General features: G+C 42.4%; 1 long non-coding RNA gene across 1 annotated transcript; it reads left to right on the top strand.

The window, feature by feature from the left end:
• The first annotated feature begins 7,936 nt into the window (after window positions 1-7,936).
• On the top strand, window positions 7,937-41,812 carry LOC136009448 (uncharacterized). The gene is made up of 4 exons (XR_010610569.1): window positions 7,937-8,128; window positions 14,496-14,637; window positions 21,407-21,522; window positions 41,730-41,812. It is a non-coding gene; the product is annotated as an uncharacterized LOC136009448 (long non-coding RNA).
• Window positions 41,813-64,181: the final 22,369 nt, after the last annotated feature.

Here is a 64,181-nt window from a genome sequence, read left to right as displayed (position 1 = left end):
ATGAAAAAAAGGAAAGGAAAGAAAGGAAAGGAAAGGAAAGGAAAGGGGAAGGAGAAAGCAAAGGAGTGGAAAGGGGAAAGGAAAATGGAAAGAGAAGGAAATTTTGATCTGTGAACACAGTCACCATTGGATCAGTTTGTTACCCCCTGAGCTCAAGGAGAGTTCTGTTGGTAATTTCAGACACTGAACTCAGTGCCCCTTCCCACCACGGGACTGGGAGACAGCGCATTCGAGAGGAATAGAGCAAAATTCAACCTGAAGTAAAATCTTCGAACCCTCAAACAATTGATTTCAGTGAGTAAAAGGGAGAAACCCGTCTGGCAGCCACCCATGACTCAAAAATGTCAAAGATTACATGTTAATAGACTCTCTAACTGGGAGCTGCTTATTACCTTTCAGTAAGATCCGTGCGCCAGATGAATTGAGCTGTGATAAGCACATGGAACAGCCATGGAAGTATTCTAATGGGGAAAAGCATCATGTGCAAAGGGCATCAAAAGTCTGCCGCTGTTTGCTATTCTGCCTCATTCTTGTTCCCTTTCTAGTTTCTAATAGTTCCAGCCCCGCTGTGCAGCTTTTTAATTAACATTTGTGGTTTTATGGAAATGATGTGGATAATGCAGCCCCAACCTGCTGTCACTGGTGTATAGATGGGAAGAAAGGGTTTCTAGTCACAAACAGGAGATGAAGAAGTAACAAAGGAATGGAGGGAATAAAGCCTGCTTTCTAAACCATCAGGTCCGTGAGCCTGATCCAAACTGCAATGAAAGAAAGGAGATCTTTTCTCAGTGGGGTTTGGAGAGCGCTCTGTTCTAACAAGTGCCAGCACTTCTTTAGTGACTGTAATTGGTAACAGCGCTGCTGTAGCTAAGGATAAAGGAAGCCGTGTTCAATGACTCAGTAGGAGAAAGAATGCCCTTGTTACATCTTGTCGCCTCTGTTTATAACAGCAACGTGGAGCAAACGTTTGCTGAGGGTGTGTTGGTTGAATGCTGGATATGCCCTATGAAGGCACTGCATGCACGAGGGCATGGCGGGTTCAGTAGGCTGGTATTGCCATCTCTGCCTATGATGACTTAATCCTCATTTTGCACTTACCTGCATCCATTTATCTGGGATGATCAAAGTGCTGGAAATGAGGAAACTCATTAAGGCTCTCAGCCCTTTTCTGTAATCAGCAACCCCAATAGATGCTTGGATACTCTGTAATGGATACTGTGCATCAGGTGAATAGAGTAGTTTTATCTGAATGCATCAAACATGTGCACCCTATTGCAAGCAGGGAGGAAAGGGAGCTGCAAGTTGCTGTCAGGGTCAGAGGGAGCCCCAGAGCGCTTTGTGCTGCCTGTCAGAAACAAATCCTCCCAAACACCCGAGAAAGGGAGAAGGATCATTTCCTTTATGAACTTCTGCAATGTGGTTTGTGATGCTGCAGCACAGAAGGAAGGTACATGGGACATCTGGCATGCACCACCCTGCACTGGCTTTGGGATTACACTGCGCCTTGCCAGCTCAGGCCTCAGAGCACCTTGGCACTGATGGCAAACAGACTTCTTCCCATCTATGGACTTTTATGATCTGTCCTAAAATCTGGCACTGTCTCCTATCACTTTTGCTAAAAAAGAGAGCACTTTTTCCTCCTCAACCCCCTGGAGACACCATTATCACACAAGCTTGAAGCTGGATGCTGGCCCCAGAACACCATTTAAAGTCTGTGCTTTCTGAAGCATGCTCAATCTGAATACGTAACTGGAGCAAAAGCATCCGGCAGAAGCAGCCCTGCACGTCACCAAGCATCATTAACATCCAGCTTCTTTAGGGGGACAAGAGTGCAGACCGCGCAGTGGAAAGTGTCAGATCTCTGTTATCGGAGGGTGAAGGCAATGACAGGGCATGTCAGCATTTGTCACCGCTGTGTCAGGGACTGAGTGACAAAGGAAGGGCAGCAGTGTGTCTCTCCAGGCAGATAGTCACCGATAGTAGCCTGGAGTCAAAGCCACTGTTGTCACTCAGCCATTGTGAAGCCTGACAAAGGAGCAGTGGCTGCCCTGACATTTAGAAGCAGCATGAAATATTAATGAACAGTTGTAAAAGTGAGGTACCAAATCAAGAAGAAAATAAAGATGCCAGTCCTGCAAGCACAGAGATAACCATTCCCTCCCCTCCTCTTTTCTCTTTTTAATCAGAAGATGGAGCATTCTGCATTGGTTGCTTCTATTTCCATTGAATAAGGGAGCGGGGTTGGAGCGACACAGCCTGAGTTCTGAACAGTTTCTGCACAGTTTTATCCCTGCTAAATGTTTTGGATCTCTTTCTCCCTTTAAAAACCCCTCTATATGAAACTCTGAATGCGAATGTTCAAGTTTCTCTCCTCGCCAGCCCGATCCAATAATATAAATTCTATTTTACTTCATTTCTTTTCCTGAATTGCCACCTTGTGCAAACCTGGGAGATTGGGTCTGTGTTAGATTTTAATGGAATACCCATTTGTCTCGTTACAGAATATAGGAGATACTGGTGTTAAAGACATGAATTGGATTTTAAAGTCTGATCGCTCCTGGTCTGCTGTCCAGAGAAATTTCTCCTCAAGTGCTCAAACTGAAAGGCAGCTGAGTAAGCAGGCAGTAAATAACAAAGTTGAAATGATTGACATTACTGGTTTTAAGGGAATTGAGGATTTATAACATCGCACTTGGTACCAGATGTGCTCTTGCTAGCCTTTGATTCTGTCCCAAGTGCTCTTAGGTCGCTTCCTTCTCTTTGCCCCCCACAAAGGCAGGTTTGACAGCCTGAAAACATTCTTGATGGCTTAAAATTAGCCCCTTTTTTTCACCTCCTTTGCATCTGAGGTGCACTTGTAATGCTGGAGCTGATTCGTAACTGCGCTGCCAGCAAAGCACAAGGATGTGGACGTTCTTGGTCATCTTTTCCACAAGGGTGGTTTGTAGGACACTGCAGGGACCCTTCTGGGATGTGAAGGGTTTCGTGCTCTGTTGGGTTGAAGGAAACGCTCTGTGTGTGTTTTCTGACAAGCATTTGTTTGTCCCTGGCCTGCTCTAATCCTCAGCTTACACAATAGCTCACATATTCCATCTCATCCGAACCACTGCACTGTACGGCTGCAGAAAGGCAGCTGAGCCCATTCTCAGCATAATAAAGGTGAGAAAACACAAAGGGAAGCACTACCGGAGATCGCAGTCAATCCCTGGATGTGATATTTTGTTAAGAAGTTCATAGTCGACAGCCGATCTGAGCACTTGTTTTACTGGGCTCTGAATACAGCAAGGATAAACTTCATGCAGGTTTAAGGAGAGGCTGTGGTAAATCCGACTGGGGTTGAATGTGATATAGGTATCTGTGTTAACAGAAGAACAGTGGCTGTATCTCCCAGGGTGAGATGCACAGAGGCCAGCTGCTGCTGGATACATGGTCCAGCAGCAGCACAGGCTCCCTGTGCGGGAGAAGGTGATCGTAGAATCATGGAATCATGGAATAGCTTGGGTTGGAACGGAACTTCAAAGGTCATTTAGTCCAACACCCCTGCAACGAGCAGGAACATCTTCAACTAGATCAAGTGATGCGCTCCCACCACTGCCACCCAGGTCTATGAGTCAATAAGGAGCAGTCCTTCAGGCATATGGGACTGCCCAAGCTGTTTAATGGACAAATGAACAGAGGATTTGTGTTTATGGCATCGTCTGGCACCTTCCGACAATGTTATGTACAAACATGCTTTAAAAGGAAAAATAAAACCTTCACCTCCCACAAGGAGTGAATAGAAATATGTCTTCTGCTACTGCAGTGCTGCCTACAACATAAATAGAGCGTCATGTTCCTCCAAAAGCTCTTTCACAGCCGTTTAAACAGACACAATAAACTACTCTTGGTCATAGATAATACATCTTTCTTTGCATGATTCTCACTGGCAAACAAGCAGAAATGAACGTACGCTGGGGCTATGGAAAAAACTGATGCTTTTTCATTTTCTCAGTTCAGTTTCACTGCATTAAATTTACAGATTCCAGTTGCTTTTTGTTTTCCAAATAATTTTAAAATTAAGTGTGAAGGTGGCCAGAAATATCATAGCATGGTTTGGATTAAAAGGGACTTTAAAGCTCATCCAATTCCAACCCCTGCCATGGACAGGGACCCCTTCCACTAGAGCAGGTTGCTGCAAGCCCCTGTGTCCAACCTGGCCTTGAACACTGCCAGGGATGGGGCAGCCACAGCTTCTCTGGGCACCCTGTGCCACCGCCTCAGCACCCTCATAGTGAAGAATCATCATCCTTCTTTTCTTAGTCCTACCCCGTGCCAGCGTATTCCTGGGTCCCTTGGTCATGGCAGTAAGGATCATCAATCCGTCCTGTTTGAGACTGGAAATGCACAGAAGACCTCAGCCCACTCATTTCCTGAGGCCTCAATAACTGCCCTGCTCTACACAGGCGGAGCAGTTGCATTTTCTGATTGTAAGGGATGCTTTATGCATGAAATACTGTGAGAAACGGAAAGCGATTTTCCTTTCAAAATGTTGGCACTATTACATCCAGCTGAGATGCGGCTGCATGGGAGCACATCAAAATGAAAAGTTACTGGGGAAGAAGGGAATCGAACTGAATATCCAGGCTCATTCCAAGGTCTCAGCACGGCTTCAGAAACACGTTTCCCAAATGCTGCCTCACCCACCTCCTCCCACTGGCCGAATGGCCATGACATTGGTGTGAGTAGAACAAGTGATCACCTTCTCCATAGTTACATTTAACCACAGGGCTTTGTAACGGTGAATGAGTAAAAGTCATCCTCTGTGGAGAAGATGAAGAAGTAGTTCATTGGACTTGTTTTATGGAGGTGTCGTCCAATAGTGATTTCCTTAGAGCTTCCCCTTTCGGGAAGGTACTGTGCACAGGGAAGTCGTGAGTCTCTTCACGTAAGCCATCAATAATACATAAAAAGGAAAGGGAGAAAAAAAACCCTGTAGTAATAAATCTTTTACTCACAACTTTCACGTGCAGCTTGCAGAGAGGTGTCTCTATAACATGACAGCACACTTCATCAGTCTGAGGTGGTATATTGCTAGCAGGACAGAAACAGGCCAGCCTTGGGGCAGACTGCATCTACTCTTGAGGTGGGAAATGGTTGCCCACTTTCACTTAAATCAGAAAATATAAATGAGATTTTTTGCATGAACCAGATCCAAACTTTACGTTTGGGCCCCTCACTACAAGAGAGACATTGAGGTGCTGGAGCAGGGCCAGAGAAGGGCAACAGAGCTGGTGCAGGTCCTGGAGCACAAGTGTGATGGGGAATGGCTGAGGGACCAGGGGGGTTCAGTCTGGAAGGCTCAGAGGAGACCTTATCGCTTCCTACAGGAGCCCGGAGGGAGGATCCTGCCTGACAGGAGGATGGAGTAAGGTGGGGTCGGTCTCTTACCCCAAGTAACAAGCAATAGGACAAGAGGAAATGATCTCAGGCTGCGCCAGGGGAGGTTTAGACTGGATATTAGGAACAATTCCTTCCCCAGAGGGTGCTCAGGCATTGGAACAGGCTGCCCAGGGCAGTGCTGGGGTCACCGTCCCTGGGAGTGTTCACACACCGTGTAGATGAGGCCCTCAGTGACACGGTTCAGTGTTGGCCTTGGCAGTGCTGGGGTAGCAACTGGACTTGGCGATCTTAAAGGTCTTTTCCAACCTAGCTGATTCTGTGATTACTGAATTACTCAGCTCTTGGCTTTGAATGCTGTAGGTCAGAAAGCTCACCTGTATGCTATCCCCAACTCCTTACCCTTGCCATTCAGCATATAAATAAATATATACATGATGAATGCTGTGTTTTCCTTTCCCTCCCCAAGGCACTTCATCTTTGCACGACAAATGTAGAAGAAAAATGAAATGTTATCATTCCTGCCATCATTGAAATTCACAGCAATGAGAAGAACTTTGTTTTCTATTACCTACTCATGGCTGCTGCTATTTCAAATGAACCAGAAACCCTTTTGAGTTTCACCCTTCTGAGTGATCACACGTTCCCCTGCTGGGCTGAAAGCAGCAAAGACTCTGTTTGTCAAGAGACTGGAGAAACTTTGACGTGAAGCCATTAAAGAGAATGCTTAGGGAGCTGTCGATCAGAAGCACACACACCAGAGGCACCCGGGGCTGTCTCCTCCCTCTGGCTTTACTCCTAAGGTGATTTATGTGCAGTTTCTGAACATGTTTCCAGTCTTCCATTCATGAAATGACCGGGATATTCAAGCTTCTCATTTTACGCCCGAGTGAAGACTAGTAGTTTTAGTAGGGGCACCTTCTGAAAACAGAGCACATCCCAGCTGTTTGAATTGGGCACCGGATTGGGCTCTTGCAATAACTTGCTATTTTAGAAAAGAAGTGCATTCTTCATCTGTATAAATAGGTGAATATAATTTTCTGGGTGCTGCCAAGTGTATCTTCTCTATGGAATCATTTAACTTCTCAGTCTTAAAAAAGTTGTTTTTCTTGAAGCCAAGTCACCTTCCCATAACTTAAGGAAATGTTCATCAGGTCAGTTTTTCCTCTTGGACTTCACTGCAGGTCTGCCTGCTTTTGCTAGCAATGTGTTTGCCCTCTTGCCCTTAATTTAAAGGCGATATTCTGCTTACAGAGACATTTATCTAACAGGGACCTTAAGGGAAGAAAGAATTTGGTTTACAGATGACTTGATTCCCTCAAGGAATGCGAATCAATCATGTAAATTGCAGCGTGTCCTGCACTTCAGCTTCAATCAATAGGGGATTAAACTCTCGTTTCAGCGTGGGGAAAATAAATGCCCATCCTGATGCTATTAATAACACCTGGGATTACCAGAAGTGTACTGATGCGTTCAAAATCTCACTTTTTAGTGCTTATGTGTCTTGTTTGGTGTTTCCACTGTTCCTGTTTGCTGGGAGGGTGAGAAAAGAGGAGGAACTTTGACTTACACTAACTTGCTGCCAGGCATTGCTAAAAGGGTTTATTTCCTGTAGCTCTGATGTTGTGTCTGGTTTTTTTGGCTGCAGCAGCATATTAACATGACAGTAGCTCAGGAGCAAAAGCAAGAAGGACCCAGTTTAACTGCTCTACCATGCTGGTCCTTGCTCTGCCACACTCCTCCTACATGGTCTTGAGCAAATCACTTAGGTAGAAGCCACCCATGGTCGCATGGCTGCAGGATCCCTAGTTCAAAAGCAGGTATTTCCATAGAGCAATTCAGGATGTGTGTGTATTGGCCATAACTCTCCTTTGACTCCAGGTTTCTGGTCCATCTCCAGTCTCACTAACTGCCTAGCAGTTTTTTCTCCGCCTGCAATTATTAACCTCTGTTAGAATAGTTTGAGATCTGTTAAGATGCTAATACCTGTATGGCTGGGGGTTAGGGATTGCTGTGGTGCAAGGTTGCCTCTGTGTGGGGGTGAAATAATGTTCTGGTGGAGGATGAGGGATGTTTTTTACACTGACTGGGAGCAGCCTGGAGGCAAACAACGGAAATACAAGTGTTTGACGGAGTGTTGCATGTTGTGTTTGTCGGTCTGCTGTGTGGTCAGAGCATTTGGTCTTCTTGCAGAGAGGATACCTGTGTTGTATTCTCTCTGTAGAGATGAGTTAACATTGTACGTTAACTACCTTTCCCATAGAGTGTCCAGAGTGTGGGAGACCTCCATTCAATTCCTTCCCCAGGATGAGAGGACTCAAACTTGTATACCCATCATGTGGGTATGGCATTTCTTCTAAAAATTGGTTAACAACTAAACCCACTGATCCATAAGGGAGAACAATCAGCAGGAGGTCTTGCTTTGTGGATTATGGGGTCCTGATCCCCACAATCTGCCTACAGATTATGGAGACCTACAGACTGAAAATATCTCTGCAGAGACCTTTTCAGTGTCTGATACCAGACGGGATACTTCATTTTATACTCCATAACCCTTTGACACTTAACAGTCAGACTCACCTCTTACAACCTTTTGGTTTTTATACAGGGCTGGAGAGACCTCTTCACAACGCAGAACCTGGTCAGTTTGTAAGGAAATCGTCAACTCACTATGTAAAAACCAGTCTACATGTTGCCTACCACGCTAATACTTCTGTCACTAGAGCTACATCTATAGCTGCACTTGAGCCAGGTACTGAACATTTTCTCCTTCTGATATACAAGCTAAAAGAGACAGAATTAGGTCTCTATTTTTTAAACGCATAAAATGCTCTTTGAAGAAAGGACTGCTCTTTGCTGGGATTAAGGTCTGCTGCCCTAGCATTTACTGCATCTTCTGACAAGCATTTCCAGTCCTAGAAAAAAACCCAGATTTATTTATATGTATTTGTTTGCTGGCCCACATCTATTATCACGTATTTTGTTCTTTTGTATGTAGAAATTGCAGCTTAAATAATACATTTCTTCAGAAATGGAACTTATAGAATATATTATGCCACATCAAACGTTATTTCCATATCAGTGTACTTTTGAACTAATAAATCCATTGCAGTTGCTAGTGAGTTTTAGAATGATCTCTTGCCTGCTTTAAATGGTTGTCATTGATTTTGAAAAGTGCCTGATGTACACGAAATATGGTTTTGTAGATTGTGTGGTTTAAACTTTGGAGATTTCTGCTTTAATTTACAACAGCCCTCAAATGCTTCTGGCAAAGGAAGCAGCCTGCCTCATGTAGGTCTGAAACCAGATGTAATTAGGAATGTTTCCCATCAGGAGAAGTCTGTTCTGGCTCTTTACGTGACTGTTTTCGTATCATCATTTTCTATGAAAGCTGTTGCGGGGAATTGGTGTCTGTCTTCACAGCAATCTGTCAGTGGCTGGGAATCTCATAAGCTTGTTAGCAAATTTTGACTCAACAAAGATAAAATCAGCTTTAGCTAAAGCCTTCCTGGCACATAATGATCTAACCCACATGTGGACATCTTTCAGTGATATTGGCCTCGAAATTCTCACTGGGAGTATTCTCACCTGAACTGGTCATGCTGAAATTCAAAGTGCAGCATGCTTTGTCCATCCCCCATTTGACCTATTTCTGTCATAAATTATCCAAACTGGCCTTATGAGGGCTGCAAGAGGAGGAAAGACGTGTCTTGTGGCCATTGTCATCTTCTGCTTTTGGTGCACTGTGTGCATTAATCCATGGTCTTGCTTTTCACAGCATGACCACAGGCTTGGTTTGATGGCAACAAATTCATCCAGGTTATGGACAGGTGTAGTGGGTCTGGTAGGTTACCCTTGGGTGGATGCAGGGGCCCTCAAATATGGCAAAGGATGCCACTCACAGTAGCAGTTCTATAGAACAGTTCTATATGACTCTTCACCCTGTGACATCCTCCTGACCTCCTTAGCATGATCTTAGGCAAACAGTTCATCTCTGAATCCATCTTCTGTGAGACCAGCTCTCACTACTGTGTCAGCAAAACATTTATATGATTCGAAATACTAATCAATGTCTACAGCAGGTTTGCAGCTTCACATCTTCTCTAGGCTGCAAGCTGTTTTTCATGCACCCCAGGATCATTTTTACATTTTCACATACCAGGATATTGTTGACTTTTCTCCAGCTTGTGACTCATTATATCCCCCATCTCCTTCTCGGAATAGCTGCTGCCTGGGGAGTTAGCCTATACTGTGTGTTTGTACAGTGGATTCTCCCTTCCTTGCATACTTTCACACTGAATTTCACCCTGCATGTTTCAGACATCAAGATCATCTGGGAAGTTGACCTCATTCTCAAAGAGGCTCAGCAGTGCCTTCACACCACTTAAAAAGTCGTTAAAGACTTGCTGTTTAACACTGAGCACAAGAAGGTCACCCCACCCCAAACTGGCAAAGAACTACTGATATGAACGTGAAAGAGTTATGGTGTCCTACTATTTCTTCATCTACTGTACATGGTCTCATTTCGACTGTGCTCTTTCTTATTTCTAATACAGTATCCTTGAGACTGGTGTTTAAAACTGTGCCAGTTAAACTGTATGAAATCCAAAACTTCTTCACTGCCATGTGAATGTGTATCTAGTTTTGGAAGGAAATCAGATAGGTTCAGTCATGATTTTGTTCTTGGCTGTTGTGGTTTAAACCCAGCCACACAGCTCGTTCACTCACCCCCCCATTTCCTCCCCCCACTCCTGGAAGGATGGGGAGGAGAATCAAAAGAATGCAACTCCCACGGGTTGAGATAAGAGCAGTCCAGTCACTAAGGTATAACACAAATCGCTACTGCTACCACCAATAATAATAATGACAAGGGAAGTAACAACGGAAGAGAATACAACCGCTCACCACTCGCCAACCAATAACTTGCCCCACCCTGACTGAGCCAGTCCAACCCTGCAGTTCACTAGCCCTTCCAGGTGACTCTGCGTTACACCCTGGGCATGACGTGCTGTGGTATGGATACCTCTTTGGCTAGTTTGGGTCAGGTGTCCTGTCTCTGCTTCCTCCCAGCTTCCCCTCCTCCCTGGCAGAGCATGAGGCTCAGAAAGTCCTTGGTCAGACCAAACATTTGTGTTATCAGCTCTATTCCCAGGCTGAAAGTCAAAACATAGTGCTGCACCAGCTACCAAGAAGGAGAAAAATGACTGCTACTGCTGCACCCAGGACAGTACCCACCCCTTATTCCATACCATTCACGTCATGCTCAGATCCCACATTTTCAATACACCATCACTCTTATCTCAGTGCACTCTTATCTTAGCTCATGGACCAGTCCCTATAAAGCTGCTGAGTCCATCTGGTCCATCTCTTGTAACAGTCTCTCAGAGCAGGAGGGGCTGTGTGCAGTGTTCACACTTGTGAATAACCTGGTCAATAGTGTCCATTGCTAAGTCCACCCCTCGATCATGAGTCCATCTCTATGTTGCATCTCTGCCCTGATGGCCTGAAGTGCCATGGGCCCACCAGGCTCAAAATAATTCCCTGTCCCCTTCAGCAGTTTCTGCAGCTTGTTGCTGGGGACTCCATAGAGCTGCCTTCCATCTCTGATGCTTCCAAAGCACTGGAGGGGTCCAGTGGACCAGATACTCTCTCATACTGTCCCACACACCCTGCCACTCATGCCTGTCCAGCCTTGGGGAAAATCTCTTGTTCCTCCCATATTGTGGTCTAACCCCAGACAAGAAGCAAACTTGACTCTGCTTAACTTCTGAGATCAGACAAAATGGCCGTGGGTAGAACACCCTCTGTGTGTGTGCCACCATGCTGATCCCCATCACAACCAGCAGGCAGGTCCCAAGGGTACCCACAGGCCATTCAAACCCTTCAGAACTCTCCAATGACGCTGCTGTGCTTGTCCCTGGGGCTGGTGCAGCTGCTGTGCCTGCCGGCTCTCCCACCGCCAGCTTCTCTTTCCCTGGGTGCAGCTCTTCCTCCTCTGCCGTGCTGGGAAATGCTGCCTGGGCTCCTGCATCCTCCTGGGGCTCGGCGAGCGGCTGCCGGGGGACGCTCTCGGCCATCGTGGGGCTGGGCTTGCTGTCCAACCTTGGGGAAACTACTCCTTATTTTCCGGATTCTTACACATGGCTGGTCTGATGATTTGATCCAGAACTTCATTGCGTATTTAAGGCAGGCTGAAAGGTCTCTGTTTTCCCGCAGGTCGTGATTTCCCCTTTTCAGGACTGGGAATGCTTTTGACCTTCAAAGTCTGTTGGTAGTTCACCCACCCTTCGCAAATTCTCTCAGCTGACCACCAAGAGACCCAAAGGTTAACCTGATAAGGCCAAACTATATTGAGAATATCAAAGGCTCAAATGAAGCTTTAACCATAGAGTGGCATTTAGGATGGCTGAGTGTGCCTGAGCATCTGCATGGTGTGTGGGGTGCGCTGTATGCATCTTTCTGTACCATACCAAACTGGAGGTGGGGTGAACATCTCAATACTAGCTACCTATCCTAAGCAGTTCAGTCAAAGGCCAGCTGTGTGCACCTGCCTTCTGCTTTTTCTCATTGGCATCAAATGCTCCCTCTGTTCAGCAAAAAAGGTAAGTCCCCTTTTGAATTTATCACCATCATTTGTCAGCAGTTCCCCCTCTCTGCTGAGATGCTGATTGATAATTTCTGTGGTATTCCTTGTGCTACTGATGTCGACCCAGTTTCTTTTTCTTGTTTTTCTATGTATAGACCCCTTTCTGCCTTCGTTTTCCATAGGCATAGTTTACAGTTTTGTTTTAAGTATTGACTCTGAAGAGCTTCAAATCATCCTTTTCTCTCCTTCAGACTTACCTCCTATGAGATACTGGCTGTATCCCTGAGATTTGTTCAAGGCCAAATGCTAAAGGTGTCAATGGAGTGAGTGAAAATTCTGGATCGCAGATCGTGCTGGAATATCACTGGGAGCTGCTTTATTAAGAACAAATATTGGAAGTTAGAGGACTCCCATCACTCATAGAATCATAGAATCAATTAGGTTGGAAATGACCCTTAAGATCATCAAGTCTAAGCAGTAACCCATCACTGCCAAGTCCACCACTAACCCATGTACCTAAGTACCACATATGCACTTGTTTTAATACCTCCAGGAATGATGCTCCACCACTTACCTGGGCACCCTGTTCCGGTGCTTCATAACCCTTTCGGGGAAGAGACTTTTCCTAACATCCAACCTAAATCTCCCCTGGTAAAATTTGAAGCTCTTTCCTCTTGCCCCATCACTTCTTACTTGAGCAAAGAGACTTTAGCCCACATCACTACAGCCTTCTTCAGTCTGCTGTCCACCATTGCTCGCTGGTCAAGGTAGCAGAGTTACAGTACCATTCCTGCACACCCTTGATGCAAACTCCCTCACAGACTGCCACACCACATCCTATTTACTTGCACTGCTTGTTGTACTCCCCCAGGGTTTCTTTTATACATGTCTGTGCCCAGCAGTACTGGCACCAGAGCTGCTCACCTCAGAAACTGAGTTTTTGTTTGCTTCTTTCATTTTACTCCTTTCATTTGCTGTCAAGATACAAAGTCTCTGGCAATGCTTTCCATCTCTATCTACTCTCTTCTATGGCTTCTCTGCTGAAACATGGCTGCATTAAGAGCATTTGCATTTCCAACCCGGTAGACACCCAATGGACAGCACAGTGCTGTGGAGCAGTTCTAAATAAAACTTTTCAAGTAAATCATGGAAATGAAGTGTTGAAGATTATCAGCATGAAGCTGTTTAGAACTGACTTAAATCGCTTCATCATAAAAGAATATTTAAGTAGGTTCAATAATTGAACTGAACCAAGTTCTCTGCTCCCACCTCTTAAGTAATGCCAAACGCAAACTGGTTTTTGTTATAGCTCCAAAATTGAAAGCACATTCTCCATAAAAAATTAATTGCTTTAACCCGGCTTTGCACTTACTCAGAAGAAATAACTACATTGGCTGTAGGCCTGCGGCTGTGAAAACAGCATGGTATTGAAAATCTTTACTTCTTTCAAGCTTCTCTTTTGATCATGATCATGCTGGCTCCATTAATAACTCTTTAGGTCACGGGAATCTGTGCTTTGAGAATGGAAAGAATGACCTTTAATTACTTCCAAACTTTTCCCTTTTCTTCTTTTTTGGTGCTGTTTTGGCAAGCTGTTCCCAATAGAAGGCACTGATGGTTCTAGTTCCACCAAAATCCTGGGCAAGTAGATATTCATGGACATTTAAAAGGCTGGCACTAAGGTACTAGACAAAGCCTTCTTTCTCTGTGTTAATAACACAGCATTTTGACGTCATGGAAATGGCACACGTCTCTAATAGTATACACTTCAAACAGGGGATAACACAAAATCAATGCAACTTCCAACCAGAATAAGCACACAGAAAGCAATATACTCTGCTCATTTTTAAGTTTCACATTTGAATGATATAAAACCTGTTTTTCTGTTACTTCAGAGAAGCCACCACCAACTTTCTGCTATGAACAATAAAATCAGTACTGCAGCATTTATGCTATTATTTTACTCTTAAATTCAGTTTGTTTTATGATGTATTTTCAGTTTGCTTTAAGATGAATTTGTTTTTCTGTTAACAATGCAATGTTAAATCATTCCAACCTAAGCCAGCCTTCCAGTACCTGAAGGGGGCCTATAGGGATGCTGGGGAGGGCATCTTCGTCAGGGACTGTAGTGACAGGACAAGGGGTAACGGGTTAAAACTTAAACAGGGGAAGTTTAGATTGGATATAAGGAGGAAATTCTTTCCTGTTAGGGTGGTGAGGCACTGGAATGGGTTGCCCAGGGAGGTTGTGAGTGCTCCATCTCTGGCAGTGTTCAAAGTCCAGGTTGGATGAAGCCTTGTGTTGGATGGTTTAGTGTGAGGTGTCCCTGCCTATGGCAGGGGGGTTGGAACTGGATGATCTTGAGGTCCTTTCCAACCCTAACTATTCTATGATTCTATGATTCTATGATTCTATGATTCTATGATAATGGAAATTAGTTCTTATTAATGAAATATCTTAGGCTGTAGTATTTGCTGAAGCTCTAATCCAGTCCAGCAGTTAAAGAGATGCTTAATTCCTGTGTATTTTTCAGGTCAGTCACAAGTAAGGACAACTTCCTTGGTCACTGTACCATGGGTCACTGTTCCTCGGAACCTTGGAAGATCAGGCTGTTCTGTTTTACTTTATCTGTAAAGATTAGAAAGATCACTGGGTTGTGCCTCCTGCTATTACAGGTACACAGAATTTCTTGTCCTTGTGAACTGCTGATCAGTATCTGTCTCAAAACCTTGTTCTACTGAAGTTTACTGGCTGTAATGCAGACATTCAGTCCATGGAGATGTGGAAACTTGCTTCTGGTTTCTATCTCAGTGTATTGATGCCCAGCTTATTTGTCCTGCATTAGCCTTGTTGTTCACCCCTTTTGTCACGACTGCTTGAGCAAGCCCTGTGTTCCCAGTTTCCTCGTTCTCAGAAGCCCAGCTACATTACTGACCTTGTCTTCACCATGCCCAGTTTGAACTCTTGAATGTGAGTTCACTGCCTCAGAGTACTGCAGGTGAGGTTGCCCCAGGAAAAAGGACACCAAGGTGCTCTGAGATACAGTGATATTTGTATTTCATTGTATAGACTGGAAAATGCTCATCTCATATGTCCTAGGAGCACCACTGCCTTTCTCACCTATGCAACAGTGGTGATTGTCGCTCATGATGGGCAAGTACAATACAGCCTTCCTCCTCAGTTGTTCCAAGTTATTACTGCCCTATATGTTATTTCACTAGTTAATAGATGTGGCAACTAAATGTCACTGATCACTTCAAAACAGCATGCTTAAATTTCCGCTCTAACTGACATAATTGTAACACATTCTTGTTATTGTTTATTGCTCTGTCAGGTGGTTGTTCTCCGCACCACATGCTGTAAATTCCTTTAGCTGTTTTTCCTGTGTCACACCTTGAAATTCTTCTATTGGACTCTGGCATTATTCCACCCTATCTCAGACTTTTGGATGCCAGTGTAGATCCTATTTCTGCCTATAATAGCTTTTAGAAGGGCCAGCAGGTAATGTGCCACTGTACAGAATCCCACTTTCTAGGCAAAGCATCCATTAAGCAAAAGAAACAGGAGAGTGTCATTTAAGTAAACCATGGGTGCTCTGCCGTGCTCCAAGCTATAAATGAACATTTTAATGTCTAAATATATATCCAGGAGGGAAATTAAATTACATTAATACATACATACCAAATACGGGTGCGTGGAGACCTCAGAGCAGCCTTCCAGTATCTGAAGGGGGCCTCTAAGGACGCTGGGGAGAGACTCTTCATTAGGGACTGTAGTGATAGGACAAGGGGTAACGGGTTAACACTTAAACAGGGGAAGTTTAGATTGGATATAAGGAAGAAGTTCTTTACTATAAGGGTGGTGAGGCACTGGAATTGGTTGCCCAGGGAGGTTGTGAATGCTCCATCCCTGGCAGTGTTCAAGGCCAGGTTGGACGAAGCCATGGGTGACATGGTTTAGTGTGAGCTGTCTCTGCCCATGGCAGGGGGTTGGACCTGGATGATCTCAAGGTCCTTTCCAACCCAAACCATTCTATGATTCTATGTATAAAAATAAGTATAAAATAAACCCACGCAAATAGTAAACCAGACACTATTAAGAATTAAGTTTCTAAAGACCCTAAGGATATACTGTGGAGGTAAAATAGGTGCTGTACTCACTCATGTCTCTCTGAAATATTGTACTCAAATCAATTATCCTTTTACCGATGTGATTTCATAAAAGCTTAATTAGCTCACGTCTGGAATTGCATCAGCAAAACCAATCTGTTTTAATTGTTTCTGTATCAGTGAACTGCGGCACATTTTCTTCCTAGCCACAAAACAAATTTAATCAACTCTGCCAAATAAGAAGCCGTTTGTCACTTGAAAGATGAAATTGTTTATTTTTACTGTCAGCCAAAAAGAAATATTTACCATACATTTGCATGCAGACGCCTTTTGCATCTATAGACGCCTTTTGCATCTATAAATGTGCTAATTTGGCCTTCTGTAAAAATACGCTTGCACTGGAGAGTCACATCTATAATTCTCCTTTTCTTCCATTACCTTTCATAGAAGGTTATCTTGGACACACAAGGTCTGTGCATGTCAGAGGTCCTGCTGCCTCCTATTAAAGGCTTCTTTAACTGGGTGAAATGAAAAATCTCTGCTTGCAAGGTCATCTTTGAAAGTCACGTAAGACACATGAATGATGAAACGTTGTGTTTTGTTCTCCTCAGAAAGAATTTCTGAAACGGACCAAACTAATCCAAAGATGAGGAAGCTCAGTGGGTAAATAGCACATTTGGAGTGAAATTCAGTCAAAATGCAGTAAGATTTCCCCATATACATGAATATGGGAGGTGCACCCCAAAGACTTGGTCAAGGCCAGGTTGGACGAAGTCTTGGGTGGTATGGTTTAGTGTGAGGTGTCCCTGTCCATGGCAGAAGGGTTGGAACTGGATGATCTTAAGGTCCTTTCAACCCTAACTATTCTATGATTCTGTGATTCTATGACTTTGCTCCAGCCCAGCAGAGTGGATGGATGTGGATGTATAGACCCATACTGAACACACTGCCCACCTCAGGCTCCAAGGGAAGTGAATTTTCCTGGTCCTCTGCAGTCAGCAAGCACCAGCCAGTGCCCTGCAACCAGCACCAGGAGCTCATGGTCTGCCTCATCCTGCCTGGATTTGTTGGCACCAAGGACGGAGCAAAGCACATCAGCAGTCCATGCCTTCTCGTCTTCTCTGTCCATGACTTCCCTATTACATGATGGACCAGGTGCTCTAATTCATGTGTGTAGAGTAGCCAGTGCTACTGGTGGCTTTCTTAACCACAGCATAAGGGTTGGATGCTGATGAGCCCTACCGCAGACCTTTTCTGCCAGTGAAGTGCCAGTTCTTCATCCGTTCGCATACCAAAGCTGCCTCTGTAATTTCCAGCATGCTCCTGGGCATGCTGCTCCATGTGGAATGCGGCTCCACATGGTGGCAAATCCCTAGACTCTTCCCTGTCAGCAATTTGTCCTGTTCCAACTTGTGCACTCACCAGCAGTCCCTGGATACAGCTCAACAGCTGGCATGATCCAGGGACCATTCCTCAAAGTGGTTTGTGTGCAGCCACCTTCTTTCAGGGGCTCCCTTGATTTATTAGCATGGATGCAGGCTGATTCATACCACTTGACTTCAAGGTCCGGCGACGTTTGTCATCATTTGCCAGCATGTCCTACCATGTCTTTTTCTCTGTGCTTGTCAGCTACCCTGTGGAACCTGCCATTTCAAATCTCAGCTACTGCAGTAGACCCTTATTTGCTCTCAGCTCAAACCATTTCAAAAGCCTCCTGCTTGTCAGAATCATGTCTGTGCTCAGATGTGAGCTAATCCTGTCACTCAGCAGCAGGCACAAAGCTCTCTGCTCCTACCGAGGGTTATTCCACAAGGCACAGTCTAATTGTAGAGCAACTGCTCTTGCATCTCTCAGCCTGTCATTGGTGTAGCTGCCAACCAAACCATTAACAAGAAATAGTCAGATTTTTCCCTAGAATATGAACAATGGGGATCTATTTCCTGTCATATTTCTTTTCTAGGCCTTGTAATACAATAATCTGATAAAATTCTTATTAATATTAATAATAATGTATGGTTACTGCTTGATGAGACATTTGGCATAGTTGAAATCTGCTCACGGTATTTTGAATCATGCCTTTTCTGATAAGACTTAGCTCTCTCGAGTAGAGGGCAGAGATTTGCAGCATGACTCTTATGACTCTTTGTGCACTGATAGCTGGATAATTGAGAAAACAAGGGCAATTCAGACTCTGATTCACATTGGATTTACCTGTGGTGGCTGAAGAGGTTACCAGCCTGGAAGATAAACTCTTCAACTGTTGCAGCTAAATCAGAGGTGACTGTGAACCTGAGTTGTCAGCCTGCACACTTTACAGCTTGATGTTTTAATGTAAACTGAGATTGATAGCGGTTTACATTTACTGGCAATAGCGAAATCAGCACCACATCTAATCAGTAATCTGGCAGGGACATTTGGGGATGGCAGGCTTTTAAATCACCCTGGCCTGAAGTGCCAGATGTTGTGAAAAAGGTGGCTTTAAGGACCTTTTTTAAGGACTGTAATATCTGACTCTGAATTCACAAGCCCATGTTCATCAGCCACTGTGGATTTCAATGGACCAATGAAAAATAGCTGACCTGTGGGATTGAGATGAGCGTTTTTCCTCTGCGCAGTTTTTCTGCATAGCTCTTGATCTCATGAGGGATCTGTCAAATCAGATGGCTGGAGTAGATTTATTAAAGTGGGTTAAAACCACCCAAAACTGGATACTTAAAACCCGGTTAGTTTGGTGCCAGTTACATCTAAGACTTTAGAATAATTTTTTAGGGAAAAGACAGACATACAGAGAAATGAATTGATGAATTCTGGGTGCCCCAGAATATTCTCAAGTCTTCTTTGGTAAGAGATGAGATTCTTTATAGTAGTCAACCACGCGTCTTTCTCTAGACACGTAAGGAGTTACTGCTTAAGGTGAATAAACTGGGTATCAGTGAAGAACTTTGAGCTGAGTAGGGATGAAATGAAAAGGAAATTTACAACAGGTTGTTAGGAGGGTTAAATTACCATGGGGGAAAAAGGGGTCTCTGGCTTTGGAAACTGACATTTAACAGCATGCGTTAACAACCTCCCCAGGAAAAGCAGGGGTAAACTTAGGAGAACTGATTATGAGAAAAATCAAGCAGAGCAGAGGAGCCTAAAATATATCGGAATGAAATGCAGGTCATACAGGCCTTGAGAACAGGAGTTCCGGCTGCAGCGTGGGAGATCATGATGTAAAATAGAGGAGATATACCTGGCTACCCATTCAAATGTACTTCCAAGGTTAGGATTGCCAGGCAAAGTGGAATGGGTTGCCCAGGGAGGTTGTGAGTGCTCCATCACTGGCGGTGTTCAAGACCAGGTTGGATGAAGCCTTGTGTGGGATGGTTTAGTGTGAGGTGTCCCTGTCCATGGCAGGGGGGTTGGAACTGGATGATCTTGAGGTCCTTTCCAACCCTAACTATTCTATGATTCTATGATTCTGTAATGAAGATAAGGAAATACAAAACTATCATGAGACTTTACCTGGAGTGATATGGGGATTCTGGTTTCCCATGTCTGAGAAAAAGAAATGTGGACTGAAGCAGGTAGAGAAAAGGGCAACCCAGCAGTTTATTTCATTGGAGGAAAGCAAAACTGCTCAATTTATTTCACATAGCAAAATGGTACTGGAATACATCTGTGGTAGGTGTGTGCCTCCATCCAGGGAACACGGCTCCTATGGAGAAGACTGGTGGGCCCCCTTCAGTGCTGCATGCCGGGTAGGAAAACACAGTTTGGTGCTAATATGGTTCAAAATAAAGCATTTAAAGCCATTCTATAAAGAAACATTTCACTTGTGTAAAGGCCGAAATGTTTCATTGCTCTTTGAAAGCTCCTGAACAAGTATGTGACATGTGGGAATCATTGCACTGGGAGAGGTGAGGGAGATCAGATGGAGAGCTGGAATCATGGCTTTTTGGTCTCCCACTGCATGGGAGCACAGTGGGATGTGACTGTCTCAACCAGCCCTGGTTGAAGGCTTTCTTGTGCATTTCCTGCCCTGTGCCACCTGCTGCAGGTTATCCCAAGAGCCTGCAGGGTCCAGGAGACCTTCCCAATAGCAATTTGTGACACCTCTGTGACAGCATGAGCAGATCAGAGAAAGACCATGGTGCTCTCTGCAGTGCCTGAGCTCTGCTGCAGAGCTCTGAACTGACACTGAGCAGTGGTAAAACTCATGTGCTGTGGACACCAGGCCCAGGGTTGCGAGGGAAGGATGAAGCTTCTTATAAGAGTTTGATGTGAAAGAAGGAATGTAATAGAAATATCGATGCTGGTATGTCATTCAAGCTCTATCATGGCTTGTTTATCCATGGATTAAGATGTAACAGACCTTACCTGCTTCAAAAAGGATTCATAAGAGATGGAATCAATAAATACTCGTGAAGACCTTTGATGCTTGAAAATGGAAAATGCTATTTTCTCTAGATTTATACAACAATCCAATTACTGTTTTGAAGGACCAGAGGGAGAAAAGGAAACAGATTTGATCAAGACTGAGGCTGTTTACCGCAACTACACTGAGACCTAAGTATAAAACATAATAGATGAAGAAAAAATAGTTCAAATAATTATCTCCCAAACTTAGAATAAGTACAAGATCTAGAAATGTAAAAAGACACATAAATGAAGAAGATAGGCCAAGGCCATTTTGTCAGATCAGCTGTTTCTGTATCAGGACTAATGGAAGCGGTGTATCAGGTTAGGAAGGCACAGTCACAAAACTAATGAAAATATAGGGGGGATGATAAATGTGTTTTGATACCATCCTAAGACCTAAGTGTCCCTGAAGAGTTTACTGCAGAAGTAAGTGCAGGGCACAATTCAATTCCATGTAACTGCAGTGAAGGCAAGATTGAAGTCACCTAAATTAAGACTGAATTTAGACTAATGCTTTGCAGAATATGGACACCAACAGCTCAGTCCACTGCTTCAAAATGTCAATTCTCTTGATATTCTCCTCATTGTCCATTGTCTACATGTCTCTTCGGCCAGCCTCAAGTTCCCTATTCACATAATTACAAACATTGCACATCTCTGTTGTCAGCCATTGAGATCAGTTTGGTGGCCATGTCACTTTCAAGATCATTTAACATTCAGATTTCCTCATCAATGCCTAATTCTATCCAAGAGCCTGGAGAGCTTCCGGTTCGTGGTGCTATACTTGCAGGAGCACTCTGCCATGCATACATCCATACGGTTGACCACAGATGTTCAAACCCATGACAGTGAAGAAATCAGTACCTAGGAAGCAGGAATTTAACCTTCCCTGATGCAAAGTGTTTCAAGTCTCTGTCTCCGATATCCCCAGCCATCATGCTCCAAGAACATGCACTCCATCACTCTGGATGCACAAGTGCAAGTTCAAGATTGAGACCAAGAGAAGAACAGAGAGATAACAACCTGACCCTACTCTGGTAAAAGCAGGTAAGAAAGATTTCTACCTATGCTAATAAACCTTGTTAAAGGAGAGAGCAAAGGTAGGTTTTGTTGGTCCTGAGCACTACTGCAGTAACAGATTAGCAGTTGGAAAGTTCTGCCCTGTGAACCTGTGAACCTGTGTGTGAAAAGGACTTTCCAGGCTGACCTTTCTTGTCATCGAAGTTTGCTTCCATTGTGCAGACTTGTTTAAAGATGCCCCTCTCCCTGCATTTGTTGTCTGCTTTTCCATCTGTCTCCTAGAAAAGGAAAAAATGTCATTTGAATATAATGGAAAGCCTTCTACTATGATAAAATACAACGAAGGAACCATTGAATACAATGATTTTCCAGCAGGAGACTCATATATCTTTAAATCAGTACAGTTGTGTTTGCTTTCTGTGATGAGCCAATGGCACACCTATGGCTGGCAGGGGCTGATCAGCTGGCTGGCAGCAGGACTTCTGAAGCATGTATTATAAAGGCATAAAAAAGAGCAAATCTGTCCCGTCAGCTCTTTTGAGAATAAATCCTGTGCTGGGCGGTGCACAAAGACTGCACCACACTCAATGTCCTAACGTCTCAGCCTTCCTCTTGTATCTCTTTTGTGCATGCATAGTCTCACCATGGCCCTGAATCTGCCCCTGGTTCTGTTCTCTTGCCTGCCCCATCTCTCGGCTTCATCGTTATGGTGACCTGATCTGACCTGATCTACCTGCCTCTTAGTCATAATGTGGGCATCTTCTCTTTCCCCTTTCCTATCCATTCAAAACACTGCTGCTCATGACATCCTTTATCTCTTCCAGCTGCTTATGCACTGGTCTATAGTATATCCAGGAGAAACTAGTTGAAAATATTTCACAGCCTACACTCTTTGCCCTCTTTTTTCTCACCTTCTCATCTTCCTGTCCTCAACCTGGCCTTGGCATCAGCTCAGTTGCTTGCATTGTGCTTTCAAGTGAGCTCCTCTGTGCCTTCTCTCAAGTTTCCCCTTGTGTTAGGCAGGAAAACCCCACAGACAGTTCTGAAACTACTCTGTTATGATTCTCCTCTGAAATCCCTCCCTAAAGCACCTCTTCGCCGTGTGATCAGGCGCTTCCCTTCCTGAAACTGCTGACCCTATCGCTTTGGCCAGCAGTGTGTCCTGGTTTCTTTGTGTTTTGCTTTCCTGCCTGTTGCCTCTCATCTTACATTTACCCCATGAACTCTGCAAGGCAGAGAGCTCCCCTTTGCCCTGTTTGCAGGGTATGTAACTGCAGGAGGAGAACTGAGGTACGGAGGTATTATTCAACTAAATAAATACTCCACAGGCAGCTGTTTGCTCTCTTTGTGAAGACAGGATCTGTATTCATCCTTTGCCTCTCAATCTTATTTGTCATGCTCACCCCTATGAACAGAATACTCTCCTGATAGCTATACGGCATGCATTTTTCCTCACCCTAAAGGGTGAAAAGCCCAGAGAGAGAGTTATCAACTATTTCTTTTGCAACCATTGTTTTTATAAAACAATTCCAGTCTGGAATATTAAGTTTCAGCCATAAGCCCTCTTATCCCAATTATGTCTTCATTAGGCACATGAAAGAACTCCTTAATCCCCAATGTATTATACAGATGCAGTGTGGTCACTTTTTAGCCATATACTGTACCTTCAAGAGTATGATAAATCCCACAATGTCAATAATAGCTAATAATGCTGATCAAATCCATTATTTGCAGAAGAGACAAAAGACATAAAGCGCAAAACACATGGAATCAAAAAGGAAGGCTTGAGCATAGCCCAGACATTTCATAAAGCTGAAAAATGAAGGCTTGAGCATAGCTCAAGACATTTTGTATGCTGGGACATAATTGCTCTCGATTTCTTTATATTGGCTTTTATCTCAAAGGAGCCAGATGACAAATTGCCAAGTTATTTATCATGAGCCGTTAGTACATGGTTTCCCTCCCCTCCTCCTCATGCCCTCCTCCTTTGCCTTTGGATTCTTTCCTTATGATATTTTTCAGTTTACACAATTTGGAAAGGCCAAGAAATGCAGAGCTTAAGCGTGTTATACTCTGCAGCCAGCTGGCCTCCTTCTCACTATTTATGTACTTCAGTTGTGATTGGGGAACTCGGTCATCTTTGGTGTCAGACAAACCCATTTTAGAAGGTGCTGCTGCCCTGGAAGGTTTGCACTGAAGAGATGAAGCATCTAAGAGGATAAATGGTAGTGACTCATCTCGAGACACCAAGCAGGCAAAGGGCAGGCCTGGGAAGGGATTTATATCTCAGTGATGCTTTAGTCACTGCTTTTCCCATGAACTGGTGTCCTTTTATTAGGACAAAAAATGTTGTGGCTGAGAAATTGGGTGTTTCTCTAACCCGTCAATGGTCAGACAGTCCATAAAGGACCACTGGGGTGGTCTGTTTCATCTTAATAGTAGAATGATAGAATCATAGAATGGTTTGGGTTGGAAAGGACCCTAGGGTCATCCAGTTCCAATCCCCTTCCATCGGCAGGGATGCCTCACATTAGACCACGTCACCCAAAGCTCTGTCAGACCTGGCTTGAACACTGCCAGGGATAGAGTATTCACTACTTCTTTGGGCAACACATTCCAGTGCCGCCTGCAGAACACACCAGCATTTTTAAGCTGATGGTCAGACCTAGGTTTCCTACAGAGAGATTTCAGCACCCTTTCTTTCCCAATAGACCCTATTGCTACTCCTCTGTCATGGCACTCAAACCTTAAGCACCGTGGATGTTGGGGCCTGGCACCCCCCACCCACTGATCCTGATAGCTGATTGTGGGCAGCTGGAAACAGCCTGAGATGCTGCAGCATCAGGGTGTGCATTTTTCACCTTCTTTGTGATAAGAATGGAGGTGAGGAGTTCAGCGCTCTCCCTTACCTCCACTGACATCAGTGCTGTGTCAGCCCTGATGGTATTAGCACAATCCTTTAAAAGCAGTTCATCTTATTACCATGGTGTGCACTCCCTGAAGGCCATGGACAAATGTTAAAGTCTGGAAGTGCGTGTGATGTCATAGAAGAAATATGAAACAGCAGCTGAACTGCTAGCTGCTACAAGGGCAAACTTTGGTTAATGTTTCCTATTAACTCCTGGCTCCTTCTGTTAGCCTCTATTGCAGTAGGGAGAGACTAAAGGAAATAGTTCTTTCTTCTTCTGCTTGAAATTGCTGTTTGCCAAGGATTTGCTGAAGGTCTAATTAAAGCAGAATAAATGTTTTTTGCATTTCTCACCCAAGAGGGTAGTTTAGATCATAATCAGTGGAATGGATGCAGCATGTTTCTGACTGAATTTCCAGTGCTAATGAAAAGGGAAACTCTGAATGATGAAGACAAATGTACTTCAAATGAAGAATTAATACTGCTCATGAGGGCACAAATATGAAAATCCATACTCTTGGAACGCTTTCGTACTTTTGTGTCTCAATCTCTGTGAGAATCTGGAATAGACAAATATTTATGCTGATATTTAGTACTTAGTACTAATGTGGCTGTAGTTTATATTCCCCATAATCACGTCAGAATGCCATTTTGTGTGCTTTGTGCTGTGCCATTTCCACTTTCGATTTTCATTTCCCTGAAGCAACTTTTCATGGGGAAACCCATTCTTCCAGCTAAAGAACAGCTCTTCGCAAATCTCTGTGGTGCTCTCTGAAATACAAATGGTAACACTAATAAGGCCCAGATGCCTCTGTATTGAATAGTACACATCTACCTCATGAGAAACTTCTTCACAGGGGACCTTATGTTCTTAAACAAGATGCATCAAGTGATTTTTGCAAACAAGCAGTTATGGAGGGAAACCGAAGCTAGACAAGAGAAGGAGTTGTGATCAATGGCTCAATGTCCGTCTGGAGACCAGTAACGAGTGGTGTCCCTCAGGGATCGGTGTTGGGACCGGTCTTGTTCAACACCTTTGTTGCTGACATGGACAGTGGGATTGAGTGCGCCCTCAGCAAGTTTGCCGATGACACCAAGCTGTGTGGTCCGGTTGATACGCTGGAGGGAAGGGATGCCATCCAGAGGGACCTCGACACGCTTGTGAGGTGGGCTGATGCCAACCTTATGAAGTTCAACCACGACAAGTGCAAGGTCCTACACCTGGGTCGGAGCAATCCCAGGCACAGCTACAGACTGGGCAAAGAAGAGATTCAGAGCGGCCCTGCAGAGAAGGACTTGGGGGTGCTGGTCGATGAGAAAATGAACATGAGCCGGCTTCAGTGTGCGCTCGCAGCCCAGAAAGCCAACCATATCCTGGGCTGCATCAAAAGGAGCGTGACCAACAGGTCGAAAGAGGTGATCCTGCCCCTCTACTCTGCTCTTGTGAGACCTCACCTGGAGCATTGTGTGCAGTTCTGGTGTCCTTAACATAAAAAGGACATGGAACTGCTGGAACAAGTCCAGAGGAGGCCACGCACCTCCCGTATGAAGATAAGTTGAGGAAGTATGGAGACCTAATAGCAGCCTTCCAGTGCCTGAAGGGGGCCTATAGGGATGCTGGGGAGGGACTCTTCGTCAGGGACTGTAGTGACAGGACAAGGGGTAACGGGTTAAAATTTAAACAGGGGAAGTTTAAATTGGATATAAGGAGGAAATTCTTTCCTGTTAGGGTGGTGAGACACTGGAATCGGTTGCCCAGGGAGGTTGTGAGTGCTCCATCCCTGGCGGTGTTCAAGACCAGGTTGGATGAAGCCTTGTGTGGGATGGTTTAGTGTGAGGTGTCCCTGCCTATGGCAGGGGGGGTTGGAACTGGATGATCTTGAGGTCCTTTCCAACCCTAACTATTCTATGATTCTATGATTCTGTGATTCTACTGACTTTCATTTTTGATGTGGACCCAATACTGAACACCAGCAAGATCTCTAGAACCTTATCAATTTAACAACTGAAGCCTCATTGTCTTCCAGGACTTAGGCTTTGATCCAAAGTGGTTTTTATATACGTGTGTAAAATACATTTAAAGTATTCTAACTTTTTAACAGAACAAGCTGCATAACAGAAAAGACACAATATTTTATGTATTGTTTTGGTTTTAATACTTTGGAGGAAAAAGTGAGGGTTAGGAGCTGATCACTGAAGGAATTGCGTGCTTTGGAAAATACGTTCTATACATCATATTTGCTGAGTGCAGGATATATGTATGCATATTTTCACTGAAATAAAATACACAGTGTTATATTTCTTCATTTCAGTCAAACGTAGATGTGTAGCCTGCCGTTATAGATGATTAGATCGCTGTATTTACTGCTCTGAAATTATTCTTAATAACATCATTGCTCTCAACATGCTTCTTAAACTCCAGAAGGGAAATTGGTATTGTGGCTAATTATTTTCAGCAGTTCTGAACACAACAAAAACGCACACACTGGAATTACACGTGTTTCTGTTCACAAAAATACATACCCCACTGCTATAGAACAATAGCGATTTAAAGAAAAAATATAACCCCTCCTGTTTTATCCATATATCATAAATAATAGGTATATCTGTGATGGATGTTGCATGGAATAATGCCTTACTTTTCTCGGCAATTGCTTTACTCATCTTTAGAGTACAGCTCTTGCTAACAGCAAGGAAAGGGACGCCTATTTCCTCCCCATGGCCATTTAAATGTAATAACCTTACAGCATTTGTCATTTTCATTGCAGTGTGGTTAGTAAAGGAACAGATGCTGAAGGCTTATTTCTGACTTGGCATTTGATCATGAAACTCCAAGATTGCACATGTAATGTTTAAAGCATCCGACAGAACAAGCCTCATGTGCTCCCTCTGCAGAGAGACCTGCTCTGCAATATCCAGAGGGCTACACCTGGGGATGAACGAGTCACCTGAAGTCAGATTTAATAGTCTTGTTCATTGTTTGGGTGTTGGAAGTCTTCAATTTAGATTCTACTTAGTTTGTTGCAGGTGTCCCAGAGGTGAGGACCAAAACCAGCTTCTGGAACAGGACATAGCACTGCTCTTTCCCAGACATCATACACACACACTGGCCCCTCATTATCTGCTTAGAGAATTGGGTAAAGGTAAAGCATAACCTGCTCTCCTCTATTCGTTCTGCTCTGTGCTAAGCCAAGAGGAGGATGCTAGGGTGAGGCAAAGTTCTTCGTCTGTTACCATGAAAAGAAAAACCAAAAAACTAAGAGGTGCACCCTGAAAAACAAAACAAAACAAAACCACCACCCCAAAACATATCAAACAACACAATAAATTATTTTATCTGAATGTGACATCTTCCTGTTAATCAAGCGGAGCTCATTTAACAGATGGGTTCACAAAATGAGCCTCTTTGACCTGATTTTGCCCTTTCTGACATTAGGTGCTCACATTTAGATGATTTGTCTCAAGCTGGTTTTGGAGCTCTGTCGGTAATCAAAGGTGTTTCCGCTCCTGAGACAAATTTCCCTGAAGGGCAGTTTGTCCGCCTAATTATTCTGCACCATATGTAGCTGACGAGATGACAGCATTTCAGAAAGACGGATGGGATGAATCCCACCTTTGGGGCCTTGACCCTCTGCAAATGAAGCAGCAATGGACAAGTCAACGTTGAAACAATTTATACTTCAAGTCTTAATAATTCTTGAAGGTGAGAAAGAAAAGCTGCATAAACTTTACTTAGAGAGAACATTTCTACTTGAAATGATGAGGATGCAAACCTGATGCATTTCATGTCAGCCACCTGTTCTCATGGAGTGGCTCGTTTCCTGTACTTCCTTAGCAAAACTGTTTCAAGCTTCTTTCTTTCCTCAGCACTGAATGATAAGCTTGATAGTGGATATAGTGTTATTTTGCATGAGTAGATGATGCATTCATTTATAAGGCTTTAAAATCAAGCTTAGCAGCTTGATGTAAGATGAATGCATGTCCCTGTTACTTATTTTTAGTCAACAAATGCAAGGTATATAATTTACACAAAGAGAATAATATCAGGCAAGAGTCTTGTTGCTGGGAATAGTTGAAACTGCACAAGGTATCCCCATTATCCTATCAGCCTAATTTTGCTAAGCTCATTTTAATGAAGCGCGCAAATGTGACTGCCTATTCAGCCTCTCATCCTGGGAACATATTGTAATTAACTGCCTAAGCAGCTGTACGGCAATAGGAGAAGGCTTTAAATGATGTGAATCTGTTGATATTACTTGTGTTAAAATGATTTTGGAGATTGGAAAGGAAGATCTGATTGCCTTTTACAGCAGTATCTAAAACCTAAATGAGTTCTGACACCTGAAGGAAGAAGAAATAACCTGCAGACTTCACATTTCACAGGCTTCACAGGCTGTAAAATGCATTTGGAAGCTTGATCACCATGACCTAACCTTTGCAGTTATTTCAGCCCCTCCAGTTATTGCCACATATTTGATCCTCAAATGTTGTTTAATTGATAGCGTGAACATTAATATGAACTCAATGGCAAAGGAGCAGCTATTCACTCTAAGACAACTTTGTTATCGCAAGGAACCAAGGTACCATCAGTGACTTTTCTCATGAGTAAACAACAATGGTACACTGCAAACCTGCAAAAAAATAAAAGTACTTGAGGGAACTATTACAAAACTGTATTAAATGGGAGCAAATGGAGTTAGTCTGGCAGACTGCTACAGTTTGTAAGGCCAGGATGGGTCAAGCCTTGAATAATACATTTAAGGTACTAATAGCAACATTTAAAACACTGTCTTCTGTAGGATGAGATAATGGTTCTGCAAAGCTGATTGCTATCTTTGTTTCCTAAAAGTAGACTGACAGATTAAGACAAATTATGGTATATAGTCCATCAAGGTGAACTTAATGCAAACAGTGACAGCAGATGAACATGCAAAAGGAAGACCTAGCAAGAAAATAGATCCGAGATTTTATAGCATGTTTCTGATCTCAGAATCCTCATTCTCCACTGTTTGCCACCTTTATCAGTCTGCACCAGTGTCCTAACAAAGCCTTCAAGAACAGATGTTAAGTTTTGAAATTGGGTTTCAGTTTTGTTTTGTGGGAAAGATTTATGTGGCCAGGCTCAGGCTTCCTCAGGCTAGGAGGGGATGGGAAGTGTTCCTTCATGTTGCTGTTTGGTCTGCTAGAAGCAGGGAGAGTGAGCTGAGCCTATCAAGAATGTGCTTGATCAAGTGGAGCCCTAAGAAAGAGTATGGGAGAGAGCAGTGTGGTTGAACATTTCATCTGTCTTTAAGAAATTCTGCAGATGTAAGCCTACATCTGTTTGGGGGGCCAATTCAGCAAGAGGCTGTCAATAGAATATGCAGTTCCGAATGGTCATGGAGCAGGAGCAAGCAATGTTGTTGCTTAGTAAGACCTGTGAACCCATGAACATTTTATTGTTTGCTTCTGTCTGTAAAACCAAGACATTCTTGCAACTCACATTTATAGATAGCCTTCATAACCACATAGAATCATAGAATCATAGAATAGTTAGGGTTGGAAAGGACCTCAAGATCACCCAGTTCCAACCCCCTGCCATAGGCAGGGACACCTCACACTAAACCGTCCCACACAAGGCTTCATCCAACCTGGCCTAGAACACTGCCAGGGATGGAGCACTCACAACCTCCCTGGGCAACCGATTCCAGTGTCTCACCACCCTAACAGGAAAGAATTTCCTCCTTATATCCAATCTAAACTTCCCCTGTTTAACCCATTACCCCTTGTCCTGTCACTACAGTCCCTGACGAAGAGTCCCTCCCCAGCATCCCTATAGGCCCCCTTCAGACACTGGAAGGCTGCTCTGAGGTCCCCACGCAGCCTTCTCTTCTCCAGGCTGAACAGCCCCAACTTCCTCAGCCTGTCTTCATACGGGAGGTGCTCCAGTCCCCTGATCATCCTCGTGGCCTCCTCTGGACTTGTTCCAACAGTTCCATGTCCTTTTTATGTTAAGGACACCAGAACTGCACACAATGCTCCAGGTGAGGTCTCACAAGAGCAGAGTAGAGGGGCAGGATCACCTCCTTCAACCTGCTGGTTACGCTTCTTTTGATGCAGCCCAGGATACGGCTGGCTTTCTGGGCTGCGAGCGCACACTGAAGCCGGCTCATGTTCATTTTCTCATTGACCAGCACCCCCAAGTCCTTCTCTGCAGAGCCGCTCTGAATCTCTTCTTTGCCCAGCCTGTAGCTGTGCCTGGGATTGCTCCGACCCAGGTGTAGGACCTTGCACTTGTCATGGTTGAACTTCATAAGGTTGGCATCAGCCCACCTCACAAGCGTGTCAAGGTCCCTCTGGATGGCATCCCTTCCCTCCAGCATATCAACCGGACCACACAGCTTGGTGTCATCGGCAAACTTGCTGAAGGCGCACTCAATCCCACTGTCCATGTTAGCGACGAAGATGTTAAACAAGACCGGTCCCAACACTGATCCCTGAGGGACACCACTCGTTACCGGTCTCCAGCCGGACATTGAGCCATTAACCACAACTCTTTGTGTGCGGCCATCCAGCCAGTTCTTTATCCACCGAGTGGTCCATCCATCAAATTGATATCTCTCCAATTTAGAGAGAAGGATGTCGTGTGGGACAGTGTCAAACGCTTTACACAAGTCCAGGTAGATGACATCAACTGCTTTACCCCTGTCCATCAGTTCTGTAGCCCCATCATAGAAGGCCGCCAAATTGGTCAGGCAGGATTTCCCCTTAGTGAAGCCATGCTGGCTGTCACCAAGCACCTTGTTGTTTTTCATGTGCCTTAGCATGCTGTCCAGGAGAATGTGCTCCAAGATTTTACCAGGCACAGAGGTGAGACTGACTGGTCTGCAATTCCCCAGGTCTTCCATTTTCCCCTTCTTGAAAATGGGGGTTATATTTCCCTTTTTCCAGTCGTTGGGAACTTCACCTGACTGCCAGGATTTTTCAAATATGATGGCCAGTGGCTTAGCAACTTCATTCGCCAGCTCCTTCAGGACCCACGCATGGATTTCATCAGGTCGCACGGCTGCATTAGCAGATGGGACTTCTCAGATCTGGAGTAAGCAACGTTCATGCTCCCTGACAGCAAAACATGTGGTCTAATAGCCATAAATGAGGGTCAACTTTTAGCTCTCTGCTGTTGAGGTATTTAGCATTCACCTAATGCCCTTCTGACAGAAAGCCTTATGGGACAAATGGGGCCAACAGTTCCCATACAGTATAAGTCAGACCATTTACATTCTGCTTGGCACATACTATTTATAATTCATATTTTTAGTTTGTGCAGTCTGCAGCATTTAACAACTTTTATGATGCTGTGTTTAAAGACGAGAACAGTAACGGAGAGAGGTGGCTGAGGCCAAGCTTGTCACAAACTTAGCAAATTTCGTTGTCTTTGGAGAATCTCATTGGTACAGACTGACTGTGCCCATACTCTGAGCTCTGTGTGTTCAGTGCCATGCATTGGCCAATATTTCTTTGGGCAGGCACTGCAAGCTGAATCTTGCCCTCACAGGAGAACTGGGTGGACTGACCCTCTAAACCCCTGCTGGTTATGGAAGGTATTTTGGTAGATTACTTGTGCTAAAATATTTTAAGAGATTCATACACTTTTTAAAGGACAATTAGGTTATCAATCAGGTGAAGTAGTCTGAATTCTACAGTGAACACCAGTGGTAGATAAAACTCCTTAGTGCTGGTTTCTTGTTTCCAGGTGAGATCACTTCTTTGCTCTCACTCACCAGTCTTCTTCCATCTGCCCACAAGTTGATTTTGACTCAGGAGGGCTTGTGGTGAGTTGCTTTTCCTGATCCATTCCCAACATATGGCTTGTGTTAGGTGCTTCCATGTGTTTTCTCACATGGGCTCGATTTATTAAATGGATTAGGTGACTCTATGTGACTGATCTGGCTCATCAATATCTGCTGTTTCACTGGCTTGCATGTGTTTACAAGCTTTATTAGGGTCAGTGCAAATACATTTATTGATGAACCACATCAGAAAGATACCAGGTGGCTGACAAAGGCATCTTCTGGGCATAAGGTAGCCCTTTATTAAAGTTTGCTAATATGTTCATAATTTCTACTTATTTACTTTTCATATAATGGTATGATAGTAAGTTACAACTCAAACTCTCACTATACAAAGTACGCAGTGAACAGCTTAGGCTTGCTGCTTTAAGTAGACTTCACCATCCCAGATGACATTTAACACTCTCTCTGTTTAAAAATAGACCAGGGGTGTTAGTTGAAATCTCTATGGCTTTTCTAAGCTTGGAAAGACGCTAGGTATTACTTTCCATCTGACAAAGAGAGGTGAGAAAACATGTCCCTATTCAGAAAATCAGCATCAGGCACAGCTTTTTGGTGTGGTTTCATTTTCTTTTCTCTCTGTGACACTTTCAAGGTCGTATCACCAGACATGATAAACAGTAAATGTGCTATGAGAAGACATTTAGCACAGAGAACATTAGCATCATCACTGCTAGTAGTTTTAAATAACACACAAAAAAACCCCACCAACAAACCCCCGATGATTAAAGCTGATTCCTTGTGTGATTAAACCAACCAGCTCATTAGCATTAACCATACTACACTTTCTAATGACCCAATTTATTTTAAACTACAGATCCAAGCAGATCTGATAAGGCCACAGTATCCTAATTCTAAAGTAATTCCTAATTAAAGCAGCCTTCTAGGCATTGGCAGCCACATCAAACCATGTCTCATTGGACTTACTCAGCAGACCAGTCCAGTTCAACATGAAGGAGTTGAGAGAACTTGCAAGCTTTTGGTTCAGTATGTTCTTTATGGGAATTTGATGAATTTATTTTAATTTAAATCTATCTAAGGACTAAAACCTAAGTCTATTATGTAAATTGAACTCTTTCCTACGTGTTACAGATTCTTCTCTCTCCCAAGGGCAGCATCTGGCAGATAATATGGTAGGTCATACTAGAATGAAGCTCATATGTATTTAAGCAGCAAGTTATAGTTACAAAGGCAAAGCTCAGAGGATGATTTGTTTTGGCACAGCATTTTTATCCCCAAACACCAGCCAGATTTCTTGGCCCTTCCTGGCTTTAGCACATCAGATAAAGAGCCATAGATGCATTCCCAGTAGTGTTATAATGCACCCAGTAAATCACCGTGCTTACATAATGGCGACTACCCCAAAGCAATGAACTGCCTGTGTTCTGAACCCCCTAGATCCATCCCAGGTGCCATGCAAAAGCTGTGTGACTCCATCAGCACAGTGCCAGGACTGACCTCCTTCTGCTTTGTGCCACCCTAACGCAGTCAAGGGGTTTTGGCCAGCTCAAAGCACACGCAGAGCTCCTTCGCATCTTCACTGAGCATACTGTGTACCCATGCACTGAGTGGAGTTACTGCCTGCAACGGTGTGGTGTCCCCTTCCAGGCAACTTCAGTGCTTATCAATGATCCTTGTTAGGAGAAGATTTTGAGTTTAAATCCAATAGGCTCAAGTTATCTTCAAAGAGGAAAGTCATTTGCTGTGGTCAGATGAGATGGCAGACACTTGCCTTTCAGAAGAACTCCACTGAAAGAAAAAAACAAACCCCTCATTAGTAAGGAATTTTGCTCAAAATCTTCACTGGTGTCCACACTTGGTTGACAGATTAATTTAAATGTTTACTGTATCTAATCTTTCATCATGTGCATCTGAATGTTTCGTAAACCAATTTACTTTAGCTACGGAAAGATCAAACAGTAGAGATGCAAACTGTATATAGCTTCTATGCAAGAGCATCAGAACATGACATTAATCTCCTTTCTAATTTCCTATGCTCCCATTTTTGTCGTACAAGGTGACATCCCTCCAGCAACTGGGTGATTGATATTGTGGAGGGTAATTACTCTTAACTATCTTTAATATTGGTGCAATTGCTCATCCATCTTAAAGCAAATGATATATGGGAGATTATTTATTAAGGATAGACATTGAATCGTTATAAAAAAGGATTTATCTTGAAAAAATACAGGATATCTATGTTTATCCCTCTGGTACCAAGTAAATTGTATGTTTCCATTAGAAATATCTGCAACCTACCCCAAATAAATGGACTCAGACATCTTGTGGTCAAATACCTCTCTGAAATAGAATAAGGCCTTGAAAAATAAAACTAAAGGGGACTTATCCTCTTATTACTGCAACATAAAAATTGATAAAAGTGCCATGACATTATGTCAGAAAATAAGAACCAGCAAAATAATGATATGTAGTTCGTTCTAGTGTGCCAGTGTCAAGGATTTTTATGAGGACTGCATGAAATGCACCATTATGGTTTATCCTTACTCATGTATTCACATCTTGATGTGTGATAAATAACTTCCTCAATAACACCTTGCTTTCAGTAGATTTGAAACATACTTGGTTATTTCTCCCCAAACTGATAAAGACTGTCAGCTCTAATTGCTTTAATTTTGTGGTTGCTTATGTCTGGGAATGAATGAGGTTGGGCTCCTTGACTGCAGTCTGGTGACCAGAAGTTTTGTAGGGTCTGTCTGGGTTCATTGTTTTCTACTGAGAAAGCATGAAGCAAATCTAATCTCCTAGGGCTGTATGTGTTTTATGTGGAGAGGAAAAACATGATGGATATAGAATCACAGAATCATAGAATAGTTAGGGTTGGAAAGGACCTTAAGATCATCTAGTTCCAACCCCCCTGCCATGGGCAGGGACACCTCACACTAAATCATGTCACTCAAGGCTCTGTCCAACCTGGCCTTCTTTGAACACTGCCAGGGATGGGCATTCACCACTTCTTTGGGCAACCTGTTCCAGTGCCTCACCACCCTCACAGTAAAGAACTTCTGCCTTATATCTAACCCGAACTTCCTCTGTTTCAGTTTTAACCCATTACCCCTTGTCCTATCACTACAGTCCCTAATGAAGAGTCCATCCCCAGCATCCCTATAGGCCCCTATAGGCTGCTATGAAGTCTCCATGCAGCCTTCTCTTCTCCAGGCTGAACAGCCCCAGCTTTCTAAGCCTGTCTTCATACAGGAGATGCTCCAGCCCCTGATCATACTCTTAGCCCTCCTCTGGACTTGTTCCAAGAGTTCCATGTACTTTTTATGTATACGTACTATTTCTTGGCTTTAAATTAACAAATGCTCTATCTTACTAACCAGAAATACCCTGTGACACAGGGACATGAGAAGAAAATGTGAAGATTCCAGTGGAAGGCATGGGGTGGTAGGGACAAGATCCTTTTCCCAGTTAGACATTGAGCTACTATTTAGTGCCAGTTGAGTTACTGATATTCCAAGACCCATACCAGAAGGGCTCATTCACAACCACACTTCCCTAATTAACTTTCCTCCCCAACCCAGACCTCTTGGTCATTCACAGAGTGCTCTGAAGTGACATGGTAAATCAAAGTCTTCGCAGTTGACTGCCACTTCATTCTCTTCTAGATATTCACAGATGCTGTTTTTCTTCTTATTACCATGTTCTTGCAACAGCGGGCCTGAGCAGCATAACAGCCTCTGTACCTTGAATTCCTCCATAATGATAGCAACAAAGGTAGCAGCTGCCATCACTGCTAAGTTCAGGGCAGTCTTGACCATTATTTTATCTTTTGATTTATATATTCCCATGACAACATTGCTCTCTATCTGCTTCCTCTCCCTAGTAATTGCCTCCTTGCAGGTGTTAAGTATTGCCCACATCTGCTAAAATCAGAGATAAGACTGAAGTAGAGAGAAAGTTCTGAACAGACCAAGGAATTCTAGGATAGCATCGGAAGGCTTCCAAATACATGTTGAAACATGCAGTGCTAAAACATTTTAGTTCTGGTTTTCAGTTAAAATGCTCATCTTAAACTGTCTGCCTCAAATTAAACATAGGTCCATTGAGAGAGGAGGGTCTGTTCATTTTTAAGCACATTTGGCTATCCCATGCTGTAATCTAGGAAAAGAGAAACCAGCAGCCTTTGAAGCTAAGCAAAACTCAGCTTGGCCTGATCCAAAGCTCATGGAGGTCACTCTTCAGTGTTCAAATCAGTTCTCCTTGAGAGTAGCCATCATCAATTCCTGCTATGTGCAGGACAGAGTTAAGAACAAAGACAACTGGAATAAAAATCCAACCCTGTACTGGAAAATCCCCCTGGTCTTTGTTTAAGCGTCAAATGCAGAACAAACTACCACCATTTTTTCTTCCATGGGAATTACACAAATGGCTTTTTGCTTTGGAAAGTTGGGGTTCATGTTTTACTTTTTTTCTGTTACAGGAACTGCCTCAAATATAAAATTCATGCCTAAAGCAAGAAAAATCAATCAAAACATAATAATTTATTCAATAGTATAGACTGGTGCTGCCAGGGAAAATTGATAAACAAATAATCAGAGTGCATTAGACCCCATCCTTTCCTGAATTACATGAATACAGCTCCTGTGTAGCAGAGGCAGTTTTGATACTTCAGAATCTGTATAAAAGGCTGGGCCCAAATCTCTGCCCATGTTAATTTTATGCTGGGGTAATTTCATGCATTTTAATGAGATCCCTTTGTATTTGCACTAGTGAGAGAAACACAAGAAACAGCTCTGCAAATGCTCTTACTGTCTCTGTTTTTTTCTTTTAATAGGGGGAAAACCTATAATTTGGACATACTCATTTTCAGAAAAATGATTCTTTTCCATTGTGGAGGGATGATTTACAATACCATAAACACAAATAATGGCCGTTGAGCAAGGTTCATATATTATACTGTCAACAAAACACTGAGCTGAGGACCAAAGAAACTAAGAAAACCAACACCCCCCCCCCCGAATAAAACCCTAATAAAAATATTGATCTTAAGATGGGCTCAAGTAAATTAACTTCTTGTTATAAGAGCAGCCATCTAAATGGAGGTTCATCCTGAACTGTTTTGCTTTCTTTTTCAGTTGTATTTTATTTTTCTTTAACCTTCATTCAGCCTGCATCCTGAAGAAGGTCTCTCTGCTAATAAGGTTACTCAGTCAGCCCTTCTCACCTCCTGTAATTTGCCTAAATTACGGAAGGCAAATTAAGCCAGATCAAAACAATATTAACAAACTCATGCTACCATCATAATTAAATCACAGCTGATGCAAAGGGACGGTGGAGACTGTCGTAAATATTTCAGGTGGTTCTGGTGACAGTAATGCATTTTATTAGGGAAAACTATCATCATTTTTTATGATCTAATGCACATTTACCCTTTTCTTGTGCTTCAGCTGTGAGGTAGGTTGTAAGGTAAATTGGATCCCCCTTTGTTAATGCTTTTTTTTTTCCTAGTTAACTGATATTAGTTTTATATTCTACATTATTTAGCGGTTGCTCTTGTGCCTTCACTAGGTGCTGTCAATAAGGGAAAATTACTTTTTCTGAGAGGTATTAGTGTCCTGTACTGCTATCTCAACAACAGCCTCATGCAATGGGCTCCAAAGACAGGCTCAACTCTGCCTGTTTTTCCTCTGAGCAGCTGCAGGCCTCAGTGTCCTGAGCTGAACCCAAGCAAGACCTGCGAGAGGGATGTGGTGTAGTAAAGACAGGACTGTGAGGAGCATAGCACAGAATCTTCTCAGCTAGGGGTAGGTGCGAACCAGAATTTGCGATCCCTGAGGTGAGCACTGATATCAGTCAGTTAACAGCAGACCTACTGCCTTTTCCAGCCATCATTTAAAAGCATGTGATAGGGTATTTGACAAACACAGTGTTGTGGTTTAACCCCAGCCAGAAACTAAGCACCACACAACCACTTGCTCACTCCCCGTCCCAATGGGATGCAGGAGAGAATCAGAAGGGTAAAAGATGTGTAGCTGTGGCTGAGCATTAAGGAGTAAGGGATGTGGCACCTCAAAACCTGAAATGTGATTATAGTTCCACATGATGTCTCATGCAGTGGGATTAATGGAACCTTAGGATACATGGACTTGGATACCTCAAATCCCCAGGCCAATGACAAATGTCAGTACTTGGTGACTCCTTAGTGCCCTCCTCTTTGAGGCTCTGCCACAAGGCACCCCCCTCTCATCCTCCTTGCAGGGCAGGTGCCTCAGGGTTAGGACTGGACTTTGGCACTGCTGTGCTCCAAATCCTGACCAGGAGGGAGCACACGATATGGTGTTTATACTTGCAGCATGCTACAGGGCTGTCACACATAGCCCATCTCCTTCGGTATTAGTTAGCCCACCAGGATGGGTGGCCAACTTTGGAGATGATGCTTTTCTTGTTCCTACAAGACTCTGGGGTGTACTCAATTCTGAAATCTTTAATTTCATTTTAGCTTGTTGACTTCCTGTGCTACCCGCTCTACACATCTCTGCTTGTTTACACTTGAGAAGGAAAATCAGCTCAGAGAAAACAAAACTCTCTTCCTTAGCTTGGGGCATCAATCAAAGCAAGCAAGGGGAAATGAAGTGGAAATGGAGTGTGACATCCAGGAAAAAGCCTTCCTTTGATCTTTCTTGATATTGTTGGTTACAGCTGATGGGGAAACCACAATTCCTTCATTACTCTTTGGTATGTGAAGTAACTGTTTTGGATAAGGGTAGTGGTTGAATGTCTACATCCTGCAGCCTATGCTGGGGAACAATGTTATGATGTTAACAGTACAAACCACAGAGGACAACTTTTCTTATAGCAAAACCTAATTAATAGATGTGTTTGACATAATATTGCCTATAAATTGTCCAACACATTGCAGCTATGTCAGAGAGGGTGCAAGATAAAGTCTGTATGTGCTTGCTAACGTGCCTGTATAGCATATCTGTTTACTGGAATAATTAGTAAATACCTAAAATTTACCTTGCTAATTATCCCTTCAGTGTTATCCATGGTTAAAGAGCCCTACTGCCTGTTCAGGTTTGAGCTGCTGAAAAGAAAGCCTGGATGTCTTGTGGTTGTAGAATAGGTGAATGAAGACATCCTAGACAGTAATGCACTTTTTATCATAACAACATTTCCTGGCACCAGGAAATACTAAGTTTAATAAGAAGATATTTCTCCTAATAAGAATGAACAGAGTTCTATGACTCTATGATTTATGATGATGACACCTGAACTCTCATTTCAGCAATTATGAACTTCATTGTCCTGCAATACATTCTTATTTTAATCTTTTTTCTTTAGTGCCAAACAAAGCAAGGTTTCCCCTGCAGCAAATAATGTTTTTTTTCCCATCTAAATTAAACATTTACACAGATTAAACTAACATTTGGCAGGTTGTCCTTTCTAAGCCCTTTACAGTTAAATCCTCTCTCCATGTACTCAGAGAATTCAGATGCATCCACACCTTAGATGCTCTTTTCAAACATATATTGAAGCATTCAACTTTCCAGAGTGTGATTGTGCTTTATATGGGATATCCCTATATGACAATTAGGAAACAACAGCAGAAGGCACCTACCTGTGACTGGAGGAGCCTATTATGCCTTGAAGAGTTATGTTACGCTCAGGACCATCACCGATCTTAGTTTCCAGAGTATTTGGCCGGCCAGAAGACCCCATTGCTTCTTAACATAGGATGAGGGTAGCTTTAGATTAGACACTATGAAGAAATTCTTCACTATGAGAGTGATGAGGCACTGGCACAGGTTGCCCAGGGAAGCTGTGGCTGTCCCATCCCTAGCAGTGTTCAAGGCCAGATTGGATGGGGCTTGGAGCAACCTGGTCTACTGGAAGGTGTCCTTGCCCGTGACAGGGGGTTGGAACTGGATGGGGTTTAAGGTCTCTTCCAACCCAAACATTCAACGATTCTATGATGTGAAATCATTTAACCATACATTACTTTCCACTTAGATGCCCACTGTCTGCTTTCCAACCTGTGCAAACTCCCATAACCGCAGGACATCACAGTAGCCCCTGTGGTGAGGTGCACTACCTTTGCGTCCTCAGATCTGTCCTAGCCTCTTTGACTCCTAAGTCTTGGTCCTCATAATCAAGGAACACAGCAGCCTGACACAAGCATTTCTGAGTAGTTCCATTAAAGTTTTAAATGATTCCCATTCTAGAAATGTAATCAGCAGTTCTGCCTCTCAGACATGACAGAGTTAGCCCCAAAAGTGATGCAAGTCACTAACAAATGACCAGATAAAACCAGGCATCTAGTTCCGAACTTTGAATTTGGATAAACTGCAATGGTCCACGTCAAAAGCATGCAGTAGAACACCTTCCATCTTTGGTATCAGGTCTTTTCTTCTTCCAGATAAGAAATTCCTTTTTACTGAATTAAAGCAAAATTCACTAGTCACTAGGGTGCCCTGAAAAACTGAGAAACAAAGAGATTATTACGAGTTTCTCTGCAATAGCAAATTGCTTCTGTTTTAAATATTTCTCAGGGAGGGCATTTCTTTCCAGGTACCTCAAATAAAGCCAACAGTTCCAGGGAGGATGGCAGTACTTATATTTATTATCTGACAAACCTTATGGAGCGAAAGATTACATCTGTCTACATTATTTGGCTGTTTTGTGGGAGCTGATGCCATCAGAAATGAAATAACCAGCTTCAGAGAATGCATCCCCTTAGTTTATTGTTTCATTTTGTTTTATGAATGCAGCCTCCGTAGCCTTTTGCTTTTATTCTGGTTTTCCATGTTGCTGTGCCTGCTACTATAGCTTGTCTCTTCCTCTTACAGTATAAAATCCAGGGGCTCTATCTGAACATAAAAGTAACCTCAGATGAAATTTATGAACCTCCAAGAAATGAATTTGAAATAGCAAGCATAATAAAAATCCTTATGCATTTAGAAACAAATCAGTTTTTTCTTTTTGTAATGTAAGAAAAAAACAAGAAACTTACTCAAAAATGGAAGAGGATAAAATCCCACCTATGTCTTAGTTGTAAGCCCTCTCTGTAACCAGTCAAAGGAGCAAATTTCTCCAGCAGAGAAAGCCCATACGGCAGCCATATGTGAAAGCTTTTGCTCCAACCAAAACCACCTATTTAGTGTAAGAGAAAAGAGCTGGGGAACTGACCCCTTACGCCAATTCCTATTCAATATATAATCTCACAGGCTAGAGGGCATGAAAGCACGTGGGGTTGAGAGGAAAACATGAGAGATGAAAGAGAAAAAATGTAATTTTCCCTGAATAAAATAGAAGTTTCCTCAATTTATATCTCCATCCCCTCCTTCCAAAAGCAAAATTTCTTTGAGATCTTTCCTCAGCCTCATTTGATTCCCAGCAGTCCTCCATGCCTTTTCCTCTGAAGGCCTTGCACGTAACACACATATTCCAGTTTTCATTTGCTGTGTCTGTGCCTTCTGTTTTTCAAAGCTAATACACCAGCCTGATGTTTTCTGCTATTTTATATTCTGCAGAAGTTTTCCAGGAAAGAACCTTATGAAAGATTGCATTCTGCAGCTTTAACTCACATACGGAAGGTTGGTCCATGGAATTGGAGCCCTGTGATTTTCTTCATTTGCCCAAGCAGAGTATGCAGAAATGTCAAACAGACTCAGAGAAAAAGGACAATTATGACTTTTAGCCATGGTCTGTAGCCTTCATGTGTAAAGTTTGAGCCTCATATTAAACTCAATAGTCTCTTTTTTAAACTAAATATAGACCACTTGCTCATGCAAATGACATTATACTGAGTGCAGCATACCTTTACAGTAATTGCATTCACAAATGATGTGAGCATGCCTAAGCCTTTTGGGAAAAAGTCTTTTTCTTTTTTACATTAATCTTAAGATTCAAGGGTCCATTGAGATGAAGGGCTTGTTCACATCCCAGCCCTCCATCAATTCAGGTTGGAGAGCTGCCCTGGGAAGCAGGAGGTGGAGTGGGCATTCGCCTGTGATTCTCCAGACAGCGTTCCTGGTGTGGCCTTTCATATCTGAGTGGTAAATGAGTATAAAATGACCTCAAGTAAAATGGGAACATTTTACACCCTCTTTGCTCTAAAAGTAATTGTGCAAAACAAATGACAGCATCAATATGAAGCTATAGTTTTAAATAAGAGTTGTTAGTTTTAAGAAGTGGGTACATAAGGAGGTAAATAAAGCTACCAAGCAAGCTGAGATTATGGCTTTCCCCACCACCTTTCTACTAATACTTATCTTTAAGTATTAAAAATGCAAGTAGTTATATAAGGAAAAGATCACACCATAAATGACTTTACTACCTTCAAATCTTCCTTGTGTGAGCACCAGTGACCAACTAGTGAAAAGGAAGATGTAAGTCCAGGTTCGGAGGAGGAAAGTACCACATCAGTAAGAAGGATATTTTTGGTACCTAAGCTATAATGTGGTATATGGAATTTAGACATGATTTCAGCACTTCAACTCTGTGGCTTATTCCGGAGCTGTGATGAAGATGTGATGACCCCAAAAAGGCAAATCTAGGAAGGCCTGTCTCATCTTAGAGATAAAAGTGTAATTCCAGTAAATGGTGTCTTAGATAACAAAGAAACTCAGGAAAAAGGATAAGGGCAGGTGAATAACCTACACCAGAGTGATATAACAACACGTTTCAGAGAGGGTCTGCTAAGGCATTTTCAACAGAAAAATGAGCAGCTGGATCTGATAGGAATTTCCTTGTCCTCATGTGGGGAGAGAAGCTTTTGTAAAGGGGGATATGACCACATTCAAACAGCTCCGCAGCCCCCTCTGCTCCCACTCTGAGTCAAAATGAGCACAGGTAGAAGGAACCCTTAAGGCTAAGAGCAAACTTGCAGATGTCCATAATGACTGAATGAGGGTGGTTGCGAGGAAAGCCAAACGAGGTCTTAATCAGTCTGCATCTTGATAGCACATTCCCTGAGTGACAGAAGACACTAATGGATCTTGGAGGAGGTAAGGAGAGAAAGGAGAGATATCTGAAGTGAGTAAATCTCTGCGGGGCTGTTGTGGTTTAAACAAAGTCAGCCATAAATCACACAGCTCGTCCACTCACTCCCCCCCTTCTTGCCCTCCCCCTGCTCCTGGAGGGACGGAGAGGAGAATCGAAAAGAATGCAACTCCCACGGGTTGAGATAAGAACAGTTTAGTAACTAAGGTATAACACAAATCACTGCTGCTACCACCAATAATAATAGTGCTAAAGGAAATAACAGGAGGAAAGAATACAACACCTCAACACCAGCCGACCAATAACTCGCCCCACTCCCCCCAGCTGAGCACCGACCGATACCTCGTCCAACCCTGCAGTGCCAGCCCTTCCGGTTCACTCTCCATTACATCCTGGACATGACATGCTGTGGTATGGAATACCCCTTTGGCTTGTTTGGGTCAGGTGTCCTGTCTCTGCTTCCTCCCGGCCTCCCCTCCTCCCTGGCAGAGCATGAGGCTCAGAAAGTCCTTGGCCAGACCAAACATTTGAGCAGCAACTGAAAACATCGGCGTTATCAGCACTGTTTCCAGGCTGAAAATCAAAAGCACAGTGCTGCATCAGCTACTAAGAAGGAGAAAAATAACTGCAACTGCTGAACCCAGGACAGGGGCAGATGAGCAAATCAGATTGACGGTGAAGCTTGGTGGCAGCAAACGCTCATAGGTGGTGGATGGAATAGTAAGCAGGAAGGAAAACTGTCTCCTAGGTGGGTGCAATGAGCCCTGTGCTGGGCTGTCAGGGCAGCATCAACCTAGCTGTGACTTTATTAGCAACCACAAAGGATAAGGGAAGAGACCTGTCTTCTGCTAGGCCGGTAGGACCAGTCAGGGCACCAGGGATGGGATGTTCTTGGCTTCAGTGGGGATTTACAGCTCCACTGCTTATGGCTGCTGGGTAAGGTGTTGGGACCATAGCTGCAGCAGCATAGCAGATCAGCATTAAGAGCTGTCAAGAGGGCACTGTTATTAATGTAAAGCTGCTCTTAATCAGTTCTGCAAAATTATCCTCCCCTAGGAGAGCAGTTGAACAAATGTGGCACAGAGAACAAGAAATGGATTGCTTGGGCAAGTCAGTATGGGAAACTTGGGCTAGAAACCCTGTGATTTCAGTCCCAAGAAAGGAAAGCCATAAATTTAAACAGATTTGTATCTGCTTTCCTGTTCTAGTCCCCATGCTTCCTTTTCCTCACAACATCTCACTGGCAGCACTGTTACATGGAGAAAATACAAGTCTAATCCTGCAGTGTCCATAGCAAAGAGATCTTTGCCATGGACTTCAGGGACAGAAAGGTCAAACCAAACTGTTCCGTGTGTTATCCACATGAGGCAGGGTCTTTCTGCTTCCCCAAACACATGTGCACAGGCAATGCACAGAAAGCAAGATGCTGACAGCAGCAAGGGGGAAGGTATGACTCTGAAACACAGAACTGCCCCACATCAAACATGCTCTGAGCACTCTACACATTAATTTCTGTGCAAAGACCCTCATATCCCCACCTTAGAGTCCTTTTTGTGCAGCCAGACTAGCAAAGAGAGTTTATAAATGGAGTGTTTATAAGCTCAGGTCAGACTGTGCCTGTAGTTTCAGTTCGAATTGTAGGTGTGAAATATAAAGATTCAAATACACCGTCTATTTCATTTCAAGCAAATCTTTCTCTCCAGGACATAAAACACTACATAAAAGCTGCTGTAATGCCTGGGGTATTCAGTGTCTCTAATGGTAGAAAGCAGACCAGCCTTTTAGGGATTTTTCTAATTGACAGAAGGTGATTAAACGGAGAGTGGTGAGACAGGAAGTGCCCTAGGTGTTATATAGCTAGAGCTGGTTTGTGCCATTGTGAGTAAATGGAATCAATGCTTCGTATCATTATTTAAACAGTATAATTAAATTCGGAAATTCAGATGCTTAATGTTCCCTCTGGCCTGCAGCCAGGAAAAAACATGGTCAAAGGAGAGGAGGCCATTAAGCCAGCAAGGCAGCTCAGGTGCGCTGGAGATCAGAGAGAAATCAGTTCCAGGGTACTAATTGAAATCAGTGGGCTTAAAGTGAGACTCAGCCGATCTCAGGGACCTGAGGGAGGTTTGCTTTCATCCTGGGTTGGTTTGGAGAGATGTTCTCTGGCACTCCATGCTTCCACCTTGGGTTGCTTCTCCACCATCTCTGTTGAAGTGATCACAGTGCTACCTTGGGGAGGATTTTGCAGTGATATTTCCCTTGGAAGGCTGCTGTTCTTCACAGCATCAGGCAAAGCACAGCTACTCTAAAAAGTCAACTTTCGCAAGCATATTTGGTACATGTACCCATTTTTGATGTGACAGAGTGGAGGCGTGATGGTAATATTTCTGCCCCCATCATCTAGTTTAACTGTGATTCCCCTTAGATATCCTAATAGCTGGAATCTGGTGTCAAAGAAATCCATAGTGGAAGTAAACTTCGAATGGCAATGCCAGTTGGCCGCAGGAAATGATTGCAAAGCTGTGATGGCTTCAGATCAAGAATGGGGAATTTCATGGAAGTTACTCCTTAGGCAACTTAGTGGGCTCAGCACAAAAGTGAAAGAGTGAAAGATGCCTAATCATAGAATAGTACTAATAGTAGAATAGGATCAAACTAACTGATCAGACAATTTTGTTCGGTACTTGTCTGTGAGAATCTAAGTCATTGGTGTAAGAAGTTTTTGCAGCCACTAAATCTGTGATGCAATGCTGGATTTACTTTTGTTTTTCATTTCAAGATTAATAGATAAAGATGAAAATACGGCAAATTATCCCATTATATTTATGCTACTTGTGGCAAAACTGTGCCTCCCATTGCTTAAAAAACAGTATTGTGGAGCAAGGTTTGTAAGAGGGTTTCTTATTTTCATCTAACAAATTTGAAGGCCAAGCTCAGTAGTTTGTCATCGATCAGGTTTTTAGTCCTTTTGAAGAACTGGGAAAATAGGGCAATCGGTGGTTTTCAATGTGTTGTCCTACCAGCATTGCATTCAGAGAGATAAGTAGCCGCCTCCAAGTTGTGTTTTTCTTAGCATATCTGAACAGGTATATCTGTCTTTGGCAATCCACTCTAGGGAAAAAGACAATAAAGATCACAGATAATTACAATGTGGATTGCAGGAAGATACCTTCAAGCTGTTTCTATAAAGATGAGATTGCCTACTAGAGATGATCTTTAGAGCTGTTTCCATGGTGCAAGCAAACAACTTTAATGCAAAATTATGCCTGAGTCTCTTTCAGGTGTTCCTTTATCTAAAACAAGCAGCATAAGTAGCTCATTCACACCAGCACCTCACTTAACAAACAGTACCACTGAAATCAGCAACAAGGGTGGCAAAATCAGTCCCTGGGTAATCACGCTTTTCAAGGGGATTTCATTTCTGCAAGATGCTCAGCAGATCCTGCAGAACTGACACAGACTTGGGGACAATTAAGACTTTGCAGAATCAAACTGGTAATTATCAGGCTTTGATTCGTGTTACCTCATGGGTATGAAGCTTGTATTTCAAGTTTTGTTCTCATAAATAATTTCTCTAACTTTTTCTCATTGCGGCTTCTTGAAATAATCCAACAACTTTGGCATACAGATAAATGAATACCTCACAGGTTATTGGAGGTGATACTTATGACTTTTGGAGAATACTAATTAACCCAATGATTCTTTTATGTTGTCCTGGCTCAAACAAATAACATCTCCAAATGTTCAGGTACATTTCCAAATCTATTTAAATATACGTATAAAAATATAGATAAATTATATACACATATACAGATCATTCTGTACAGTGAGATGATTATTCTTATGTTGGTGTAGTACAGCCTAAACAATACACGTTTATTAGGTGTGCATCTCTCACCCTTACATCAGAGGTGTCATCCTTAGATCCCAGGTATGACTCTTAGTAAACTCCTTGAGGCAGGCAGCAGCCATGCTCTTGGAGTAGAATGGAGCAGTAGCCATGGAGTAGAAACAGATGACTTTACAGTCTGTTTTGTGCAGTTTTGTGCTTATGTTTCTATGAAAGAGGACTAGTAGCAGGGAGTTTTGTGTTTTATAGCAGCAATTTCACGTGTGATTGGTTGGATGGAGAGATTAAGGCTTTTGATGTGTAGGATAGGCAGAGATAAGGTGGGGTATCCCATTCTCAAGAAATTCGATGGCTATATAGTGGTTGCCTGTGAATGCAGAGGGAGGTCTGGAAACTATTCATCTAGGATCAGTGCTCCCCAGTATTTCTTTAGAAGGAACGGCCTTTTAGAGGATAATGTGGATGGGGATTAGCAGGCTGTGGAAACAGCAGATTCTAGAGTGTCACTGCCACTTCTACATTTGCAGATGAATGCAGTGGTACATGTTTGTGCTACCTCAAGTTTTGGCAGCTTTTCTGAAAAGGGTTTTGGACCACACTTTATTTTAAGGGGAGGATCCTAAAATGAATCAGTTTTGGTTTTGATTGGGTTTTTCTTTTGGCAAGGGCCATACTGGGGGAAGCTAAACAATTATCCTGGCCTGGCAGAGACACACATGGGGCTGCATTCGCTCTGCAAATAGGGCTTCCATCTCCAGCCCCTGCTGTCTGGCACATTTTGCATGTATTAATTCTACAGGAAAAAACCCACAACATGAATTTTGGCATTTTAAAGCAGATGTCTAATTAGTTAGTGGCTGCTATTTTTCTCTTAGACATGCTTTTGGGAGATTAATGATAATGAAAAATTGCTGAATCCCCTTTATCCCAAAGAACATTCATTCCAATACTTTAGATCCGATGCCATCACCCACAACATACTGTTGTATGCTCTACTGCTTTCAAGTCTAATCCCCATCTCTGTTTTGGGGGAAGGGAGATTGTTTGCTTTTGTACATCCACGTCTGCTTTGATTCATACGTAATTTATGGTGTGCTTTCAACTGCTCAGTTAACTGCCTTCTGTGCATATCCCACAAAGCAAACAGAGTTTCTAAGTCAGTTATGCAAACTTTGAGGAGTTCTACTTTTCTGAATTGTTTGATGGATAACATGTATTTGTATAATAAGATGTGGTGTGCACGTTGTCACAGACCACGCTTAGTGGCTTGGAAGTAGAAAGCTTATAGCTATGTAACGCAAGCATCTGCTGACAGTCAGCCATTGTGTCGCAGTTGGAAGAAAGGAGGCACTGTACTACTGTATGCTCGCATTGTGATGGAGCCAGGGAGCCTAAAGATCTCTCTCTATAGGAATTTCCCTGAGCTGAACTGTCTTCCTGCAGTTCAGTCTCTTTCTCAATTACCTTCATTCAGACCTTTCCTGCCTCTGCCAGAGATCTTTCTTCTCTGAAAACCCAGGGGTGAACAATTACTCTCTATTGTAACTGGAAAGGTAAGGGAGATGGCCCAAGGGTGGCATCACACCTCCGTGTTAGCTGCCTTTGGCTGCAGCATTCACATCACTTTTTGCATAATTTCTTTTCTTAATCAAATAGTCCTGACCTTCTAGCCCTTCAGAATGCTGGTAAAAATCCCATATAAAATTCCTCTGTAATTGAAGTGCTCCATTGAAATAGAAACTCAGATGTTAATCGCACTGAGCTGTACGAGTCTGGAAGGATATTCTTTTTCTTAACAAGTTCTGGCTATTTGATCTCTGCAAGATGAGGGATGAAACCCCACTATCACAGCGGTGATGGTAGATCACTCCACCAAAAGGCCATCTCTTCAATAGAATTATTTTTATGAACACTTTCAACTGCTGTCCCATGTGTTGAGCACATCTGGGAGAGACTTGGCTGCGCAATGGGGCTTTTCATGGCACATGAAATGGCAGATTTCTTAGGAGTGGATTATTCGTACTGATGTCGTGACCTTTCATTAATATCCTCAGTTTCAAAAATAAACTCTAATTCTTTTTAATAAGTCTCCCATACTTTTTCTGAACATCTTTTTCTTCTAACTCAGGAACAGAGAGATCCTAAAACTTCAATGCAAATTTCTGAGAAGATTCTCTTTCTTTTTAATCATCCCCCAACCTTTTTTTGTTAATAAGCTCAGGAAATTAAGAAAAGTTCCTATATTCATTTCACAATACACACTAGTAATTTCACCGTCTATGGAAGAAAGCCACTGTAGCCCTATGTAATTTAAATTCCTATCATATCCTACTAATTATATGCCACTTCCTTTAGGGAAGTAATTTCCCAATTCTTGTATCATATCATAAGAAATGTAAGATATAATAAAACTGATTTATTTTTACAGATATTTCCCCTCTCATATAACTTAGATCAGTGTAATTTCCAAACTTTAATATTCAAGAGCTCTTACATTCTTATGAGTAAATAACAGATCTATAAATTTCAGCCTCTTCTAAGAGTATTGCATTTTTCAAATATAAGGATTATCTCAGGATCATTATTTCTAATCCAAATTTAGATTACTTGCCTTGTTTAAACTTCCAAATGCACCACAAAGCTTTGCTTACACGCCTTTCTTTTTCTTGCATTTGCATTTACAAGCAATGGGTTTGTAAATCACCTCCTCATCACGCAGTGTGCAGAGTATCTTTTAAATGATTGCCAATACATCTTGGGTTTCATCTAATTAAACCATACTTGACTGATGGATGTGCTTCTGGTTTATCTTTCCTTTTGCAATGATATTCTTTTCCTTACTAGGCTTTCTGGATCACCTTCCCTTAGTGCTCTTAAACTACCACTAAAATTCTGGAAGACCTAGTAGGACAATTTACCCTGGGAGCCCTAGTTCATTATTTCAGATGTAATCTGATCCCATGCCCAGTGAAGTCAATGGAGTGATGCCTTGTGATTTCTGATTAAGCTTTTTGATTAAATATGATGCACTGGTTGCAGCTCTGGAGCTTGATTCTCTGCCCTCTTGATGCCTTCTCTTCACCCTAGCAAGTAATTTAGCATATTGGCTGGAAAGATTCTAGTCTAGATTCTTCTAGTGGAAAGTGTCACTGCCCATGGCAGGGGGTTGGAACTGGATGATCTCTTCCCACCCAAACCATTCTATGGTTCTATGACTATGATTCTCAATATTTTTAGATTTGAAACCTCTTTTTTCAGTACTTTCTTCAATAGCTTAAGCAATGGCCAAAAGAAAGTTAGGTGCTTTACATGACTGCTACAGAATAGAGATCTTTCAGTGATGGAAAGAAGAAGAGAAACTCAAAACTGTAGAGGTCAGAGGTAAAGGTCTGCAGACATAAACATAGAGACAATGCTCTCAAATCTCTCTTGATTTAAGAACAGGCTTTGCTCACATCTTGTTTCTGGATATCACTAAATCACTCAGGTGAAACAAAGACCTTCCCACCTTCTTGAGAGGTGAACACACACATTCCATCTTTCAAAACCTTTGAGACACAGTCAGTGATCAAAAGCAATTGTTCTATCTTTTTCTTACTTTTATAAATGAAAGTGGTTAAAAGCATATGGCTGTCTAATTATCATCTCAATCTGCATTTAAATAAATTTATTTATATTTTTTATTATTTTTTAATATTGTCTGAAAAGAGAAGAGCAGTTTAAACTGCAAGGTAGATGGGATTTTACCTTAGGGATCTCCAGGATTGTTGAAAGCAGCAATTCTAAGCAGCTTTTCCTAGTTCAGACACCTGAATTTCACCTGGTTTGAGTCATATGTGATGTTCACATATACAGAATCTGGCTCTGGGCAATTAATTCCCTCTTGTACATAGCCTAAAATGAAGTCCCAAAAGCTTTATTTGGGCAAATTGCTTTCGAAGGTACTTTTGCATCTGACGACTTGTTTATATACCTGTGCAAAAACTAATGAATCTTTCTTTTAATCTCCAGTTTTGAAAACCTTGTTGTAAAGCTTATATGGATCAACAGCTTCCATTTCAGTAGTTTAAAAAAGAAAAGAAAAGGCCTGTAAAATTCCTTAAAGCATAATTGTTCCTGGTGTCAAGATCCCATGAAATATAAATATCAACACAAGGATTTGCTTTATTTATATACTTATTTAAAACAGACATAGAAATAAGTTCCTGTGGGAGTTTACAATACTTGTATGAAATGCAGTGCTTTGTGGGTTTCATGTACTTTTCTCTTTTGCACTTGATCTATTTGATTCAGTATTCACTTGATCTTTTCGCACTAAATATGCAGCTAGTGCACTAATATAATTTTGGCATAATGTGGCATATCTGTTAGCAATGAGCAAGCCTCAAAAGGTTCATATAGAATCTGCATTCCATCCCCTCTACCCTGCAGGTATTCCCTTCTTTTCATTAGTGGTAGGGAGCTAACTTAGCCAACCACATAAAACGTTATCATCAGGTAAGACAAAAATCAATTGCAATACTTGATCCTTTCAGAACTGACTCATTCAAATCTCAATGCCCCTATCTGAGCTTCTTTGCTTTGGTGCAACCTAATTAATAACTCAGTTTAAAAAGCTTGATTAAACACAATGTCCTTGCATCCTGCTCTGGAGGTAACTGACTTGACTCACCAGCGATTGCTTTATAAGTGAGTTTATGAATATCAATATTCCTGTGTTTTGTTGATGAAGCTATTCACACCTTTTCAAAGTTCTGCATTTAAAAAAAGTTTTATACTCCCTTCTGTACCTTCTTTTGAGCATATTTAGAACCTGCTCCTTCAATGTACTGAGTGCTCTACTGAAGTCCCGAGTGCCTTTGGTTCCCTGAGCTCAGGGACATGCAGTGGGGCACTGTTTGTGCTCAGCACAATGACAGAACATCCAGATTCTTTGCTTTAATCCCTAGGTCCTTCTGTTACTTAAATAGCTGGTTTATTTTAGCTTAGGCAACGCTGCTTCAAATAACTCACCTTTTATGAATTTCATCTGCCCTGTCAAGGCTGTGGAAAAATGATACCTGATGTTATTCACTGTAGAGGTAGGTGTCCCTGGGATCCTGACAGTATGAATACAGACTGTAGAAAAATTCCATGAAAACCATGTTTGCTTGGTTTGTCTTCATCTGCAGGATTTACCCTTGGCTGCTCTATCCCAGTTTCTTCTAGAAACAACTGGGCTGGAAAGTGGCATCAGTTCTTTCTGGCTTCTCCAGCAATGTCCATGCTTCTCTTCCTTGGATGATGTCTTGTCTTCATAGTTTTCATTATCTTGCCCTGAGCTTGTGAGTCTGAAGTAAGAAAGTGGCTACCAGCTTTAGTTGTTGGGTAAGGGAACAGCATTTTTAGGGCATGCATAGCTTGCCAGGTGTATTCTGTATTGGATTAGGTTTGTGTATGTTTTTGTGCACCTCTTTGGAGTGGCCCGAGTCCATCAACTCATTTTTTTAGTGGGTCTGCTTGCCAAAAAGCTGTCAAGGTGATAGTACCTGCATCCTCTCCGACTGAACTCAAAATGGTGACCTGGTGAGCTGGCTCCAAAGCATTGGCTTGATCTTCTAGGCAGCAATACATCTATGAGATCACCACATGCCTGTGGAACCTTGGTGCTCCTCTCGTTCTAACTGAAGAAGCAGTGCCCAGATTGGTGAGGCAGGATCTACAGCACCCACACTGAGGGACATCTGGTTATTTGCTATGTTTTATATGTAAATGCACTTCCAAAAAGGAAAAAAAGAAATCCTAAGCACCCACAGCTTGAGCCAGTAGGCACGTGAACATCCATGGGAAGCATAATATTTCACAATTGAACAGCTTCTGTTTTAATTTGACTTTGCAGCTTTATTAGCCTGAATAATCATCTCCCAGGAAAAAATTCTCAAAGCTCATGGTCTGGCAGGAAGAAAGCCAAACAGGACAAAACCTTAGCCAAATGTGCAATAATGAAGGCTAATCCTGACCTGGCAATGAGAAGGGACAGATGACCAAAGAAATCTTTTCCATCTCAGGCCACGTTGGTTCAATAATAGCACCCAGCCAGTAGTTGCCTTCATCCAAAACCCAGTCCCAAATTTCTAAGTGCATGAAAACAATATAAAAGAACTGAGTTACAAACAAAATACTGGTTTACATGATCTTTGCACTGAAGAGTAAATTTCAATATTTCTTAGATTATGAGATCTTCATTTGTTAGCTCCAGAATAGCTTACAAAACCAGTTTCATGTATGGAAAGAACAGAAAATATCAGAGTGCCCTAGCTAGATCATCAGGAGAGTTTAAGCTTTTAAATTCACAAGTCTAGATACAATCTGAGTGAATAGAATTCCTGATGCAAGAGAAGGCCCCTGTCTTCTACATGGGGCAATCAGTAGTAGTATGGTGTTTTTGTGCACACACAAATGAGAGGAGGAAGGTTTCTTCTGGTTTATTCCTTGAAGCAGATACAGGGGGTGTGAGGTGAAATGGCTGGGGAATGGGGGTAACTTATGTCTGTGTTTGCCAATGTCTAGGTTTGAGACTGAAAATGGGGATTAAATATCCCATATACAGATCTTTGTCACAAAAAATTGGAGTAAAAACCCCTGGGGAATAGAAAATATGTAAAAAAAGTATAGCTTCCAACTGTCCCTGTGCAGAGGAGCATGTGCAAACTGACATTGAACTGTGTCCCTTCCTGAGCAAAAATACTGGCAGTATTTGCAAAACATGAGATTCAGAAAGTGAGAATGGGTGACTATTTGCCATCAAAGTTAGGGCCATGGTCTACAGCTGGGGTGTTCTAAGTCAGCTCTGCCACTGAAGGAGTCCCTCCTCTGACCTCAGAGAAAGTCCCCAAAACCTCCATTTTACTGGATTTGGGGCTAGCAATGTACTCTGATTTTGATAAACCATCTGCCTTGAATAGTTAATCCTAGGAACCAGAAGCAGAAGCAAATAAGCAGGGTGCATTGAGCTTTGAAATGGTGATGCAGTGATCCTCAGTATCGCAAGCTGCATCTTGTTTTGTTGGCAGCTCATGCAGGTATTGTAAGCTTTTAAAAGCCGAGTAGTGTCTTCATAATTCTCAAGGGGACCCACTAGTATTTTCCCAAGTTAAACTAAATCAGAAAAGAATAAAACACTGCACCACAGCCCATGTGAAAAGAACCCTCGGGTGCACACGTCTACAGCACTAAATTCACTGTTTGCATACAGTAAAAAATCTACAACACTGACATTTGAATCAACATAGAATAATTTACAGTCATGGATCACAGCTTTCAGTGCTTCACTGTGCTGGCTTTTTCTTGACATAATTAAATCTGCCTGTTAACGTGGTGTTTAGAAAAAAACAGGAGAACCTGTAAAATGTTTGTCTTTTGGAATAAATTCTTGAATATCATTTATTCCAAGTGTTCCCTCCTCTTTAGCTGTGCTAGCCCAGGGTTCACACTTTACAGAGTACTTTCCTTCTCCACGTTGATTGCAACACTCAGCCTTTGGAATACTGACAACTGTAAAACTCTGAAACTACAGATGGCACAATCAGAACACAAAGGATATGTTGACAGGCTGATAAATGGACAAACTACTCAGATTTGCTCTAGAAAGGCTTGGGAAAGCATCTCTTAAGGAAAACAGGAGATTTTTATGTTCTCTTTGCTTTTGTCATAGGAACATCAATATTTTGTTCTCAACAGCATTAAAAAAACTTTCTACAGAGAAGAGGTTAACAAACATTGTCTTCAAAGACAGGAAGAGCAATTTCTATGAAAACACTCAGCTGAAGAAATACACTGAGGTTAGTTTTATTTCTGAAATCTTTTCAATCATTTTTGGCTCTGACTGCAGAGAGAGTAGGCAGCAGCAAGCTTTCTTACTCAGCATGCTTTCTCCCTGTGTATATGCAGGCTCCCATTTGCTTAACGCCAGGAAACTGGTCTGTTTGTCCTGTAGTGCTAGCAATCATGGGAGCTGGAAATGAGTTTCATTTTGGCTTATGTGTCATTGACTTGAGCCTTAATTAAAATGTAAGTTTGGATAACTTTGGGGTGTGAGTCATCAGGATGAAGAGTGTTTATGTTTGAAAATGAAATTAAGTCAGCTGGTGAAGGAGAAAGGAAAAAGCAGTGATGGAACATTTTGATCCCAAATTTAATGGAAAATTGAAGGAAACAGCAACTCCAAAGCCATAACACAACAGCTCTCTCGGGTGCAGTCCATATGCACCCAGATAAACTTTCTTTCTGCGTTAAGTCCAGATTAGCAAAGCTTTGCTGGAATTGCTGATTTCTGAGTAAGAAAAGGGCATAAATTTGGAAATCATCATCCCTAAATCCATGTGGAGACAGAACTTTTGGGCAGCCCTTTTTTGATGAAAACCAGCCTAGTTTTAAGAGTCTGTTCCCAGAGGCTGCTGGAAGCATCCTGCACCCCTAGTAGAGCAGAATTAGATCTAGCATTAGCACAGTGTGCTCCAACACCCAGCAGCCAGCTGCAGCAGAAGAAACTGGACTAATACAGCTGAGAAAACATTCAACCAGCCCCTGACTTCGAGCCCATGAATAGAAACGAAGGCAGCTTAAAATTTAAAGAAGAAATGAATGTTTCACTAGGTCAATTAATTTTCAGCTGTGGAAATGAAAACCACAGTGACTCAGGGCTTGTAACTCAATATCACTGCCCAGAAACAAAGAACAAACATAAATCTGAAATACTACCATCCACAGTGGAATACATCACAAGTCAGGTCTTCATGAAAGAAAAGTACCCTTTGCAGTAAGTTATTCTTGTTATCGGAGTGGAAGCGGTGGAAAAGAATTTTCTGGAACACAAGGGATGGCGCTGAAGTGGGAGTTTTAATGAGAGGAAGTTCTGACATTTCAGTCAACTGCTTCAAAAGTGGTTTGGTAAAGCTTGCAAAAAGCCTTCATTAAAGTGTCCATCAGCTGCACTAATGTTTTAAACATGGTCTGTATTTTCATAGCAGCATGTGACTGAAAGGTGAAGGGGACTTGTGAGGAGCAGGTCCCCTCTGTGTGAATAGAAAGGAGACATACGGCAGGTGATTCCCCTCTTTCAAGCTCTAATACTTCATGGGAAGAATTGACCCTCTGATCAATTTGGGACATAGAAAAATACTATAAAAATAATAGTTTCTGGCCAAATTAAGCTAGATTTTATATATATATGTATTAAAGATTCTATTAATTTCAAAGCTGATGAAATTTAATTTGACTCTAAATAAAATCTGTCATTTTAATTTGGGGTTGTAGAAACATGTGAAGAATTCATTTGCCTCTCTTCCTCTCTTTTTCCTTTTCAACGCAAGCCATTTTTAAACAAAGATGCTGCTTTGAACAAAATACAAAGAAAGATCTTGTTTCCAAAAGAAAAAAAGGTCAAAACCCACCATACTGATATTTTATAAATGAAGCAATGTACCTGCAGAGAGGAGGACAGTGTGATGCAGTTGCAGATAATAAGATACAGCACCGTGCCAAAGCAGGAATATAATGAAGAAAGAGAAACTTAATAAATTGACTTCAAAATGAAATGAGAGACTGAGCTCCAAGGCTTCCCACCATCACTCTTGAGAGAGCTTTTTGTTCACGGAATACTTAAATTGGGAAATACATAAGGCACATACCCAAACAGCGATAGAAACAGCCTTTTCAAGCTGAGTAGTCTGTATCATAACTCAGGGGCCCTTTGAAGAATCAAGATAACCAAACAGTTTATTTTATCTGCAAGATCTTGTCATGTAACATTTGTGCCTTCAACATGCTATCCCAAAATGAGTAAGACATAGTCCCAGATGTCTCTGTGTTTACAGTTAATGAAATATTTCTATTTTTTTTTTCAAGGATGCAGAAAAAATAAAATTCATCAGGATGATATAAATATAATTTGTTTGTTTCATATTGATACTTAGAAATAAAAATTATTTTCAATTCACATCAGTATAAGAAATGCCCCATGGATAATACTGTGTACAGTTCTGATGTCCTCAACATAAAAAGGACGTGGAACTGTTGGAGCAAGTCCAGAGGAGGCCACGAGGATGATCAGGGGACTGGAGCACCTCCTGTATGAAGACAGGCTGAGGAAGTTGTGGCTGTTCAGCCTGGAGAAGAGAAGGCTGCGTGGAGACCTCATAGCAGCCTTCCAGTACCTGAAGGGGGCCTATAGGGATGTTGAGGGAGGGACTCTTCATTAGGGACTGCAGTGATAGGACAAGGGGTAATGGGTTCAAACTTAAACAGGGGAAGTTTAGATTGGATACAAGGAGGAAATTCTTTCCTGTTAGGGTGGTGAGGCACTGGAATGGGTTGCCCAGGGAAGTTGTGAGTGCTCCGTCCCTGGCGGTGTTCAAGGCCAGGTTGGATGGGGTCTTATGTGACATGGTTTAGTTTGTGGTGTCCCTGCCCATGGCAGGGGGTTGAAACTTGATGATCTTAAGGTCCTTTCCAACCCAAACTGTTCTGTGATTGTATGATTCTATGACAGCAGCCTTTGGCAACTCTCTCATGGTACTCACAAAAATGGCCAGAGGATGTAGGTTGAAGTAAAAGGCAGGGAGATAAGGTGCTAACCACCCCTCCCCCCCCAACCTGAGATTTCAGGAAGTGTGGTGGCAACAGAATAGTGTCTTTAGGGATGTAGGAAATGTAAAAGAACTTCTGTCCTTCCTTTCAATACTTCTGTCTTCAAGTGAGCTGCACTAACCAGCCTTAGCAATATCCTAAAGTCAGGGGCAAATGGACTTCCCTGTTGTTGCTGGAGTTGGCGAAGCCCCTCTGTAGTCACTCAAGTTTAATCTTTTCTGAATTTCCATAGGAAAAGGTCTTATGTTCTTTAATGCAAAGAGAAATATCCTTCTTATGCTAGAAGACTAAGTCAAAGGGCCACCACCCAGCATAGACATGATTGTCTCCACATCTACCCGTAGAGCAAATCCTTTTCTTCTTTGGGATGGAGCTTTCCAAAGGGCAACTGGGATTTCTCTTTCTCATTTTAGAAAAAGAAACAATAAAATGTCAGGAATATGAACTCTGAGCTCTTTTGCTGCTCTTATAGTTCTATAAATCTGAAAACTGAGATGTCAGGAGACCCTAACATTCAGAAGCCTTCAGACTGCAGGTCTAGATATCTTGGTTCACCTGGAATCCTTTACTGGGGGTGAATTTTTCTTGTAGCTGATCTGCAAACTAAACCCAATGCCACCCTTCACAGCTACAGAAGTCTGGTAAGAGTTTTAATTGTCCAGTTTTCACATTCCCCAGTTTTACAGCAACGACCATTCACAGGCGTGCAGTGTTTTCTGTCATTCAACAGCCCATAAGCAATGAAGATCAACATTCCCGGGTGTTTTGGATAGGGAATTTGAAAGGAAAATTAATTTTCCAACAGCATCTTATGAATAAGTGGCACAGCTCAGAACTGTGAGCTGTTTTCCGAGTCCTGAACAGCAGTTGGAATATGGTTTTACTTCCACCAATAAAACCAGCAATTAAAACAATATATATTTTTTTCAGTAGACTTTTTTAAAAAGCTGAGCTACACCTCTAATATAGGATTTTTTTTTTTCATGATTTCATTTGAGGTTTTTTTTAATGATTTTATTTGGTTTTGTTCAAAGACATAGATTTTCCTATTTAAAAAAAAAAAAAATTCCAATGGGAAATGTAAACCTAAGCTGTTTCTAGTTCCTTGCTAGATCTCAGAGGTGATAGATCACAGATCTTCAGCACTGAGACAGGCATTTCCTTTCTGCTTATTATTTTAATAAGCCAGCAGTAATGGATCTACCTATTCTGGAGCTTTAGTCAATAAGTGTCAAGGGCTGGGATTTATTAACTGCTCACTTATGCAAACATGGTTTTCTGCATTCAAAAGATTTTCAGTAGAAGACACAACTGAGCTGACTTCCCTTGTCATAGAATCATAGAATCATTTAGGTTGGAAAAGACCTTTAAGCTCATCAAGTCCAACCACTACCCCAGCACTGCCAAGGCCACCACTAACCCATGTCACCGAGGGCCTCATCTTCATGGTTTGTGAACACTGCCAAGGAGGGTGACTACACCACTCTCCCAGCCAGCCTGTTCCAATGCCTGACCCCCCTCTCAGGGAAGAAATTGTTCCTAACATCCAATCTAAACTTCCCCTGGTAGCTTGAGGCTGTTACCTCTTATTCTACCTTGTCCTTACCTCCATATTCAAATGCTCCCCAATGAACCAGAAAAGCTAGCAGCAAAGCATGCTGCTACATGCACAGCGTGACGTATGTTGAGCCCAGTGAGGGGCAACATAAAACCTGGTTGCAGCTTCCACTAAAGAAAAGAAAAAACATAGAATACCACAATCAATGGAATAGTAATTTTCAAACTTGCTATTTGTGTATGGTACCAATATCAGACTAATCCTCACCTCAGCCAGGTGAGGTGAAGCTAAATGATGTTTTTCTTTAATAGAAATAGAAGCTGACAGAAATAAACTTATAAACTTCCAGTGCAGTTTATTAGACATACTCCTCCGGCTTTTGCAGTCTCTTTGAATGTGATGAAGCACCAGTCTCTGGGTTCTAATTAACCTACAATGATCAGAGACATAATAGTTTGGCAAACCTTATCTCAGGCCACTGACCAGTAGCCACTCTAAGCCTCAGAATGGATGGCAATGCATTTTTGCTTTATTGAGCAAAATTGATGCTCTTTTCATTTGCTTTCCTCCTGACAATGCTAAACTACATCACTTCAGGACAATGTCTGCACAGCTATAATGGACGTTCCAAGAGAATTAAACTCTATACGGAAGCCAATTAAGATTTTGCTTTTCATCCCAATTGCTTTTATCAGAGTCATAAATATTAAGTATTGCTCATTCTGTGCATAATGAATCCCTTAAAAACCCCTATAAAACTAAGTAGGAAAACAATAGTAAACTACTGTTTTGTAATTTGAAACAGTATAAAGTAGGGTTTCTCTTCAACTTCCCTCAGCAAGGGGAGATGGAAATCTTCATTGTGGCTGCTGAGTAGTTTAGAACCCTCTCTAACCCAGGAGAGAGGCTTAAAGAAAGGCAGTAATAGGACACAAGCGTGATGCCATCCCACCAGGGGTTGCAGGAGCAGTTACCTTTTGAAGTGGCAACACTTCAGGACCATCTCACAATGAGGAAACTGCTCTGCTGTTCTTGATGACAATTATAGCATCAGGACTGGGTACTTCTGGGGGTTACCTCTGGGGACTGCTGCTAGTTTTCCCTGAAGTCATCCCTTCTCCAACCTGAGCAAGCCCTGGTTCCTCAGCTTCTGCTCCATAAGCAAGTGTTCTCCACTCTATTTGCTCTCCACTGACTTTCCTTCAGTTTGTTTATATTCTTCTTGCATGGGAGATGAGGGTTGGGGAAAGAAGGCAAAACATTATCTGTCATACACAGAATCCCAAGGGTTGGAAGGGACCTAAAAAGATCATCTAGTCCAACCCCCCTGCAAGAGCAGGGTAACCTACAGTACATCACACAGGAACTTGTCCAGGCGGGCCTTGAATATCTCCAGTGTAGGAGACTCCACAACCCCCCTGGGCAGCCTGTTCCAGTGCTCTGTCACTCTTACAGTAAAGAAGTTCTTCCTGATGTTAACGTGGAACTTCCTATGTTCCAGTTTACACCCATTGCCCCTTGTCCTATCACTGGATATCACTGAAAAAAGCCTAGCTCCATCATCCTGACACCTACCCTTCACATATTTGTAAACATTGATGAGGTCACCCCTCAGTCTCCTCTTTTGCAAGCTAAAGAGACCCAGCTCCCTCAGCCTCTCCTCATAAGGGAGATGTTCCACTCCCTTAATCATCTTTGTGGCTCTGCGCTGGACTCCTTCAAGCAATTCCCTGTCCTTCTTGAACAGAGGGGCCCAGAACTGGACGCAATATTCCAGATGCGGCCTCACCAAGGCTGAGTAGAGGGGGAGGAGAACCTCTCTTGACCTACTAACCACTCCCTTTCTAATGCACCCTAAGATGCCATTTGCCTTCTTGGCCACAAGAGCACATTGCTGGCTCATGGTCATCCTCCTATCCACCAGGACCCCCAGGTCCCTTTCCCCTTCACTACTTTCCAGCAGGTCACCCCCCAACCTGTACTGGTACATGGGGTTGTTCTTCCCCAGATGCAAGACTCTACACTTGCCCTTGTTAAATTTCATCAAGTTTCTCCCCGCCCAACTCTCCAGCCTGTCCAGGTCTCGCTGAATGGCAGCACAGTCCTCTGGTGTGTCAGCCACTCCTCCCAGTTTTGTGTCATCAGCAAACTTGCTGAGGGTGCACTCAGTTCCCTCATCCAGGTCATTGATGAAAATATTAAACAGCACCGGTCCCAGCACCGACCCCTGAGGAACTCCACTAGTCACAGACCTCCAGCTAGATTCTGCGCCATTGACCACAACTCTCTGCCTTCTTCCTTTCAACCAGTTCTCGATCCACCTCACTACTTGATCGTCAAGCCCACACTTCCTCAGCTTATCTATGAGGATGCTGTGGGAGACAGTATCAAATGCCTTACTGAAATCAAGAAAAACCACATCTACCGCTCTACCATCATCCCTCCACCTAGTCACTTCCTCATAGAAGGCTATAAGGTTGGTCATACATGACTTCCCCCTCATAAAACCATGTGGTTGAACATGGTTTTAAGCATAGGACTTAAACTTACATGGTCTTAAGCCAGAATTTCCTTTACTCACAACCAGATGTGTAGCATTGTGCTGTAAGCCAGCCAGCTGTTGATGTTTCTGCTGGCATCTGCTTCACTTCACATATCTTAGGTGTGACTCTTGATACTTGGCAATGAAACAAGAAAAAGAGGAAAATGGAGGGTAATATAAACTATTTCAAAAGAAACAGAATGTTAAAGTCCAGGTCTTTACCCTTGTGGCCTTACTGAGGGGTTCTTACTGACGTTGATGCAACTTCTAGTAAAGAAATGGGAGTCTAATTTAAACAAAATTGGGATTCCTACATTTATGAGAAAGGACCATATGAAAGCAATAGCCAACTGCTTGTAGGAAAAAAGATGCTAGCAGTGGATGCTTATGCTCAGAGCATGTGGAGTACCCAGTAGACCTACAATCTCACTTCCACAATCCATCCACAGATGCTTTGAATTATTTACTTGAATCTAGTTTGGATGCAATAAGCTAATGATCCGTGAGGTACTCATTGGGTAAAGGTGAACTCATCTCTTGGAGATGCTGCTCATCACTGTGACACAGAGACATGGGCTCTTGTTGGAGGTGAACCTCCCACTGTCTAGAGAGAAGTTTGTCAGAGCCAGAGGAAGGATCCCAAGTGAGAAGTCCTTATCTATGATCCTCTCTAGCAGTCATGAATTAGACTAGTCAAATCTGTTCAAATCCTTTTGCAGAATGTCCTGTTTAAGGAAGTTTTCTGTAGCAACAAACTGCAGATAAATACTAAAAGTGAAAGCAAAGTAAAAAAACCCCAAAGTTTAACGGCTTAGTACAGGTACACTGAAGCAATATCCACTTCAATCCAATTATAAACCAGTTAGCATATAGTGCTTTGCCTGGAATACTGGACAGTGATATACAACCTACGTATATGTAAGAAATAAACAGTCAGAACCCATCAGTAAGCAAGTTCAGCATTAATTGCTTTACTGAGCAATTTTCTGCTAGTCAGACATCCCCAGATATGCCCTAACACGAGCAATGATTCTCCCTGAGATTTTCTGATGGCTGATGGTGTTATCAAATGCCACCTCTTCTACAGTAATGACTCCCTTTCCTGTAAATGTAAAATACAATGCTCTGAAAAAATTTCCTCCGCCCTGTAGGAGTTTTCTTAGTTTGCCTCATGAGCCCAGACTACCTCATCATGATAATTTGATCATACTTCTCAATGAAAAATCTGGTAGACTATTTTTCTGCACAGATTAATAACAAGAACAACAACAATAATAGTAATAATAATAAAAACGGAGATATTTACAATAATTCTTAATACCTGGATTTTAGCTGGGTAAGAGTCTCTCAGGACTCATAAAATCATCTGGTATAGCCCAATGCTAAATTTCTCTTTGATGGCTAAAACCTCCTGGTGAATTTTAGTTGCATTAAAAAAAGGGAAGACATTTCCAGTCACCTGGTCTCATAGGTTCACAGAATCACAGAATCACAGAATCCCAAGGGTTGGAAGGGACCTAAAAAGATCATCTAGTCCAACCCCCCTGCAAGAGCAGGGTAACCTACAGTACATCACACAGGAACTTGTCCAGGCGGGCCTTGAATATCTCCAGTGTAGGAGACTCCACAACCCCCCTGGGCAACCTGTTCCAGTGTTTTGACATAAAATAAGCACTTTCTGCAGTTTGGTTGTGCAAATATACTGAAGTATTTTGTGAAAAGCGTTGTCTCATTGATGTACATTAAGAATTCTCCAAACACATCGCTGAATTGCAGGGAAAGATTTTCTACTGTAAAGAATCTACTTAGTAGATGTTCTACAAATGTGTGTGAGTTTGGGCGCGCATCTTTGGCCATAGTTTGAAGTTTGGCATTTAAACATCACATAAATCTCTTGTAAGGCTCTGAAGGACCATTTGTTACTCAGCTCTGATCAACCTGCCAAAAGAAGAAAAAGCTCCAGGCCACAACAGGTAGAGATATTCTATGATGCTAAACATCAAGTTAAAAAAAACCAACAGCAATAACTTATGTGAGGTGATGTTTGCAGATTTAATCTGTTGTCAATCATGCAGTGAATTTCAACATTACCTTGAAATTACCATGACTTTTCTGCAATGATCATCTTTGATAAGAAAGTTGCCTTGAACCACTTACTTAAATACCAGGTGATGACAGAAGACGGCTGTTTAGGAGCCTAAGGAGGTGTTTTTTTACGAGCGAGCTTTGCAAGAGAAAACAGTCCCCACTTAAGCTTCTCTAAGATTCATTCTTCCTGACATCAGAAATGTTATTATAAACAGCACTTCCTCTTAGCCTAATTAGTAAAGGTTTTCCTATGTAGTCAATAATTCATCAGAGATAAGTAAAATGTATAGTATGAATTTTATAATGATTCATAATTAGCA

The sequence above is a fragment of the Lathamus discolor genome, chromosome 2, assembly GCF_037157495.1.
Source record: "Lathamus discolor isolate bLatDis1 chromosome 2, bLatDis1.hap1, whole genome shotgun sequence".
Taxonomy (NCBI): Eukaryota; Metazoa; Chordata; class Aves; order Psittaciformes; family Psittacidae; genus Lathamus; species Lathamus discolor.
This window is presented reverse-complemented; position numbering and strand designations above follow the sequence as displayed.